The 72089-nt window shown below is 37.6% G+C and overlaps 2 protein-coding genes across 11 annotated transcripts; both read left to right on the top strand.

Moving 5' to 3' along the window:
- The first annotated feature begins 56095 nt into the window (after nt 1-56095).
- Nucleotides 56096-62188, top strand: LOC140880936 (uncharacterized). Of its 5 annotated transcripts, none has more exons than XM_073285829.1 (10): nt 56096-56264; nt 56815-57025; nt 57113-57709; nt 57779-57920; nt 58532-58599; nt 58681-58751; nt 60164-60267; nt 61351-61423; nt 61587-61767; nt 61924-62188. In XM_073285829.1, exons 2-10 carry the CDS (start codon nt 56833-56835, stop codon nt 62007-62009), a joined length of 1515 nt encoding a protein of 504 aa, XP_073141930.1. In that variant the 5' UTR covers nt 56096-56264; nt 56815-56832; the 3' UTR covers nt 62010-62188. The 5 variants fall into 5 exon arrangements, with proteins under 5 accessions (XP_073141930.1, XP_073141932.1, XP_073141928.1 ...); XM_073285831.1 differs by adding an exon at nt 56718-56765 and having other exon boundaries at nt 56854-57025; nt 57113-57920; XM_073285830.1 differs by having other exon boundaries at nt 56097-56264; nt 57788-57920.
- Nucleotides 62189-63956: 1768 nt separating this feature from the next.
- On the top strand, nt 63957-69333 carry LOC140882450 (uncharacterized). Of its 6 annotated transcripts, none has more exons than XR_012150212.1 (14): nt 63957-64123; nt 64231-64301; nt 64549-64588; nt 64705-64754; nt 65075-65251; nt 65372-65525; nt 65731-66059; nt 66135-66275; nt 66357-66478; nt 66590-66684; nt 66765-66856; nt 67179-67309; nt 68409-68745; nt 68844-69333. XR_012150212.1 is itself a non-coding variant. In XM_073288461.1 (14 exons), exons 1-13 carry the CDS (start codon nt 64081-64083, stop codon nt 68488-68490), a joined length of 1527 nt encoding a protein of 508 aa, XP_073144562.1. In that variant the 5' UTR covers nt 63957-64080; the 3' UTR covers nt 68491-68506; nt 68927-69332. The 6 variants fall into 6 exon arrangements, 4 of the variants coding, with proteins under 4 accessions (XP_073144562.1, XP_073144561.1, XP_073144563.1 ...); XR_012150213.1 differs by having other exon boundaries at nt 68409-68843; nt 68927-69333; XM_073288461.1 differs by having other exon boundaries at nt 68409-68506; nt 68927-69332.
- Nucleotides 69334-72089: the final 2756 nt, after the last annotated feature.

Below are 72089 nucleotides of genomic sequence, written 5' to 3'. Positions count from 1 at the left end.
TGGCAAGTCCTCTTCACATTTTTCAGGAAAGACTCCTTTTTTTGCTGTACAAATTTCTGCTCCCGAGTCAATATAAGCTGCAAAGTATTCAACCTTATATTGTTCGTATAACATCCCAATTGGAATGTAGATGGAGAAAGGACTTGTTGTCATTTTACTTAAAGGGATTACTAAATGGTCCTGTCATTTTTAGTAAACTGTATTGTAACTCAGTAATCCGATTAAGACTATTTAGCCTTAATACTTCTAAGGCCTTAGTAGGTAGAGTATTGTAACTCTTTTCTACTTCTTCAATGCGTTTTAGTAAATCATGCTCATGATTTACTAATCTCAAAAGTTGCTTCTTTCTCTGTTTGTGAACAGAGTTCTTGAATTTGATTAAGGGGTTGTCCCTTATCCGATTCTCTTGGTTTTTCATCTCGTAGAATTCTTATTGAATCCTTCAAGTCTTTTCTTTTGCCATGAACTTTATTCCCTTTTCAAGGCGTTTCCATGGTTTATGATCCTCCAGGAACTCTAAACCAAGAATGAGCTGATCCACTTCTTTTCCTGGAATTCCCCAGATTTGAACTTCCAATTCTCCAATATTTATCACTCCTTGGTAAGTTCTTTTTTTCTATTGTTCCAAATAGTAAATCGAGTTACAAGGGATCTGATTTCGATGACTTGTAATTTCGAATAATATTTTCACTTCTTTTCATCCTTCTGGAGATCTAAGTTTTTCTATTATAGAAAACTCTTTTTTTCTGGTGGAATTTCTTGAATAAGAGATTTGTCCCATCTCTTACTTATCATTCGGTTTCCTTAGAAAGATAAACTTCGGGGTTCTATTTTAAGGTCTTTATATAGAACTGGTATGTCTTGAATTTGGATGTTTGTTTCCTGAATTAAAGGAAACTCGATTCTTTTCGGGTATATTGCTTGAACAACTTTTCCAAAGATCTCTGGAATTTCAATGAACTCATTTCTAATAAATAATTCAGAATGATGAGTATTAGAAGAACATATAAAATTTGATATGTAATAGAATATGGTCTATTACCTTCCTTCATTAGTCTTTTTTCCTTGAAGTTTTGATGTAACGTCAAGGCTCGACTAAAGTCTCTGTCAGCTAAATTGTAGGCTATTTTTGGATAAATAACTCCTACAATTTTTCCAACACAAAGATTTCTTGAGATAGTACCCAGTACAACATCTTGAATATTCCCATTCTTTTATCACATACTACGATATCTATGGGTGAATCTATTCCTTACTTAAAAGTTTCCTTAATCATTATTTGGATTGCTCCAATATGAATCCAAGACATCGTCCTTGCTACCTCACTTTTCAACTTTTGCAATTTCTCTCTTATTTCTTCAAAAGGAATTAACTGCATTTCTATTTGATTACTTGTTAACTCCATAGGGATTGTCATTTCCCATCTGGATATTTTGTAAATCAAATGATGTCTTCTTTGTCTAAGCCCTAGGTTGTCTAAGACTCTTTCTACTTGTATTGCCGAAAATCTTTGGTACTTCTGTAACGTTGGATTTTCTCTCATAATCCTTTAGACCATATTATGAGATATAGTTGTTTGACTAAAGAACCTAATCAAACTCTCATTTGTTTCATGTCGAAACACTTCTTCTTTATTCTGATTCATCATCAGATTCTTCTTGGCTAAACAACATCTCTTCTTCGTATATGCTTTCATCTGAGAGATATCCTCAAATTGATATACTTGGACTAGATTTGGAAAGAAGACCGCATCATCCATATCCGGCGTTGCTTCAAAGAGTTTAACTCTTTTTTTTCTCGTTTTCTGGACAGTTTGTAAATATATGTCCTCTAGCTCCACATGTCCAGCAGTTGCAATATTTGAAACTTTCACTTGCTCTTGTATGAGTTCTTCTGAAATTTCTTCTAGATGGTGTTCTTCCCCTGCTTTATGATGAGCCTGTTGCTGAGGATGTTCTTGTAGGTCCACTTCTTCTATCCGATCTATAGGATCTGGCCTTTTGTTTGGACCAAAATGTTCTTGGTTTCCAAGAACTTTTCATTCTTTTATTAAATGGATTATTTCTGAATTTCTTCCTTTTAAATCCCTGTGATCTGTTTCCAATGATCGTTGGAAGATCATTTTCATTACAACATAAAGGTGTACGTTTATCTATACCGCTTATTTTCTTGTAGTTCTTCTATAATGCTGCCATATGGCACCATTCTGCCAATTTTCCTTACAAAAAGGAGGCGCGTCTTGCTAATGTATCAAGATTACCTGGAACGTATTCTTTAATCAGCATTTCTCTCCAGGGACTTGGCATTTTTGCGAAAAATAGCTGAATAGCTACATTTTCCTCGACTCCTGAATTTCATCTGTATTTAGTGAATAACATAATGTATTCATCATCAGTTAAAGGTTTTTGAACCACTTTGGTTTTACCTTTCTGATGTAACAAAGGTTCGGTACCAAACGAGAGTGGTAACCTTCCTCCTGTATTTCCTTTTCTAAAACCAGAAGTGTGTTCTAGATTTATGATTTTATTTTGAAGATCCTTTAGAGTTCCAAGAATTTCTTCTTGTTTCTTAAGGATTTCTTCAATTTTTAGAGGTATTTCATACAGCTGCTTGCTGTAATATTGTACCGTCTTTTGAATTTCTCTAAGATCTCTGGAGAGTTTAGAAGAATCTGGGGTAATCTCTAAAAATTGAGAGTTAAAAATCATCTTTCTTTATCCCTTCAAAATTGAGAGCATTAATCACAACATGTTGTAAGTAATCTATTGTGAATAGATTAACTTTTTTATAGGATTTTATATGAATAAAATCCTCTTGATTCAAACCTTCGTTTGAAATCATCTTTTGTAAAAATCTTCTCCTCAACAAAGAAAAGTATGAATTAACGAATAATATAAAGTTTTAATAATTAAACTAAAGCTCTGATACCATTTTTGCAGATTTTTCAAGTACCATAATTGATCACAATCATTGCATAAATGAAGTAAATAAATGCATAAATTGGGTACAAGAATTAAACATTGGATTTGACCAAGTTTGATGGTCCTAGGGAGTTTTAAGAAAGAATTTTTATTGTAGGGATTTATAAAAAAAGTTAGGTTTGGATTTAGGGATTTATTCACAATTCACTCTAATAAAAATATCTAAAATAGTAATAAGTTTATTACCATTCGTCCAAATACACACACGCATACAACTATAGTACCGTTTTATCAACCCCTGATAATAAAGCAGATCAGTTAATAGCCTATTAATATAACAAATTGAACTACATGATTTTGAAAGGCTAATATATACAACATGATATAAAGTTTTACGAATTACGATGATCGTAAATGTGAATCATATCTTTTTTGACGAATTACATGATTTTGTAAGGATAAAATCTCATGAAAACATTTAATCAACCTGCATAAATATTACTTTCTTGGAGTATGTCCTGTTCAATGAAATTATCCTCTGATAAAATAAAAACTTGACAAATATTGAATATATCTTCACAATATTGAAAATCAAGGATGTCAACGTGAAAAATGCCTTAACTCATTGATGGAATAATCAGCAAGTTATAAAATAAAATAATAAACCATAAAAAAAGATTGATCGTCAAGGAAAATTTAAGATATAAATCCACTGAAAAATCTTGACACACATATATATAAATATAATCCCTTTCTGCTTTACCACATCGATAGTTTGAATGAAATCTAACTAGTCATAAATTTATTTTCCTTTACCAACTTGGTTGCGTTGCACAAATTGATAACACCACGAAATGAAATTTTCAATTGAATTAGAAATAAAGCGTAAGAAGTGGAGATGGAGAAACCTACTGGGTCATAAAATAGAAAAATTGGAGATACCGACTGTAACTTGAGGAGACTTCCCCAAGTAAATCAAGTGAAAAATTAAAAATTAAAAATGGCCTCCATCAGAAAAAGAGATGAGAAGAACATTAGAATTTAGATCAATGAACCAATTCAAAACCAATCACTACTCGATGATCAAAATGAACCAATGATAGTTCTGACAAAGAAATTTTATTCGATGCAACGTCAATAAAAGGCTTTTCAACTGGCATATAGAGGCCCTGCAGATAATTATGATGAGTACTTAGGGATTATTGAAACAACAACCATCGATTGCTTGTTCAACTTTTGTCGATGCGTGATTGAAGTATTTGGTGAGCGATACTTTTGAAGGCCCAATGTGATGATAAAAAAAATGCTGGCTTGAAATGCACCTGCAGAGACATGTATGTTAGGTAGACTTGATTGCATGTATTAATGGGAACGGAAAAAACTACCTGGTGGCTTGAAAAAGGTCAATTTACACGAGGTGACCATGAAGTCCCAAGAATAATTCTTGAAGCTGTCGCTTGTGAAACCCAGGATTTTTAAGGACTACAATATAATCAAATCTTGATTTTTTTTTATAATCTTGATTATGTTAAAAGTGATTGTACCGAGATAAATTAATATCAAGAATTATGGATTTTTGATGTTTGCATATCCAGATAAAATATATGCAAGATAAGTAAATTGGACGTATCAAGTTATCTGCGATTTAGAAAGAATCAAATCTTGGAGATAGAATCCTATTCAAACTTTGAAAACTAGGTGTCCTAGTTGAACCCAACTACTATTGGTGCTTATAAATATAAACCTTCAGACCCTAAGAAATATACACCACGAGAATTCTCCCTAAATTTTCGAGTAATCTAGGATTAGAGAAGAGGTGAAACATTGCAGAGATTTTTGTTCAAGTTCGAAAATGCAGCACTTAGTACAGAACTTATTGCCGGTGCTACAGAGATCTGAATCCAACCTTTTCCGTTCAGATTGTAGCATAAGATGTTATCAATATAAGTCCAAATTGCGAACAGATCCAACGGATAGAACTCCGTACACGAATTTTTTTAAGAATTCTGCATAGATTCTACTCGAGAAGGAAAAAACTTCTATTCGTTGTCTAGAAAAGGATTTAAACGACCTCCAAACCAGATCTCCACCGTTAACAATTTAGATAACATCCTTACAAATGTCTTGACCACATATCACTTTGATCAGACGGTTCGATATCTCTCTAACCTTTCTGAAAGTTGACTGAATTTTTGGTAAGTGGGCTTTGTGTTTTAAAAGAATACGTATGATTTAAAATTCGATCATTCATAATATTTTTAAATCTTGTTAAGTATTTTCTACTCTTGATAGGACATGAATTTTGTGTGATAAAAATATTTTTACGGCACTGTTATGATTTGATTAATAGTGGAAAGAAAATTTCCAAACCATGAAAAGTTAATGTAGTGACCCTGTAATAGTCCGTTTCCATTTGACAAGATTAATTTTTCTAATCATGATTAAGGGATTTTAATCTGATCTAACGGACCAAGGATTTGGGTCTAGAACGTCCGAAAAATGGTTAATAGGCTTATTGAGCTTGGGCAGTTTGGAGGATCTGAACTGGGTTCGGGGGGTCCGAACCAGGGTAGTTCGGAGGCACGTTTGGAGTTCGGAGGAGGGTGAGATTGACGATCCTATCTTGGGATCGGAAGGTCCGAACTCTCCCAAGACAGATGTCAAAAGGAATTCTACAGGTGTATCGGACGTAAGAGATCGGACGATCCGAAGAGGGATCGGACCATCCGAACTCGCATGCATACAACGTGGAAACCATGCAAAGATCGGACCGTCCGAACCGGGGATCGAACCGTCCGATCGAGGTCTATAAATAGGGGTCTGATGCCTCATTTTCATTTGCTAATTCCTCACCTTTCCTTGGCCCATGTAGCTCGATTCTAAGAGCTTTTGGGTACTCTTTTTTTTTTTAAAGAGTTGGAGTAGGTAGTAGTTTTTATAACAGACAGAGTTCGTAGTGGTGGCCAGGCGGCAGAGCTCTGGTAAGATGTCCAGGGGTCGTAGCTAAGCTATGCGCAGGAACTGGGGCATGCGAAATCAGCAGGCTGACGACGGACGAAGGTATGGTTCTGAATCCTTATAGGAAATAAAGAGTATGCTATAGTTTAATGAAGGCTTTTAGAGCATTATAGGTGATGTTTGACATGCTAGATAATACATGGTATTTATGTATTGTAGTGCTACATGGTAGGCTTGTACCTAGAGGGGAGCTTCTATGATCTGCTTTAGTAAGGTACGGAAGTATTATTCGAGATATCTAGATTGAGTATGCATGTATTATGTGATTGCATGATTTATATGATACAACATGTCACGACTGTAGTTTCATACATGCGCATATTGAGCTTTTGTCTTAGAGGTACACTGTAGTATGGAGCTCACCCTACGAGTTATGGATAGTTGGATACATAAGTCTTGTGTCATGTCACCGATATGATTGGACACTTGTACTAGTATCAGGTCACCATTATCCACTGGGTATAGGAGCCACCTCTTGAGGCGACGACGTAGAGTGTTATATACCCTGGGCCTGATCTATGAGCTAGTTTCTTGACCTGAGTGTCTTGGTACCCGTACACTTGCATACATGCACATTTAATAGTGTATACTCATACTCTCGTACTGAACATGTTAGGCTCACTTTTGGTTATTTTTTGTTATCTGGATACCCCATTCAATGGGGCAGATGCAGGTGGTTCTCCTTTTGGCATAGAGGTTAGGTGGTGACCAAGGCTGGATGGCAGGGTTGACCACTAGGTTTTGCTTTTTTGGAATTGATTTATTTAAGTTCCGTAATTTACTCTGATTAAGATTATTTATTGATTAATTGCATGCTTAAACTTTTTATTAGTAGGTGATCACGGTGCGGGTCACTACATTTATGGTATCATAGAATGCAATAAGATTCTTTGGGAAATACTATTGATTTTGGGTTATCCTTTGTAGGATTGCGAGTTGGATTCAATAGCAGTATCAAGAATTGTAATAACAGGATACCTAGGATTTTCAAATATCGTCATTGCCAAGGTTGGCAGCAGAGGTTCGTATTATGTGGATCCCAGCAGGATGTAGCTGGAAGAAAAGATCCAGTTTTCAACGTCAGACGCTTCTCAGGGTTGAATGAAATGTGTGACATGTAGTCATCCATTCAACTTCGACCAAGGAAGCCACCCCGGAAGACTCTTCACTAGTAGTTGGAGAGATTTTAATAAAAATCTTGTCTAATCTACCAGATAAGGAACCTAACAATATTGGAAGGATCTGGTATATTAGTGAGATTTAATCTTTTAGATTTTTTGAGGAAGAAGGTCTGCTGACATGATGCTTTAGTGTGTGGCAGACGAAAAACCTCATGTTCAAGATTAGTAGACGGAATGAAAGATTTCCGCATTGTAAGATTTTAGTTGTATTGGGTTTTGAATACTGTATCAAGTTTTTATGTAAACATTATTTCAGTTGTAATCAATTGTATTAAAAGATTTCAGTTATTTGATGTACTTAGTTATTGTTGCATTGTACATCCTTGAATATAATCTTTTGATTAAGTTACGTATTACATTGGATTGTAATAAAAATTGTATTAGAACCTGGATTAGTGATTCAAGTATTGTAATCTTTGATATTATCTTGGTTATATTGAATAAAAACCGATCATTTGTTTAAATGTGTATTTGAGATTTAATTTTGTTACAGATGAATAGTTCTAGATGTTTTGCCTAAATATTCTAGTAAGCTAAGTGTTTGCCAAGAATGATGTGTATCATCATGGGCATGATGAGAAATTATACTGTGGACTGTGTGAATAGATGATTAGACTGAGAAGAAAGCGCGACCCTAGGCTTGTATTAATCTGGAAGCCTCTCATGTTTTCAGATGATTATTCAGGGGGAGGCTACCTTAGTCTAGTATTTTGCAATAGTCACATTGAAAGTATAATGATATTGGAAGTTTCTCGTGAAGATTCTATATTTAAGATAATTTGTTTTAGTCTGATTTCTTCAAGAGATACATAGCGAGAATTTTTGTTGTTAGAACAGTCGTGGAAGGGATTTTTCCTTGACAGGTAATTGTTCTGAGCAGATAAATTTCAGTCTTAGATTTGGGATTTCATGATTTAATCCAAGATTTTAGTTGAATTGGTATTAGACACGATTGAATTGTCAGATACTTGCAAAATCGAGATTTGAGTTGTACTTCTGTAAAATTATGAAAGTTTTCCTTGACCAACGACGATCCTATCCTAAAGGAGAAGGATCAATGATTTTGTTCCAGACAGGAATGTTACTCGGTGATGATGGAAATTATCAAAGACTCAGGAATGAGTTATGCCAGGATGTTGATGATTGTCGGATTTTGAGATGGTATAGTAAGTTCGACCTTATGTCAATGTACTCTGGAAGGATTGTTCTGTTCTATTTTGGCATATTAGGAAGACTTACCTCAGTCTCGATGTATGCACAGTCATAGCAATAGGTATAACTATCAAGAAAATATTCAAGATTTATTTGAGTCTTCTAGAAATTATTCTTGATGCTGGATTAGTGTCAAGGGTTGTGATGAGTTATTATCTGATTTCGTTAGAGTTACAGATTTTGATTCCGTGGATAGAATAGTCTTGGAAAAGAATTCCTTGATAAGTTTTTATTCTGGACGGATAGTTCTCGCACGTGATACTGAGAGAAAACCAAGAGGTTTGACCAGTATTTGTCTGATTCTATCAGAGATACAGTTAGTGATCAGGATCTTGATCATCATGATAAATTGGGATTCTAAGTGATGGGTTTACTTACGTAAGTTTCCCTGTAAGAATTGAAATATGATTGATGGGTTGTCAAGTAATGACAATTTCTCATTAGAACACCGAGATGACTTATATTGGGAGACGTGAACTGTGATCAAGGCTAGACATGGTGGAATATATTTCCAATGTTACTCTGAAAGTCTTTTATACTTCAGAGGGTTATGGAAAATTTACCCAGTCTAGAGATCATCGCAGCAGTTACGTTAAAATATAACTTAGTATCAGTATGATAACCTTGAAAAGATACTTGATCTTATTGGTGGATAAAACTGTGATAGAATAAGTGTTTATTGACTAGGAACATTTTGCATCAGAAGAGTTTGAGATCTACCAAATGATTGATCTAGTTAGTGTTTGACAGATTTCATGAGCCTGCTAAGTTACAACATGGATTCGACAGTATGAGAATTCACTTGGGTAGTAAAAGTTGAGCACTTAGGTGTTCATGTTTGCTTTGAAACATTTATTTATACTGGTGCAAGATTAGTGCTCAGTGACTATTTGCGACTATCGTCTGAGGCAGTCAGAGATAGACATAGTTGTTTCCAAGAAATATGCTAGTTCAGCTTTTGAGTTTTCTTTTGCTTAAGAAGAGTTGATAAAAAGTTTTACTTCTAATTTATCTGTGGCAGATACAGATGTTGTAACCCTGTGATGGGGGAGGTAAATATTCTTTTATAGAAAGAACGATTGGAATTGTTCATTACTTAGTGATTAGGAACTGAACTGTGAGATTGTTAATCATTGGAAGAAACTGATAGGATGAGTACAATAATCAGATATTCAGTTCTCGAAAATGTTTTTGAATATTTTTGGAATTTCATTGTCAAAAAATTGATCTAGCATCAAGTGTTTAGACGTGAAAAAAGGACAGCAGCTGAGATCCAAATTTACAAGGTTTAGTGGGATTGTTGTCACTGATTTTTTCGGGATGCCTATTGGATGCGTTAGGCCATTGATATGTCTGATTCGATGAGATCGAGTCAGGGGTTAGCTAGATTTTATTGATTTAAGGACTGTGCCAAAAAGGGGTGAAACAGTTTTGTTCATCTAGTAGCGCAAGTCAGAAATTGCAAGAAATTATTATTATTCATGACAGGATAATCGGTATTCTCATTTTCAGGTGTTATCTCATGTTATGAGATATATGTCATTATATTAGTATTAGGGATTGTACTAATCGACTTTTGAGTCAACAAAATAAATGTTGATATTTCCAAGAAGAAAACCTGAAGGGTTCAGAAAATCAGAAATTGTAGAAAACGACGTACATTTTCACATGTGATATGACAAGTGTTACTCTTTAGTATGAGAATCCTTTCGGTGCACAAGTACTTGTGTACTCAGTTCAGGTGGAAAGGTATACAACGCTTTGTTTATCAGTATGTTTCCTAAGTATTGGGTGCATCAACAGATCTAGATTGAACATCGACAACTTGGAAGTTTGTATCATAAGTTATCAATTCCTGAGTAGAAATGAGAGTTCTCACAAAGGACTTTGTGACCCATTTATTAGTATTCTAGAGGAATTATGATACTATCAGGATTGTGATGTATCGACTCACCAAGACAAAAATGTTTCGTTTCGTGTAATAGAGATTTCACTTTTGACAGTAGTGATTGATTATACATTCGGGAGAGTTTCCATGGCATACCAGTAGGCATTATCAGGGAATGGGACTCCAGATGTATTTCCGGATTTTGGGGGAGTTTGTAACATGATAAGGGTACTATTCATGGATCTAGTGTTGCTTATTATCTGGAGACTGATGATTAGTTGGAAGTCACGATTCGTACTCTTGGAGATATGTTACAGTTGTGAACTTTGGTCCAGCTTGACAAGATCAGTTGCCACTGATTGATTTCGCGTACAACAACATTTATAATAACAATAATGGTGTGACACCATTTGAGGACTTGTACGGATGATGATGTCATACTCCACTATTCTGGGAAGAAGTGGGGGAAACGATAGGTTGAAGGACCAGAATTAATTCAACCAAGGATTGATATAGTTGAATTACCAGAAAGATATATTTAGAGTTTTTGGTCCAATTGGAATGTTTTAAAGTAAATGAGATATAGTACAAATTAGTATTGCTGTTATATAGGTCTAGTATCCACGATGTGTCCATGTGTCACTGTGATAATGATTTATGGTAGATGAGTTTTACATCTTACAATCATCTAAGGTACAATGGATACATATTTGAAATTTGTGGAGAGACCATGTTGTTACTGAAAATTATTTGAATTCAGTGAGATCTTGTAAAAAGATACAAGAGAATAAAAACCTGATATTCTTATTCAAGTTCATTCGGTATTTAAGATATGATTTCAAGAACGAAATTTCTTAAGTGGGGGATAATGTAATAACCCGGTTCTATTTTACAAGATTAATTTTGCTAATCATGATTAAGGGATTTTAATCTGATCTAACGGACCAAGGATTTGGGTCCATAGCGTCCGAAAAATGGTTAATAGGCTTATTGAGATTGGGCAGTTCGGAGGATCTGAACTGGGTTTGGGGGGTTCGAACCAGGGCAGTTCGGAGGCACGTTTGGAGTTCGGAGGAGGGTGAGATCGGACAATCCGATCTTGGGATTGGACGGTCCAAACTCTCCCAGGACAGATGTCAAAAGGAATTCTACAGGTGTATCGGATGTAAGAGATCGGATGATCCGAAGAGGGATCGGACCGTCCAAACTCGCATGCAGGCGACGTGGAAACCATGCAAAGATCGGACCGTCCGAATCGAGGATTGGACCGTCCGATCGAGGTCTATAAATAGGGGTCTGAGGCCTCATTTTCATTTGCTAATTCCTCACCTTTACTTGGCCCATGTATCTCGATTCTAAGAGCTTTTGGGTACTCTTTTTTTTAAGAGTTGGAGTAGGTAGTAGTTTTATAACAGACAGTGTCCGTGTGGTGGACAGGCGGCGGAGCTCTGCTAAGATGTCCAGGGTTCGTAGCTAGGCCATGCCCAGGCACTGAGGAATGCGACATCAGTGGGCCGACGACGGACGAAGGTATAGTTCTGGCTCCTTATAGGAAATAGGGAGTATGCTATAGTTTAATTTAGGCTTTTAGAGAATGATAGGTGATGTTTGACATGCTAGATAATACATGGTATTTATGTATTGTAGTGCTGCATGGTAGGCTTGTACCTAGAGGAGAGCTTCTATGATCTGCCTTAGTAAGGTACAAAAGTATTATCCAAGATATCCAGATTGAGTATGCATGTATTATGTATTTGCATGTATTATGTGATTGCACGATTTATAGACTGCGAGAAAGACCTGTTGCGCCGAATGCTATCCTCCGCCTGGTGACAACGGCTGACCAATCCCTCATAAGTCATATCATCACCAACCGCTACCCGATCATGAATCTCTGGATTAAGGCCTTGAAGAAACATATTATACTTCATCTCGGAGCTGTCAGCAATCTCAGGGCAATAGGAAAACAAGTCGAAGAACTTCTGCTGGTACTCGTCAATCGACATGGCTACCTGACGTAGACCCAACAACTCGCTCGCCTTCGCCTGGTGAAGTGCAAGAGGAAAGTACAACTTCTGAAAAGCTGTGCGGAACTCGGCCCAAGTGGCAACCTCTTTCGCCGCAATGAATGATGCAGAAGTGAACCTCCACCACTTACGGGCTCGTCCCTCTAATAGATAACCAAGTGTCTTCATCTTCTGCTCCTCGGTACAACGAAATGTCTGAAAACAACTCTACATGCGCTCTAACCAGTTCTCAGTATCTTCAGGAGTCTCGCCTCCAACCAAAGGCTTAGGACCCATCTGCATGAACCGATGCATACTAAAACGACGATGATCATCACGATGGCGATGATAGCGCTACCGACGACGATCACGATCCCCGTCTCCCCAGCGTCCACCTCCACTACCATGGCTACTCTGATCACCGTGATCCGCCATCTACAAAATTACCTCACGGTTATCTTTTGCAGAATCTAAATCCCAAGATTAATATGCATGCTCTGATACCATAAATGTAGTGACCCTTACCGAGATCACCTACTAAACAGAACTTAAGCATGCAATTAACTTAATTAAAACAGTAAACTAGAATAAACTGCGGAAGCAATAAACATTATACAATTCCAAGGAAAGGAATCTGTAAATACCCAAATAATTATACAACCAAATCGAAAACTGTATCATCCCAATACATCGAAATAAAACCCTAGGCGAGGCTCCAGCTGGACATCCACTGCCTAAACCCTCTTGGATCCACCCGCCTCATCCAATCGCAAACCTGCCCCATGAAATAGGGTGTACAGATACACAAAGTACGAGACGTGAACATAAAACATTTAGCACGAGAGTATGAGTATATCGTATTATATAAATACATGAATGCAAGTGTACCGCATACTGAAACTAGAGGCCAAGGATCAGATAACAAAGACAGTCTGAGCCCTGGTATGTAGCACGCTGTGCAGTCGCTTCATGAGGTGGCTCCCATACCGAATACCAATGGATACTCCGGACCCAAATCGATGGAAGTCTATCCACTAACATGATAGGGCAAAACCCTACTACCAGACATCTCAAAAGAGATAGCTCAATATGAAAATGCATGCAACGTAAAATCATGTCATATAAATCATGCAGTCACATTATACATGCATACTTAGTCAGAATATCTCGAACAGTACTTTCGTACCTCACTACTAGGCAAGCTTTACCGGCTCTATAGTCCGCACTACACAGCGAAATGATACTAATATCATTATATAACTCTAAAAGCCTTAAATAGACTATAACATACTCTCTATTTATTATAAGGAACCAAAGCTATACCTGCGTCCGTCGTCAGCCCTTTGCTGTCGCTTGCCTCAAAACTAGGTCACAGCTCCGCTACGACGTCGGGATCGCGCTGCCGCTTTCGGATTCCCAAAAGAAAGCCTAGAACGCCCTAGATTTAAGCTGGAAGACCAAAGAATCGAGAGAATTGAGGTGATTGGTGCGCTCAAAAGTGAGACTCGGCACCCCTATTTATAGAACACGATCGAACCTCCGATCCCGATTAGAACGTTCGATCCCGACATCGGAACTTCCGATGTCCCACCAACATGTAAGCAATGAAGTCATTTTGCTGTGCTCATTCCTGACATCACGTTCGCAGCCTCCGATCACCGTTCGTAGCTTCCGATCCCATCGGAGCTTCCGATCTCCATCAGTCCTTAATGGTTCATTTCGTGTTGATTAATCTCTTAATTACCTTATTTGGTTACGGACTACTACACTCATACTGTCGTATTGAGTATGTTAGACTCACTTTCGGTTATTTTTTGTTATTTGGATACCCCATTCAACGGAGCAGATGCATGTGGTTCTCCTTTTGGCATGGAGGTTAGGTGGTGACCAAGGCTGGATGGCAGGGTTGACCACTAGGTTTTTCTTTTCTGGTATTGATTTGTTTAAGTTTCGCAATTTACTCTGATTAAGATTATTTATTGATTAATTGCATGCTTAAGCTTTTGATTAGTAGGTGATCACGGTGCGGGTCACTACAGACCCGCTCCGTGATCAACTACTAATCAAAAACTTAAGAATGTAATTAACTTAATTAAAACAAAATCAAAGTAAAACAGCGAAAACTAAATAATTTAAACAACCCAAAAGAAAGAAATAAATTATAATACAACCATGTCAAAATATTGTATCAACAACTCAAACCAAATGCTAAAAGTCAACACCGGAACCTATGTCTATCACTGCTGCTAACCCGCAACTACGGCCTCCCTGAGCGTCCTGCTCCATCAAGTCTGAGACCTTCCCCATCGAATAGGGTGTCCAAAACCAAAACGTGGACATGAGCATGAAACTCTCAGTATGATAGTATGAGTATAGAAATATTATATGAGCATGAATGCAAGTGTACGGATACCAAGACACTAGATCAAGAAATCCTGCTCACTGACTCGGGCCCCAGGTATATAGCAAGCACTCTACGCCGTCGCACCAGGAGGCGACTCATATACCCAATATGGATATAGGTGGCCTGATCACAAGTTCACATGTCCAACCATCTAATATACGTAGGGTGAGCCCCCTAATATCGACTATTTCAAGGATATAAGCTCAATATGCTAATGCATGAAGCATAATATAGTGACATGTAATATGCAGATAATCATGTCACATAAACAATGCAACATATAATACATGCATAATCAGTCTTGATATTTCGAACAGTACTTTTGTACCTTAATTATATCAGACAAGCTACACCAGCTCAATTGTCCAAGCCTATAATTATCAGATTACTATATCACTAAAAGATATCTAAAATCCTTAACTAAGATAATAGATACTCTCAAACTATATATAGGATCTCGAGTAGACCTTCGTCCGTCGTCACCCCTTTGCTGTTGAATGCCCTCAAACTTGGGCACCACTCCGCTACGACTCCGGAGCACCTCGCCAACGCCCGGACTATGCCAAATAAGGCTGGAAAACCCTTAAAATGGCCTAAGAAACGAGAGGAGAAGTGGTGATTTTGTTGCACAAAACTGAATCTCAGACTCCATATTTATAGGCGGAGATCGGACGATTCGATCTAAGGATCGAAAGATCCGATCCTGCATGCATGGCCACGTGACTGAAATCCCTGATCGAACGATCCAAACTCTTTTTCGGACGATCCGATCTCTCGCATGAGTTCCCATGTGTCAAGATCTACGACACCTATTGTGCCACATCTTCGGACGATCCGATTTAGCACTTCGGACGGTCCGATCTTGGCCACGTGTCAATCTCAACTTGACAACACATCGGACACCAAGCTGGTTGAGTTCGGATCACAACATGTAACCACAAAGTTCAATCAAAATAATTCAGGATTCTCCAAACGCATGCGGATCTCTAGCTCCCAAGTTTCTTCTTCTGTGCCTCGGCGCTGCCACTGAACAAGAACAATAAGAATGATCTTGTTACGCAACACCTTGTCCTTATGACCCATTGATGCACAAGGGTCTCTCCACATATGTTAAATATGTATCCAGTTGTATCCAAGACGGCTGCAATATACGAGACTCATCTGCTACATACCATCGCAACAGTGATACATGAAACACATCGTGGATACAAGACATATATGGTGGTAATGCTAATTGGTAAGCCAAATCTCCAACACTTTCCAAAATCTTGAATGAGCCAATGAACCTTGGAGATAACTTTTTTTTGAGACCAAATCTCAAAATTCTACGGAAAAGGTGAAACTCTCGGGAATACTTTCTCACCAACCTGAAATTGCAAAGGCAAACTCTTTATGTTAGCATATATATCTGGACGATCCTATGCAGTTATAATCCATTTTTTTTTATCTATCCAACGATATCAGCAGCCTGTTGAACTAATTCTGGTCCCTCAACCCGCCGCTCCCCCACTTTTTTCCAGAATAGTGGAGTACGACATCGTCGTCTGTACAACGCCTCAAATGGTGTCATATCAATACTTCAATGATAATTGTTGTTGTACGTGAATTCAATCAAAGGCAATTGATCTTGCCAAGGTGGACCAAAATCCATAGCACAAGCTCGCAACATATCTTCAAGAGTACGGATAGTTCACTCCGTCCGTCCGTCAGTCTCCGGGTGATAAGCAGCACTCAAACTAAGTGTCATACCCAAATCATGCTGAAAACTCCCCCAAAATCTATAAGTTAACTTGGGGTCTCGATCACTAACAATTCTCATAGGCACCCCATGGAATCTCACAATCTCCTGAATGTACAAGCGAGCCATCCGATCAAAAGTGTAATCTCGGTTATACGGAATGAAGATAGCATCACAATTACTCGAGGATACCGGCAAATGAGTCACAAAATCCATCGTGATAAACTTCTATTTCAACTCAGGAATAGGCAAACTGTGAAGCAATCCTCAAGGTCGTCGGTGTTCTGCCTTAACTTGTTGACACACCAGACATTTGGAAACATACTGGTGCACACTTCGTTTATTCTCTTCCACCAAAATCGAGTTCGCAAATCCTTGTGCATATTATTTCTCCCCGGATGAAGACTCAACTTGGTACGATGTGCTTGAGATAAAGTTTCATTCCTCAAAGTCTCATCCTCAGGTACTACAATACGGCCTGACAAACACAGTAAACCATCTGACTGATAGTGAAATCCGAACGTATTATCATCATTGGCTAATCGAGTCAATTGTTGACTCTTCGGATCGGACATCTGAGCATCTCGTATATCAGAATACAAAGTTGGCTCAGATAAAATTGCAAACATCTGAATACTCCTCATACATTTCTTATGCTTGAAGGTATATCCTGAAGAACAACAATCCTGAATCACACTGGAAACAAGACAAGTCTGAAGTGCAGATACTCGTACTTTTTGAATTAAAACATCCGTGTTAAGATTAGCAGCTCCTGGATGGTATTTAATCTCACAATCATAATCTTTCAACAAATCCATCCAACGTCTCTACCTCATGTTCAACACTGCCTGAGTGAACAAATACTTGAGACTCTTATGATCTGTAAAAATTTCAAATTTTTTGCCATACAAATAATGACGCCAGATCTTCAACGCAAAGATAATAACTAATAACTCAAGATCATGCATTGGTTAATTATCCTAGTGAAAATTCAGTTGTCTACAAGCGTATGCGATCACATGTCATTCTGAGTCAGAACACAACCTAACACTTGTAGAGAGGCATCAGTATACACCACATACCCTCCAAATCCAGACGGTAATGTCATGACAGGCGCATAAGTCAACCGTCGACAAATTTCACATGAATTCTCTTCACATACTGAAGACCACTCAAAAGTTACGCCTTTTCGAGTAAGTTGCATCAGGGGTCGAGCTAGCTGCGAGAAATTTGTGATGAAACAACGATAATACCCTAAGAGACCCAGAAAACTACAGATCTCAGCCACCGTCATCGAACGCGACCAATTCAATACAATCTCAATCTTTCTCGAATCCACTGCAACTCCTTGCTTGGATATAATATGGCCAAAAAATATCACCCGATCAAGACAGAATTCGCACTTACTCAACTTTGCTTACAATTACTTCTCAGAGTCTTGCAACACCAATCTCAGATGATATGCATGTTCATTCACGTCGTGTGAATAAACCAAGAGGTCGTCAATAAAGACAACCACAAAATTGTCCAGAAATTCTTGAAACACCCGATTCATCAAATTCATGAATACAACCGGTGCATTAGTCAACCCAAATGATATTACCAAAACTCATAATGCCCATATATGGTCATGAATGCAATCTTGGCTATATCCTGATCCTTAACTTGCATCTGGTGATACCCAGATCTCAAGTCAATCTTAGAGTAAACTGGAGTACCTGCAACTGATCAAATAAGTCATCTATACGAGGCAAATGATACTTATTTTTTATGGTCATGTGATTCAACTATCGGTAGTCAATACACAATCGTATAGACTCATCTTTCCTCTTCACAAAGAGAACATGAGCTCCCCAAGGATACAAACTAGGACGAATATAACCCTTGTGAGCCAGACGATACGGTGCTCGCGAAATGGGTGAAGTACCTGGCACTAGCTCAATGCCAAACTCCATTTCCCGAACAGGAGAAAAACCCGGAATCTCATCAGGAAAAACATCCGAAAACTCATTAACTACTGGTAAATCCCCTATACCAACACTGCCAGTGGAGAAATCAATCGCATAGATGAGATAGCCTTCCCCGCCAGACTCCAGAGCTTGACAGGATCTCAAAGCAGACACCAAAGGAATCGAAGGTAGCGCACCCTCACAATAGAAAAACTAGCTATCATCCCCAATCGGATGAAATCGCACCAATATCTGGTAATAGTCCACTGAAGCTCGGTACGTGGTCAGCATATCTGTACCCAATATGCAATCAAAATCCTTCATCGATAAAACTATGAGATTCGATGTCAGAACATTACCTTAAAACTCCAAAGGACAACCCAACACTAGACATTTAGCCAACGCGGACTGACCCGTCAGTGTAGAAACAAAAAGTACTACATTTAGGTAATGTATGATAACTTATGTCTCTTAACAAAACGTGCAGATATGAAGGAATGAGATGGACCAGTATCTATAAGTACAAAATGAGGTATTCCACATAAAATAAACGTATCTGCTGTAGACAATTAAATTTGTCAACCTTCAAATATGGTAAGTACGAAATAATTAAATATCAATAAAACAATTAGCTATTTTTTTGGAACATTAAATTCCTAAAAAATAAATAGTTAATTAATTGATATTTTAATATATTTTATGATCAAATCAAGATTTTTAAATCAAGATTGCATCTTGCACAAATTGGAAGAGAATACTAATATTTTTAGTATTTGAGATCAAATCTTGCATCAAATAGAAGAAAATACTAATATTTTTAATATTTAAAATCAAATCTTGTGATTAATGGAAGATAATCACCAAATAAATCAGGAGGAGTCAATCAAATTGAGACACCTCATCAAATAAAAATGGTAGGAATCTGCATCCTTCAGCTATAAATAAAGGGCAGATGACCAAGAAAAAAACACAACAAAGAAGACTGAAGCAAAGAAGTAGAAGAATTCAAGATTTTTCTCTCAAGTCACATTCAAGAAGTTCAAGGCGCAATTCAAAGCGTTCTTCTTCAAAATCATCAAATTCGAGAAGATCAAGGCGTGATTCAAGGGATTAATTGCGTTCTTCTTCAAATATACTTAAATTCATTCAAATTCAAGAAGATCGTGTTCTTCATCAAATTCAAGAAGTTTGTGTTCTTCATCAAACAAATCAAATTCAAGAAGATCGTGTTCTTCATCAAATTCAAGAAGTTCGTGTTCTTCAACAAATAAATCAAATTCAAGAAGATTGTGATCTTCATCAAATTCAAGAAGCTCGAATTCTTCATCAAATAAATCAAATTCAAGAAGCTTGTGTTCTTCATCAAATTCAAGAAGTTCATATTCTTTAACAAATAAATCAAATTCAAGAAGATCGTGTTCTTCATCAAATTTAAGATAACAAATTTCAAGTCGCGATTCAAGGAGTTCATCGCGTTCTTTCCAAATTTTGAAGTTTAATTCGATATCAAGGTGTTAACCCATCGAATTAACTTTATCAAGACATCAAATCAAATCTCAAGACATCAAATCGTCTTCCAAGAAGATCAAATACTCAAGAAATTCAAATCTATCAAGAAATTGTCATTGAAGAGAAAAATCAATGGATTATTTAGAGATTGCATCCACTAATCTTTATTTAATTTCTCAAATTCACTTTGTATCAATTTTTTTATTTCTTAATTTCAAGAAATAAAGAATTTTGCGCTACACCTGCTATCACTTTCTCATTATCCTCCACATCATGATCATGTCTCAAAGAAAACACCTGACTTGAATTACAAGGTCGTGGATTAGAACTCCCCGCTGCTTGTCCTGGTGGTCTCTATTGAAGGTAGTCTGGAACCAGAACCTACTCCCCCGACCTGTGGACAATCTTTCTTAAGATGACCAATCTCCTCGCAATGAAAACAAGCTCCTGCGGCTTTCCGGCACTTGTCATATGGATGCTTCTTACCACAATGGTCACACTGACCCTTCTTTCCAAAACTCATCATTCCCCCATATCATGAGAAAGAATATGAAGCAAACTTCTTAAAATACTGAGCACAAGAACCCAAAGATCTAGAAGATCGAGCAGAATCAAGAGATCTCCCCCGTCTCAAACTAATCTCAGCCTGATGACATCTGTTAGTAAGTCCCTCATATGATGTCATATCATCACAAACAGTAACATGATAAAAAATCTCCTGATTAAGGCCCTGGATAAAATGATCATACTTGGCCTCAGAACTCGAATGAATATGCGGACAATGCGGAAACAACTCGAAAAATTTCGGGTGATACTCATCAATAGTCATATTCCCTAACTTCAAATTCAGCAACTCAATGGACTTGGCTTGACGGAGAGCAGGCAAAAAATACTACTTCATGAAAGCCGTGCGAAAATCTGCCCAAGTGACTCTGTCACACTCTTGCAGTATCGGGGTAGCCACAGATTTCCACCACTTCTTGGCGCGTCCCTCCACAAGGAAATTAATACGCTGCTCCTCTGTGTTATGGAAAACACCCTTCCATCATCTCTAGCCAGTTCTCTGCAGCCTCGGCTGACTCTCCTCCAACTAATGGCTTCGGACCCATCTGAAAAAACTTATGCATATCGAAACGACGACGCCCATCATGGTTATGACCCTCATGGTGTCGCTGTCGAGGCTCTCGATGATGTCTCTGATCATCAGCATCGCCCCAACGATCCACACTATCATGGATACTCTCGTCACCATGTCCCGCCATCTAAAGGACGAATCAAAGGTTATTCCCAAGGAAATCTATATCCCAAGGTTTTTATGCATGCTCTGATACCATAAATGTAGTGACCCCCTGCGTGATCACCTACTATTCAGAAATTTAAGCATGCAATTATCTTAATTAAAACATAATCAAAGTAAACCAGCGAAAACTAAATAATTTAAACAACCCAATAGAAAGAAATCCAAAATTATTATACAACCATATCAAAATACTGTATCAACAACTCAAACCAAATGCTAAAGCTCAACACCGAAACCTATATCCATCACTGTTGCTAACCTGCAACTACGGTCTCCCTGAGCCTCCCGCTCCATCAAGTCTGAGACCTGCCCCATGGAATAGGGTGTCCAAAACCAAAACGCGAACGTGAGCATGAAATGATCAGTACAAGAGTATGAATATACAAATATTATATGAGCATGAATGAAAGTGTACGGGGTACCAAGACACTAGATCAAGAAATCCTGCTCACTGACTCGGGCCCCAGTTATATAGAACTCTGCGCCGTCGCACCACGTGGTGGCTCATATACCCAATGTGGATATAGGTGACCTGATCACGAGTCCACGTGTCCAACCATCCACTACACGTAGGGTGAGCATCCTACTATCGACTATCTCAAAGATATAAGCTCAATGTGCTAATGCATGAAGCATAATATAGTGACAGATAATATGCAGATAAAACCATGTCATATAAACAATGCAACACATAATACATGCATATTCAGTCTGGATATCTCAAACAATACGTTCGTACCTTAATTCTATCAGGCAAGCTACACCAGCTTTATTGTCCAAGCCTATAATCATCATATTACTATATAACTAAACAATATCTAAAAGCCTTAATTAAGCTAATTGATATTCTCAAACTATTTATAGGATCTCGAGTATACCTCCGTCCGTCGTTAGTCCTTTGCTGTCGAATGCTCCAAACTTGGGCAACACTCCGCTATGACTCCGGAGTAACCTCTCAAACTATCAATTAGCTTAATTAAGTGTCGAATGCCCCAAACTTGGGCAACACTCCTCTATGACTCCGGATCACCTTTCCAATGCTTGGACTATGCCAAATAAGGCTGGAAAACCCCTAAAATGGCCTAAGAAACGAGAGGAGAAGTGGTGATTTTGGTGCACAAAACTGAATCTCGGACCCCCATATTTATAGGCTGATATTGGACAATTCGATCCAAGGATCGGACAATCCGATCTTGCATGCATGGGCACGTGTCTGAAAGCCCTGATCGGACGATCCGAACTCCTCTTCGGATGATCCGATCTCTTGCATGACTTCCCATGTGTCAAGATCTACGAAACCTGTTGTGCAACGTCTTCGGACGATCCGATTTAGCACATCGTTCGATCTTGGCCACGTGTCAATCTCAACTTGACAACACATCGAACACCTAGCTGCTTGAGTTCGGATGCTCCGATCTTGAGATCGGACGATCCGAACTCTTCCCCTTTCCAAACATTCTTCGCTGCATCCAAACTCTATCACTTTGGAGCTTCCGAACTGGGTTCGGATCACCCCAACTACTCGAACCCAAAATCCTAAATTTCATATTTTAATCCAAACTAAACCCTTATTACATTCTTAATCATTAATAATAACCGTTCTATGACCTCTCACCTTAGAGAGATTACATATAGGAGACTGATCAGTTAACCACGAATAAAAAAATGCATTTCAGTGTCATGTCAACTCACGTTACGTATGTCAAGTCATGTTACGTTATGATAAGTAAAGTTACGTTATGATAAATTATGTATGTCATGATAAGATATGTTATGAATATGTCTATAAATTATTTTATGTTTTAAAGTCAAGTTTTGAATTTTGTTAAGAATATATGTATATATATGCTTTAATGTCCGTATGATCGATCGGCCTCCACTTGCGGAGTAACGACCGACCATATCACTCACCCCTTACTTTCCTTCCAGATGGTACCAAAGAAAAATTAGAGGATAAAAAACAAGAAATGTTTTGGGGATGATGATGAAGAGATTTTTTGAGTTTAAATCGTTATTATTATGATTTTTAAGTTGCAAGATGCTTCCACAATTTTATTTCTCTTTTGGGAATTTTGGAATTGTAAAGATAATTTATTCTGCAGTTTATTAATGAAATAGACTGGTTTTAGTTAAATTATGTAATAAGAGGCTTGTTGTTTTTGAATTTATTTGAAATCAAAGCTGATGTCACCGACTCCGGGAGCGGGGCGTGACATTGCATCTGCAGACTTGTGGAGTTGGCATGCTTTTTTTTTTTGTGTCGCGGGGATCAAATAATGATATCAACGTGTTTAACCAATCACATTTGTTCAACGACATGCTGCAAAAAAAATGCACACGAGATAAACTTTACGGTAAATGACACGCAATATACACAGGTATATACTACTTAACATATGGAATCTCATGCGTTCAAATATTTTGCATCAAATAAATTATCTCGAACTGGTAATCAACGAACCAATTTCTTCAATAAACCGATCCAAATGATCCCAAAATATTTCTTTGTATCAAAGAAAACATGTGAGATGACTCCGCCTGGAGGCGAAGCCACTCTGACGATCAAGTCAGTATAGGATTCAATAGAAAATGTATGAAAATTGCAAGGGATAGAAAGCATGTAAAAGGCGTGTAAAAGACATATGTAAGACGTGTCGAATATCCTTTATGAACGTGTAAAAACTTATATAAGACGTGTAGAAAAGTCTCGTAATAAGGGTTAGAGACCCCTAATTTATAGGAAGAGAGTCCCGGCCCATATAGAATTTTAAATGTATAAAGAAACTAGATCTATGAATATCCATGAAATATTATGATATATCTCTAAAATATAAATAAAGATATGATAGGATTTTTATCATATCATCAATACTACCTCCCGGAAAGAACTGAAGACGAGTGAAATGATGGAGGAACTTTGAAGTGGTTGACTTTATATTTTAGAGCATGTAAGACAATATTCTGGTTGTTTTTTCAATTCCTTTGAGCGTTCGTGACGGAGTGAGCTTACTTAGATGTACCAAATAATGCGGCTAATATAGTCGTCAGACACTAAGTTAATGGGATTAGAGTGTCGAGCGGGTCAGGCTTTTGATAGAATGCCACATTTATGTGGGCTTACATGGTGCCGAGCTGGTCGGGGTTTTAGGGCGGCCAAGAGTGGCGTGGGCTTACACAGTGCCGAACTGGTCGGGCTTTTATGGTGGTCACGAGTGGCGTGGGTTTACACGACGCAAAACTGGTCAGGATTTTAAAGTATCGAGCTGTAGATTGGGCCATATTTCTGGATTGCATGTCTGAATATGGCCTTATTGCGAGATTGCATACCAATGAATGTAAAATAGGGTCTTACAGCGAGATTGCATGCCAATGGATGTAAAATAAGACCTTACAACAAGATTGCATGCCCAATATATATAGTATAATAGGACCTTACTACGAGATTGAAAACACATGGATGTAGAATAGGGTCTTATAGCGAGATTGCATGCCCATGGATGTAAAATAGAGCCTTACTACGAGATTGCATGTCCGACGTCTGTAAAAAAACCCAAACAAAAGTACAAGGCAATAAAAGTCCAATACAATATTGGGTTAATTAACACATGGCTTCACATAAAAATTTATCATGATATATCCCACATCAGGTCACAATGTGAGGCTATTTCAAATAAAATATCTCAAGTTTGAGAAACTCCATCTACATGAGATACTGGCATAATATTGATAAGAAATTAATTGATGGTGAAATGAGAAGAGTCATATTAAGCACCATAGCATGTACAGTAAGTCAGTAATGGGCTTTAGCCTTTCTGTAATCTTAGCAAGAAATTACAATTATCATTTTTATGTAATAGAATAATGAAGGATATAAGGTAATTAAATTTTTTCAATTCGTTCCTGGAAATTTGTGCAACAAGAATTATTTGCTAAAAATAAAAATACTAAAATACTTATCTTTATTTCTTGAGTCTCCGAATAGACTTGATTATAAGGTTGTCACAAGGTGATAAGCAAGGTACTCGATAGCGAAATAAGCTGAGCCGAGACAAGGAACACCGAACCGACTTAAGGATACTGCAATATATAAAGGAAAAAACGAGACCGAAGAGACCCGAAATAATAATATTTCATATTTGAAATAAATTATTTGTCTAAGAAATGTGCTATAAAATATCATTGTTGAGATAATGATAAAATTTCGAATACATTTAAATTTTGAATAAAATATTATGAGCATTCTAAAGTTCCTTTGTCAAATATAGTGGGGAAAATACTGTCATTTTAATAAAATTGAACACCAACTTGATCAAATAATGTGGGGGTCGAGCTTATGTAGCTCTAACTAAATAACTCACATAAATTGTAAAACTCCTAATGACATGTGATCTCAAGCCCATGAAATTCAATATAAAAAAGACAAATACTAGCCAAAATTCTATGGCATGCTTGGATCAAGTCTAGACTCGGAAGTCTAATAAAATCTAGCTAATATTAATCATTAAATCTCGATTAATTAGTATTGGAAACAATTTAGAATAAAATTTCAGCATGCTTTATTGTTACTGTAAGACATACAAGAAAAATCTAAAAATTCAATGAATCTCAACGAAGAGCCGAGGAAGGGAGAAATGATCTCGCATGGATCTGTTAGGACTGCAAGCCCCAAGTGTTCAAAGTATAATTGAATAATCTCATCAAGTACGCCCGCAATTGTACGGAGAATAAATAGCACCTGTCATTCTCCTTTTTATTGAAGAAGACCAAACATATCCAAAATATCCCTTGACTTGTTACCAATTTGCAAGTACCGATATTTGTAATTTATACTTATAAAATCATGTCATAATATAAAGTTATGCAAGAACGATATAGCAAGGAACAACACAGTTTCAAAATATTATATTTCTTGTGAATTCACCCCACGTAGACTTCATCAACCTATTTTGATATACTAAGAGTTTAGAAATTCATTTGGTATATACAAATAAACTTTTTATCTTTCAAGATCCTAACTAATCCACATAAATTTGGATTTTGGAACCATAAAGAGTAATAATCCCACCATTCATGATATCACCTATAATACGTACAATGATGAGTGAATATCGGGAAACAATATAGTCATTCACCTGGATTATTCTATGCTACACCTGGAGTACTTCTCCATCCATGATGTTGTCACACATCAACCATTTGATCATCAACACATATGTCAATTTTCATAAAAATATAGGGGTCCCACGTGATCTAATGGTATTGAAATAGGGGGAGAAACACTCCCGGTATAACATAGACCAACCCCTTTCACCTCAGTGTGCATGTACATAATTTTATGTACCAATTAGTGAATTCTATAACGAGAAATAACTTAAGTATGTTTCTTATATCATTGAGTGGATCCATGTTTGCTGAAGTAATATACACTCTTGTGAGCCACATGAAAGGTTTAATCACATAATGCACTTAAATAAATATCCGATATGAATGTTAGACTTATCTCAATGGGGGCCAACCGCTAGAGGATGCTTAGGAGATGCACCTGCACCTTAAAGAAGAATAAGAAATCCAATCCTTTTTTGAGTAATTTCCTCGAACAAGTAGTAAGCTTGATGTGTTGTACCACCTTATTTTGCTGCCTTTTCGTTATTTTTATTTAGTTTTACCACCCAAATAGCCTCAGCCCATCGCTACGACTTGTACTGCACAAATGGGTTTCTTCGAGGTGGTTGAAAACGGAAGCGGAGGGATGAGCAGCAACTTTAAATAACATAATCTGAATGATCACTAGCTCAGGTAATTCATCGATCATGTGGTGTGTTGTATATAAGAGTGGGTTACATGCAAAGCAAAGAGATGAACGAGCCCAACCAATAGGGTAAAATCAATCCAAAACACAATAAGACACTAGCACCAAAAATCAATGTAGCAAGAAATCCCCTACTCAAAGATAATAATAAAATTGTAAATTAGAGGAAAATATATCCCAATAAAGAAGGGTAACGACACTTATCTTGGAAGGAAAGGCGAGGCAGAAGGTCAACTTCACCCATCTACGAGAATAAGATTGATTTATTTGGCATAGCAGCGACGGAGCAACCTAGCAAGGTTATGACTATATATCTCAAGGTGACAGCGGTTTTCGGTGGGGGTTCGACCTTATGATGCAGGGCGGTGAGTTGTAAATCAAAGGCGCACAAGGCAGAGATGGTGGTGGCCAATAATCCCTCGGTGAAGCATTCTCATGGGATGACGGCTCAGATCATGTTCCTCTGCAGTTAACATAATAGTGAAGAGGACCCATTGTCAAGGTGCGGGCGATGTGGGCTCTGTTGAGAAGAAAAGACGCTTGTGGAGCTTGGCGGTAGAATTCTAGAACAGATGGCCATGGTGGCGGGTGTTCGCCGCTTGTATTTGAACTAATAGTCACTTGATGGAACTTGGAAGAATTGCTATGTGCAGCCAAGGAAATTGTTATTGTTTTGGGTCTCTAATGGAAGACGCAGGAGATGATATGTACAGCTGTTTCATTCTCTCACTTAGTTCATCCAATGTAGAAACAAATAGTGGGTTTAAAATTTGTAATCAACGAATCATTTTTTTCAATAAACCAATCCGAATGATCCCAAAATATTTTTGTGTATCAAAAAAAACATGTGAGATGACTCCGTCCGAAGACACACTAGTAAAAAAATCGCCTAAGACTTCGGTTATTAGGAACTTAATTACCGAAGTAGTGTCACATGAAGTAATAGGATACTTTTTTACTTCGCTGAATCGTCGAAGTCTTATACCTTAAATTACCGAAGCCTTTGGTCATTTTTTGGAGGCAGAATTGGACCGGTGCCGAATTAAAAACATATATTTTACTTCGCTCATTTCATAAGTTACGAAGTCAAACATATGCTTATACTTCGCTTATTAATGAAATTACTGAAGCTATAGAATAGCTTTTATTTCATCAATTTCGTTAACAGACGAAGTGATATAATATCTTTTACTTCGTTAATTTCCTATATTACCGTAGTAAAATGCATTCTTCTACTTTGTCTATTAATGAAATTGCTGAAGTCATAGAATTTGTTTTACTTCGGTATTTTGATTAAAATACGAATTAAAAGATAATGATTTACTTCGTTTATTCTAAAATTGCCGAAGCAATAGAACACATTTTCTAAATTTAAAATTTAGATACAATAATGTCATAAATATATTTTTGAAACATAAAAATACACTAATAATATTAATAAATCCATCCCAAAATGACACATACATAAATCAACATGTACTCTATCCACCAAAATAACCCGAAATTATATGCACATATCCACACATATTTCCTCAAAACTAAACGTGAACACATCCACACGTATTTCCTCAAAAATAAGTATTATCCCAATTTGAAATGACATATTCAAACACTTAAACATGTACACATCCACACATATTTCCTAAAAAAAGTATTATCCCAATTTGAAATGACATATTCAGCCACTTACATGCGAGCAGACAAATTCACTCCATTCACTTCTAACTTCATCAAATTGTTCTTAACTGTACGCCTTATTCTTGACGCATCCTGCAAACTGAAATTCAAAAAAAGATAGGAATGTCACGGTAAAACAACAAGGCAACTAGTTGCAAACTGAAATCCAAAACAAAGGCAGCAACCTATTTTCAAAGACAGCATCCTGCAAACTAGAAGTGAATGATTTGAAATTAAAAAAAAAAAACAAATGCTGCATCCATTTTATTTGTATTAAACCATCTTTGTTACCTGACATACGACCAAATTACATGTATATATATTCACTTAACTGTTATTAATGTGAGGCCACCCTCCAATGAGTTGTAACTTTTAACAAGAGGTTTTCAGAATTCAGTGAACCTATTTTATATATGTTATCATACACTTGTCCATATCCTTGCAATTAAAACCACTGTATACTGCGATCTTCAGCAACTAGCTAGAGCTAAGTCATGCATCGTCATAACTTATATACGAAAATAGTTAATACAAATTGTTATGGGATTGGAGTTCATTTTATAAGTTATTTTATAAACTATTTTAAACGCTTATTTTCAATCAACAAGAGACAAAACATCACATTTATGTTTGAAGGAAAAAAATATAGTGAAGAAGAAGAAGTTGTTGAGCAATTTAAGGAAAAATAGAATGCATGGACACAACTAGAACTACATAATTAGTTAAATACATTGTTCGAATCCTTAAGCTTATCCTCATGCAATATGAGAAGCATTACACTTGCAATAAACAAAGAAACAAAAACAAGGCAGAATTTCAAACAGAGGACTCAAAAAATATTCAAACAAGCTTATAGTTTCTAACATTATGCTTATTGTCAAGCAAATTTTGAAAGGAAGCATAAAATAAAATTTGCAACTCACCATCCTCTCCAACTGTAGATCTTCACATTCAACTATCTCTTTCATATATCTCATCACATAAAATCCACATTCAACAGAACCACTTTGTTTCATATTTCCCTATAATGAAATTGAAACTCAATTGCAATTATCACAATCCAAATAATATGAACTATCAATTCATGTCATTCATACGCAAGCACAGACCTTGTCAGCTTAAACTCAAGCAAGCTCCCATCTCTACATGTTTTGAATCATCAAAAAAGAAATCTGTAAATTAATAACTTGGAAAAAAAAAATAATACCCCTGTTAAAAGGAAAGGTTAAACAAAACCAACAGTAACACAAGAAACTACTATCTACCACAAATTATCGACCACAAGAGGAAACAGACATATGAACACTCAGCATTTAATAATAGTCATATATACATTATATATATATATATATAACATTTTTTAAAAAAAATTGTTGTTAATAGAAAAACACTTGTACTACACAAAGATTTATTTTTAAAAAATAAACGATAATAGACACCTCTACCACATCCTATGATTAGACTGCACATTCATGACCATGAAGTTGCCACACTTTGATTTTCTTTCCATGAATCGACTGCTCCTTTGTTCTTTTCGGTTCTTTTCCTTCTGTTTTATATTAACATATTGATGATTAAGTCATTTTATAACAAAATTAACTTCCTTAATTAATGTTACAATTAAATGGACTTCCATCGGCCCACAAAATCTAGTCCATATTTTATAGAAAAATACATAGAATCAATTGCTTAAAGTCATCGATATAATATCATCAATAATCCATAACCCAGAACCATGTTTTTCCCCCATCTTACAATACTTGAATAAAATAAAAATAAACTTTTTTCAGCAAAAAAAAAAAAAAAATAGCTGTGCTTGGTGGACGTGAGCTAACTTTCATATAGTAAATTATATCGCTTTAGTCAGTAGTTCAAAAAATTATTATATATGTAATAATATGTTACAGACCCAGCTTCTTTCCTTGGGCATTTCGAATCTCATTTCACCTTTCAGAAACTTCCAGATATTTTTGTCTCTTATTTTAACCAACGAATTTTATACACTGACTAAATTTGCTATCGTTCATCTCAAGGTTCTTATCTTATACCTTAAATTTTCTGCTAATGGATTTGCATAGTGGTATTAACGTACATGACAATTAGATTTTCAGGAACTCTTGGTGAAAAATAATGTTAACATGATGAGTCATTTGAATGATAAGCAGATAAAACATAAGACAGAAACATGATCTGGCATAGTGGTAAAAGCACACACTCCTCCAAAATACCTCAATATCGCATAACAATGACTTTTAGTTATTTGCTGAAAACAAGAACTATTTTACGAGGACGCACTCCTCCAAAATACCTCAATATGTCATAAAATTGCAACGACTTTTAGTTATTTGCTGAAAACAAGAACTAGTTTAGGGATTTCGGTCGTACCTAGATGCAGGGCACTCGAACATCTTTTCGGCGCTATACTATGGTGCCGATGCTCAAGGAACGGGAGAAATCCCCTCCCATGTAGAATTCCTCTCCCAAAGTACTGCTTCATAGCAGGGTGCTGCTTCAAATAGCTAGCTAGAAATCCTATTACCCAAAACATAAAAAGTACAATATCCATTACACAAACACACAAAAGAGAAGAAGAAAATTTCATAACAGCAACAAAAATGCTGACTAATATCACAACTTTTTTTAAATTCTCCTGCCATCTCAAATAATTCAGCAATCCCCAGGGATAGTGCCCCAGCAGATAAGGTCCCCAATGCACGATTAAATCCTTTATTAAGTGTACCCCCTACAAATATATACCTGATAGGTTACACCTAAAAATTCAACTGGGCCTGAGCCCAATCATGAAGGTCCACTCCGAATATTTTTAAGGCCCAAGCTTATTTAAATATTATATATATTTAATTCAAGCAGGCCCTAAATTCTACAAAAGCCCATAAGAGGCTCAAGCCCACAAGGCTCTCCAAATATCTATAAATAGCTCAAGTCACCTCATTATTAAGGTACACACTTTCTTAAGCAATATATCGCTCTACTCTCGATTATTATTCCTTGAGTAATAACTGACTTGAGCGTCGGAGTGCCTTCGCCGGGAACCCTTCCGGCTCCTCTGATTTTGTTTTGTGACGTAGGAACAACCCACTGAAGATCTCCATCGAGAACATACAAGGACTTACTGATACTCCGGACTTTGCGGAAGCAACGTGTCACATACAAGTGATTTTTGGCTACATCAGCTTGGCGCCGTCCGTGGGAAACTGTTCATTACGTCATTGAGAACACATATTACTTCAAAAATGTCTCAAGGAAATATTAACAATGGAAACGCACCGCAGAGTATTACTCTCACCCGTGAAGACTTGACCGCGCTAATGGAAAACACAGCCGCACTCGCAGCAAAAGATGCAGTTGCTCAGTACCTAGAAACTCGCAAGCGCAAAAGCAGCAAGAAAAAGGCTCAGACTGAAGGCTCGTCATCTCTTGACCCTAATAACGGAGACCTAAATAAAGATAAATCTAAAGTGAATGATAAAGATCAAGGGGGGACCAAGAAAAATACTACTCAGAAAGACGGTGAAGCAAGTGTTCACACAGTTCATGACATTTCTGGCGAAAACAAGATCACTAATCCAGCTCGGAAGGATGGATCTCGCACACATGTAACTGGAGAGAATATTTCCGCAATTTTGCCGTCACGCCGAAGCCCCTTCACTGATGACATATTATCTGAAGCATTACCAAAGGGAGTCAAAATCCCCAGCTTACCTGAGTTCGATGGAACGAGTGACCCCCAAGACCATATTGACAAATTCTACGCGAAAGCGGATTTGTATGATATCACAGATGCTGCATACTGCAAAATTTTCCGAACAACATTATCAGGAAGAGCGCTCACATGGTTCAACAAGTTACCCTCCGGATCTATTGCCAATTTGGAGCAACTTACTGACTGCTTCATCCAGCAATTCTCAATTAACAAAAAATACCCAAAAACAGCAGCATATTTGTTCACAGTCATTCAAAAAGAAGGAGAATGTCTGAGGGACTATGTTCGGCGATTTACTCATGCGGTGCACGAAGTCTTACATGTGAACCATGATTTGTTAGCCGGAATAATGCAGCAAAACTTGCGTCATCGGAAGTTCAAGGAATCAATAGCGGGAAGGCCGCCCAAAAACCTAGAGGAATTACTGGAAAGAGCTGAGAAATACATTCGGGTTGAAGAATCTATTGAACCACACTACCTGAATAAAAGAAAGAGAGAAGAAGATAAACCAGATATTAGAAAGCGAGACGAGAAGCGAACAGCACAGAGCCCCCGTCTCCAGAATACACCCCTCAATGCACGTCTGACCGATATACTGGTAGTGGCTGAAAAACAAGGATTGTTACGTCCCCCTCGCCCAATGCAGAATAACCCAAAGCGCCTACGTTCGGAAAAGTATTGTCATTTTCATAAAGATAAAGGCCATACTACAGAAGATTGCTTCAGTTTGCGAGCAGAAATTGAAAAACTCATAAAGCGCGGACATTTGGGGAATTTCGTGGACAAGTCCCGCGGTGAAAAACGAGACGACAGGCGTCGGGACGAACAACCAAAACATGACTATCAAAAGCGCCATGACGAAATTGGGAAACAGCATGAACGAGCGGATGAAAATTTGCCCTCGGGAGGGGTAATCGCCGTAATCACTGGGGGGCCTGCTTGTGGCGACTCGAACAATGCAAGAAAAGCTCTTCTGCGAGCAGCAAAAGGAACCAACAATTTATCCAGCCCCACATCCTTGTCAATATGTGAAGTTGAAACCATCCAAGATGGATTATCATTCAGTGACAAAGATCTGGAGAACCCTCGGGGTGCCCATAATGATGCTTTAATCATCTCAGCCACAATCTCCAATTTTTGGGTAAAGAAAATTCTAGTGGATTCTGAAAGTTCGGCCGACATAATTTTTCATAATGCATTCGTAAAGTTGGGTATTAGTAATGCACAGTTAACTCCAGTGAACACTCCACTAGTCGGATTTTCCGGAGAAATAGTTGAAGCTTTGGGAGAGGTAATGCTTCCTCTATCCTTGGGTTCTTACCCCAAGCGGTCTACTAAAATGGTGAAATTCCTTGTGGTAAAAGCTTCATCTGCGTACAATGTGATATTGGGACGACCAAGTCTCAATATATTCCAAGCCATCGGATCGACATATCATATGAAGCTGAAGTTTCCGACGCCAGGAGGAGTAGGAGAAGCCCTTGGTGATCATCGTCTAGCTAGAGAGTGTCATGTAGTGACTCTGCGGGGTTCGTCAGAAAATCGGAAAAGACAAGTCTCTAGCGAGGAAAAACCACCAAAACCCAAAAAGCTTTTGCGTGAAAACGGAATTCATTTGGTGGATGAAAAAGCTGAGAGCAAAGAGAGAATAACAGCAACTGAAACTCTGAAACATGTGGCAATCATTCCAACTGATCCCAAGAAAACCCTAAAGATTGGGACCGAATTACCTCCTGAGCTGGAAGAGAAGTTGAAAAATTTTCTTGGTCGCAATCTGGACGTGTTTGCTTGGGGTGATGAGCATCTGCCAGGAATACCTCATGAATATGCGCTTCATCACCTCCGTGTTGATCCGAAAATGAGACCGGTGAAGCAAAAGAAAAGAGCATTTGGTCCAGAGAAAAATCGGCATATAGCCGCGGAAGTGGAGAAACTCTTAGTGGCAAAGTACATCAGGCCAGTTTCATACCCAGATTGGCTTGCAAATGTGGTTTTAGTACCAAAACCTGGAGGAAAGTGGCGTTTGTGTATAGATTTCACTGATCTCAACAAAGCATGCCCCAAAGATCCGTTTCCACTCCCTCGAATTGACTTGTTAGTCGATTCGACAGCAGGATGCGAGCTGCTCACTTTTCTTGATGCATATCAAGGATACAATCAGATCGGCCTAGCGCCAGAAGACCGAGAAAAAGCAAGTTTCATCACTGATCGAGGAATTTATTGTTATGATGTAATGCCGTTTGGTCTGAAAAATGCTGGAGCTACCTATCAGCGTTTGGTAAATAGCATGTTCGAACAATTGATCGGGCGTAACATGGAAGTTTATATAGATGACATGCTCGTCAAAAGTATTCAAGCATCTAATCATTTGGAAGATCTTGAGGAATGTTTCAGTATACTCAGAAAATACAGGATGAAACTTAATCCGGATAAATGCACTTTTGGTGTACGAGGAGGCAAATTTCTCGGTTATATGGTGTCAGAACGAGGAATAGAGGCCAACCCTGAAAAAATCAAAGCTATTTTAAACATGAATCCTCCGAAGAGTGTAAAAGGCATCCAAGAATTGACAGGACGTTTGGCCGCCCTCAACCGATTTATCTCAAGATCTGCAGACAAGGGTTTACCATTTTTCAAAATGTTGAGGAGTGGGAAAGGTTTTCAATGGACAGAAGAGTGTCAGCAAGCATTTGACGAGTTGAAAGTACATCTGACCTCTCCGCCGTTGTTGGTGAAACAAAACGAAGGTGACACCCTGTTAATTTATCTGGCAATATCTGCGGAGGCGGTAAGTGCAGTATTGGTCTCTGAAGTAGGACGTGAGCACAAGCCAGTTTATTATATCAGTCGAACTTTACACGGAGCAGAATTAAGATATACAAAGATCGAGAAACTGGCACTGGCTTTGGTAATTGCAGCGAGAAAATTACGTCCTTACTTTCACTCTCATCCAATAATTGTACTCACCAATCATCCTCTCAAACAAATTATCTCAAGTCCTGAAGCATCAGGAAGAATGGTTAAGTGGGCTGTTGAGCTGAGCCAATATGGAATTGAATATCGCCCGCGTCCAGCGATTAAAGCGCAAATTCTGGCTGATTTTCTAGTAGAAATGACAGTAACTCAAGAAGAGAGTTCCACCCAAACATGGATGGTTTATGTCGACGGGTCATCAACCTCTACGGGAAGCGGTGCAGGTATAGTTGTGGAGAGCCCACAGGGAGATAAATTTCAATATGCCGTCAAATTTCTATTCCCTGCAACGAATAATGAGGCAGAATATGAAGCTTTCATCATGGGAATTAAATTGGCCCTGTCAGTCGGAGCAAGAAGACTGACGATACACAGTGACTCCCAACTTATCGTCAGTCAAGTTAATGGAAATTATGAAGCAAAGGAAGATAAAATGTTTGCATACCTCACTCAAGTAAACGAGCTTCTCTCGCGTTTAGACGGCTATGATATAAAGCAGATACCTAGAGGGGAAAATGAGTCAGCAGACCGCCTTGCCAAGTTAGCAAGCTCCTTGGCCAACATTGATAATAGGAAAATTACATTCCTAACTTATGGCAAGGAAGAAACTGATGGAAGTGATGTTACAGTCTTCTGTGCTGACAGCAAAGAGCCTAGTTGGAAAGATGAAATAATCGACTATTTAAAGCAAGAGAAACTACCTGCTAACCAAGTCGAAGCTCGAAAACTTAGAGTGAGAGCTGCTCGGTTCACGATCATTGACGGAGAACTGTACAAAAGAGGTTTCTCTTCACCTTACCTAAAGTGTCTAACACCAGCTAAGGGAAACTATGTGCTCCGTGAAATTCATGAAGGAATATGTGGAAATCATTTAGCTGGCAGAGCTCTCGCGGGGAAAGCATTGCGCCAAGGGTACTTTTGGCCAACGATGAAGCAAGATGCTATGGAGTTAGCAAAACATTGTCATGCATGTCAAGAGCATGCTAACTTCCATCACCAGCCGGCTACAACCTTACAGCCCCTGGAAAGTCCTCTACCTTTTGTTCAATGGGGAATGGATTTGATTTGGCATTCCTCAAACCTTGGTTTCAGATAATGGAACTCAATTCTCTGGAGCGAAGATAAAAGACTGGTGCAGAGGACTCTCTATCAGGCAGTTCTTCACTTCTGTAGGGAATCCTCAAGCAAATGGGCAAACCGAGGTCACCAACCGGACCATTCTACAGCACCTCAAAACACGCCTAGGCAATGCCAAAGGAAAATGGGTGGATGAGTTGCCAAGTGTTCTATGGGCATATCGAACCACTCCACGCTCTTCAACTGGAGAATCTCCTTTCAACTTGGCCTACGGAGCGGAAGCTGTGGCTCCTGCCGAAATCGGAGAGCAATCATGGCGAGTGAAACAGTACACTCCATCTGGAAATGACCAAGCCCTCCGAATTTCATTGGACTTGGTGGATGAACTGAGAGATGGAGCTTCAACACGAGCCGAGAGATATCGAGCTTGTATGACTAAAGCATACAGTGACAGAGTCAAACCAAGATCTTTCCAAGTAGGAGATCTTGTATTGAGAAAATCTGACATCTTAAAGTCTGTGGGCAAGCTGGATCCGAAATGGGAAGGCCCCTACAAAGTAATTGAAATTGTGAAGATGGGAACATATCGCCTCAAACATTCAGATGGAAGAATACTTCCCAGGCCTTGGAACGTAGCCAACCTGAAGAAGTTTTATGCATAAACTGCAACTCTCGTCAATAATAGGCTAAATTTATCTTTTTTAGCATATTTTCCTTATGTTTTCATATTACAATTTTGTGATACATTGTTCAACTAATTTGATTATTGTTTTTATATAAACAGATTACTTTGTCGAAAGCATATCATATCTCCTCTCCTATACTAACGCTTACTTACGACATAAACGTCATAGACCCTAGCAATCATAAAAAATTTCCAACAGTAAAAGGCCTGGCCAGCCCCTTGGGACATTTGAACTTATGACGCTGTAAGAGGTCAGGACGACATAATAACATTATAAGTCCCGGGATACCTCACCACGCACCAAGTGGGTTTAGGAATTCCCCATGAGACAAAATCTTGGGAGATTGATCCCCTCCCAAGTACTCCATTGTTAAAGCGATAGTATTTTATTCATCAAACAAGTATGCAATAGCAACTTCAAAATGCAAAAGAGATATGATAATCGACAAATACTTACTCAAAAAGAACAAAAAAAAAAAAAAAAAGTCTATGACTTTGACTCTGTCACAAAAAAATTTTTGCCCGAAAGTGGCAAGAAATAATAAAGCTAAACTGGTCCACGGCTCCAAAGAGTAGTCTCCATATAGCTCTGATACACACCGTCATTATTGGTTGTATAAGCTAAAAATTCGAACGCAAAGCTTCGATCATCTCCTCATCACCCAGACCTCCCAGTAAATCTCCTAAGGGAGGATCCGAGTCATCGTCAACTCGGGCAATACTAGGCTCCGGAATTTGGGGGTGAATCATCATAATAATTTCCTCTGGAACTAGTTGAGTTTTCCGTAGTTCTTTGCGGCAATCCACTACAACTTCATCATGAATAACGATCGCCCGCTGAATCACTTCATCTCTAAAATCTGTGGACTCTCGGTAGCATTCAATTGCTTTTTCTCCGGTACTTCGCAAGAGATTCTTGCCTATTGATGAATTGAGAAAAGTCTCACCGGTCTCCGATTCATGGGAATATTTTCCCCTAAGTAGCTCCATATCCTTGCACATGGCATCATACTTTTTGGATTTCTCTTCAAGCTCCTTTTGTGACTTGAGAAAATCATCTCGGGCCTTAGCACCTTCCTCGCCGAGTCTTTTGCACTCACCCCTTAATGACGCCAGCTCGTCATCAAATTTTCTCCCGGAATTTCGAGACCTCTCTTCTCGAAATTGAAAAGTTTGGGCAAGCGATAAAATCTGCAAAGACCCATAGATAAGGAGTATTGTTTACTACATAAAAATCATAACAAATATCAAACGTATAATAATATACCTGGAAGGCAGACGAGGCAAGAGACCGAGTTAATACTTCGGTAGGCTGAGGCAGTAGATGCAACCTGTCATGATCTCCAATGAGATTAATTCCGGTTCTCCAACCAATCTCTGGATCCTTCAAATCCCAAAAAGAACCAGCATTATTCTTGTGATTCACACCCTCCAAGAACAAGTGACGACCCTCACGAGTATCGGGAGGAACTGTTCGTTCATCCTCACGTCTTCTTTTTGGATTTATTCTACCATTAGCATTCTCCCTAGTACGGGTATCACGGTCAGCATCATTTCTTCTACCACCATTCCTTCGGTCACGAGTGTCAGTATTTTTAGATGGAGGACCAGGACAATTGACACGGTCGGATGGCCCGGGAGAATTCCTCCTCCTTGGAATCCCTTGGGAATTGTGATTACCTCGATCCATTGGTGACTCTTTTCTCGATGTTTTTGACGAAGTTTTCTCGTTTTTCTCTATGCAAGCGCGAACCTCCGCCAAACTTAATTTGTCACCTACAAACAAACACAAAGAGAAGAGTGACAATGATCAGTAAATAAATTTAATAAATTTTAAATTACCACGAGTAGAAGAATCCAAAGAAGACGCAAAATACAGTCATCAAAATTCAATTTGAACAAAGCATTACCGGCAGGAATCAAACTTTTTGGGTCAACCAACTCCTGGAAGAGGCCTAAGGAACGACATTTAAGTTGCAATTCACGGTGGATTTTGCTAAATATAATTTTCCTATGGCCCGGACTCCAAACTATGGGAACCTCCCAACCATAATCCCATACATAAACAAAATTTTTTCTCCAATCATTTTTTGGAGATGGACAACGAGATAAAAACTTACAATCTCCCCGAGGTAGAAAATAAGTATAGGAACCCGGCATGGAGCGACGCACCGAGAAAAGCGCATAGAATAAGTCTGTAGTCGGGGACATTTTAATTTCACTCACTCTACGTAGGAAACACGTAAAGAGAAGAATCGCACTTGGTGTTAATTGACTTAAACTCACCCCGAGACTATCTACAATTTCTATCAAAAGGGCATGAGGAGGGAGCGAGAAACCAAAATTAAAGTACTCCAGATATACAGTAAAGTATCCCGGAGGCGGTTCATGGCAAGGATCTCCATTTTTGGGAATTTTAAGGATATTTCTAGAGGATAAGTCAAAATTTTTACTTGGACTTAAAATCTCCGACTCGTCCAGCAGACGCTCGCTCACTCCTCCCGAAGACTCTTCAGAACCACTATTATCGCAGGAATTCGGGTTACTATCAATTTTTAAACAAGGTGATCTCGTCATATCACGAGATACCACTGTTTTCAAATCACTCGAAGAATATAGACACTCATCAATTTCACTATCACCGCTAGACCCCACTGGCGAAAGGGAAAGAGTATCTCGGTTAGCAACTAACACCGAAAATACTTTACCCCGTGGAGGATGCCCTGCAATGATTTTTTAGAAAAAATATATATTTTACCAAAAAATAATATTAATTAAATAATAATAAAACAAATAATAGCATTAGATACATGGTAGTTGGTTATTAGATTCTGTGCATCGTGTATATATATGTATATGTATAACTATCACAGATGGGTTCATCTTCTCCAACACCGTCCGCCGCCTCACCACCGGCCGCAGCTCCCTTCGGCGAGCCGTTGGTCGCTCAACACCATCATCTCCGACCGGCTGCTTGCCTCGCGTCGTCGCGCCACCCCGGTCTCCGGCAACCACCAGCAACTGAGCAGCCGTCGTCCTAGTCCCGTCGAGTCCAGATTTGGATAGCTCGAAGGCTAGTCCATGGCTGGGACATCGACGATAGTCATTCACCGAGCCCAGATCTGGGCGTCTCCACGAGCAGTCGAGGAGGTCCCATGGCTGGCCCTTGGCTCCTCGGCATCACCATCGCATTACCATCGCACCATCCTCTCCAACCGGTCTGCGTCTCTGGACAAGCTTTTGATAGCTTGGTCCACGCTGACATACGAAGAGCCCTCCATCGGAATGACCACCTCGCCGTCGGCCTCCTCAGTTCCCGTTCGAGTCCAGATTTGGACGCACCCACGAGCCGGGGATGCAACTCCGTGGCTGTACTCGAGTTGCCGGAAACACCACGACGCCTTGAAGCTTCTAGGTCGCGCATCGTTGCTGGTTCAGCGGCGGAGTGGGGTGCCGACCACAGCTCACGGACAGGGATGGAATATTGATACACATATATACATATATTCGATATATACATACGCACAGAAAATCTTTTCAAAAAAAAAAAAAAAAAAAACAAAAGGGGATTTTAAGGCCAACACGTGAAGGCACACTGATGGTTACCTGCCATGTGGATTCTTTTTGTCCTTTGTTTCTTTTCAATTGAACGTGCCGAAGCGTGCTGCAATCACAAGTCAAAAAAAAAAAAATCGAATTGCGTTAGTAATTATGGTGAAACCATATCGCGGTGCTGAATTTATAATGACAGTAGTTGGTAGAGTTCTATTTGGTTTCTACTGTTAATATTCTAGCAGAATTTTAATTCTATCCAATTACCTGGGGATTATTATTATTCTACCAGAATTTTAATTCCACTACATCACAGTCCTGATAGGATTTCTCCATCATGGTTTCTCCATCCCTGATCGGGCAGGTCGATGCCCGTAATTTTCGCAGTGGCAAAAAATATTCGTTCTCGGCAATTAAATTTCTGACAATACTCCGATAAAAATTCCACTCTCGGACCTCTCCACACACGCGACATGCCCGAGAGTGGGGGGCCTATGATAGGTTACACCTAAAAATTCAACTGGGCCTGAGCCCAATCATGAAGGTCCACTCCGAATATTTTTAAGGCCCAAGCTTATTTAAATATTATATATATTTAATTCAAGCAGGCCCTAAATTCTACAAAAGCCCATAAGAGGCTCAAGCCCACAAGGCTCTCCAAATATCTATAAATAGCTCAAGTCACCTCATTATTAAGGTACACACTTTCTTAAGCAATATATCGCTCTACTCTCGATTATTATTCCTTGAGTAATAACTGACTTGAGCGTCGGAGTGCCTTCGCCGGGAACCCTTCCGGCTCCTCTTATTTTGTTTTGTGACGTAGGAACAACCCACTGAAGATCTCCATCGAGAACATACAAGGACTTACTGATACTCCGGACTTTGCGGAAGCAACGTGTCACATACAAGTGATTTTTGGCTACATCAATACCATAGATAGATTTCATCTTCTAATTCTATGATGAACATGTTAGTTTACACTTTATTGGACCACGAATTTACTGTTACACTAAAAGCCATATCTAGAATAATTCAAGGCAGTGTACTGGTGCTTTTGTCTACCTGAACATCTCAGATTTCACTTTTGCTTTCCCTGGAAGGTTCATCCTAGCAAACATGTCCATCTGAATCAAAAAATAAATAATATTATAAAGTTAATCATCAATAACAATGGAACCATAATAGAATAATGTTGTAAATATTCAGTGTTAGACATTAGGTATATATATACATGAACCTCCTTTTGCACCTTAATAAAAATATCAGTTGGAACAGAAAGACCCTCAGTTTGCAAGTCTTTTTGCAGCAGCATTGCTCTTTTTTATTACATCAGCATGTTCAGGCACATATTTTAATTTAGTGGTCTGTCCAACTTGCACTTCTACTGATCATTTCTTCTTCCTGTTTTTTTCGGTCAGCTTCTTCCTCTGCGAAATCATATTTAGGTCATATGTTGCAATATGAGATAGCCAACATACATATATCTATTCAAATTACATTTAATCCAGAGATTAAGTCCAAAACCGAAGATGCAACATTATATTAATTATAAGTTTCAATATTTTCAAAATCTCACATATATATATATACATATGTATATGTATATATATATGTATATGTATATACCTAAATCATGTAGATGCAAATGGTGAGAACCCTGACGCTGAAAATTTCTAAAAGAATATTGTAAAGCATCTGCCCATCTCCTTGGTCCGAAACTTCAGAATGAATCCTGAAATCAATCACTGCCTCCTCCATGTTCTTGTGATAATCCATCCCCCATATAAGTACACAGATCGGAGTTTTTGAAGGTATTCAACAATGGCACATCGATCGAGATCGATTCATGCTCCATACATTTGTCGATAACAAGAACCTTCAGTCTCTGTGCGCTGATCATCATACATTAGAATCAATTCAAGGAACTAGAAAACACAGCCAACAAACCTGATAAAAGTAGCTTGACTCCAATGAAAAGCATAAATATCCAACAAAGTATCTCTTGAATTCTTCAACTAAAAAACTGATCTCGACTTTCTCAAAGCGCATGATTGCAGCTCGGTCCCTGTCTCAAGTACTGGCTTTAACGGTGCCATTCATCATGATCACCACTTGTCAAATTGGCAACTTAGTGAAACTTAACTTATCATAACCATGAAAAAACATCATGTAAAATCTTACTTTTTATATGATACAGTGGGATAAAAAGTTTGTTTCACCTTCCCTTTGAAACAACATAAAATATTGGTCAAAATTGGGTAAAACCAAATTTCCTAGCTACTTGTTGTATATATAAATACCAAGGAGCACTAAGTTTTGAATCCAAATCAAAATTTGGCAAAGCCGCAAAAAATAAGAATTTCAATTTATATAAGCCTGATGAAAATTCAATTTTTCAATATAGTGTAAATGCAGAATCTTTATGTTCTTTTAGCTACTCTATGATGTTCTTGATTTATTTTCATAGAAAACTGTCTACTACTACCATTTCATTTCCGTGTCAAAACCAAGAAAGTCATTCCAACTTTAAACATAACTTACATAATACTTGAAAATGATTCCGAATGATGCTCAAAAAATGAAGAAAACCAAAAAAGTTCAGTACATATATATTTAAGTTTAACTAACATACTTCGACTAGCAATTCAAAAACACAACTCAGAAAAAATTAATTTAGAGAATAACTGCATTACTTTTCAAAACGTTAGTGACCCTCGCCTGAGCTAGATAACGAAACATTGAAAATCAAAATCAAAATCAAAAAAAGAAACCCGAATTGATTTTTTTAAAAAAAAACATAACCTGATTTCAGGAAAAAAAAATAGAAAACTAATCCAAAAAGTACATTTAAAACCTGAATCGATAGGAAAAGAGAAGAATTCATACGATTATTCCATCGGCGAGAAGCTCCTGGTAGTGGTGGAAGACTGGAGTTGTAAATCGGCGGCACGCTAGGGCTGAATAAGGGGATCGATCACTACAAAAAAAAAATGCAAATAAGGACAGCATATTCTGTCGATATTCCGTCGTTGAATGAAGTTAACGATGGAATAGCGACAAAAATATAGCTGTCTTCAAATCCTTCTCTTAGAATCACGTGATTGCTCGGCAGTTATCTAAACTTTCTCCACAAAAACAAAAAAAGAAAACAAAAATTTATACATATAATGATATTCATAATCGATAACCTAATAGAATTATTAACCTCCACAAAAAATGTCATTTCATTAGTGAAAAAATTATCCAAAATCATAGACTATTGAACTCCTGATCTATGACAAAAACACCGAAAAAAGTCAATTTGAAAACATCATTAATCATATGAAAATACCATTGAAAATTTCAAAAAAAATAAAGAAAAAAAATACAGAAACATGGGATCCTTCTGCGCAAAAGCAAAAAATTAAGAATTTTTACTGCGTAAAACACTTGAAGAATCAGATTATAACAAGAGGTAAGAAAAACAAAGATTCATTCTCGTTACAATCCATTCCATACCAACAAATCACAAACACCAAAAACCAAATTTTAGGCCATTATAATTGGCTACCAACTTTTTACTTAAAACGTAATTTTCAAGTGGATTTTATAAACCAGATGGCAAGATTACATGATGGATTTTCCCACTATATTTTTTAGTAAATGGTGTAAATACGATGAAACCATAATTCATACAAAGTCATATACATTAAATATATACACATCTAACCAATATATTGACATGATTATTGACCAACTTTAAAAAATAATCATTCATTAACAAATACATCTGTAACCTTCCAAATTCACCGAAATGCCCATCGAAAACCAGCAAGCTTCGGAGACTAAATTTAAAAAATAATTATTGAAAGGGACCACGAAGGCTCCAAGATTTTTAACAGAAAATAGAAAATTTGAACAGAGAAACGTATAAGAAAAAAAATAAGATTTTAGAGTCAATCCCCAAACCTAAGTCTAGGGCAATAGGAAACGAATCGGCAGTAGGGCAGTTGATTTTGCGTCACAAGATCACAAATTTAACGAGATAAAATCTGAAAAATTAAAGCAATTAGAACATATCTTACTTGAGAAACCGTCCGACGCCAAAGAACAAGCACGAAAGGAAGATCGAAAAGAGAACAAAATACGCCAAGTTTTTGGAAGATGGCGAGCAGCTCTTGGTGGTGGTGGAATGCTGGAGTTGTCAATCGGTGGCGGGCGCTAGGGCTGAAGAAAGGGGATCGATGGAGTTGTGGAAGAAGGGGATGGAGTTTGGGTTTAGAAAGATAGGGAATTTACTTCACAACTTACCGTTGAAATTTTATTTTTTCACTTTTTACTTCGGCAAAACAATACCTCCCGAAGTAGTATGTCCTAAAAAATTAAGTGAAGCCCGTGTTTTTTTAAATACCAAAGTAAAATGTGTGTTTTTACCTCACTAATGTTATTACCGAAGTTATATATTACATATTACTTCGTAATTGATAATTGCCGAAGTAAAAAATTCCGAAGTAAAATGCAAAATTTCTACTAGTGACAAATCCACTCCGACGCTCAAGTTAGTATAGGATTCAATAAAAAAAAGTATGAAAATTACAAGGGATAAAAACATGTAAAAGGCGTGTAAAAGGCTTATGTAAGACGTGTCTAAGATCCTTTATGAGAGTGTAAAAAAATTATATAAGACGTGTAGAAAAGTCCCGTAATAAGGGTTAGAGACCCCTTATTTATAGGAAGAGAGTCTCAGTCCATATAGAATTTTTAATGTATAAGGCAACTAGATCCATGCATATCCATGCAATATTCTGATATATCTCTAAAACATAAATAAAGATATGATATAATTTTTATCATATCATCATAATCTATCCGGAGTGGGCAGTGTTTGTCAAGAGCTTTTCGTGCCCTCAGGACCCTAAGAGAAAGAAGTCTAAGAAAATGCAGGAGGCTACATAAAAGGATGTCGAGCGGGCATTTGGGGTTCTACAATCTCGTTGGGCAATAATAAGAGGTCCAGTGAGATTTTGATACAAGAATAACTTGAAAGATATCATATATGTGTGTATTATTTTGCATAACTTGATTGTTGAGGATGAGGGATATGCGTCACCCAATTGGTCGGATGAACACGTCGATGATACGTCTCCAGAAATAATTCACGGTGCGATCGGAGAATTTAATGAATATATCAAGAGAAATAGTGACCTACGTGATAGAGAAATACATCATCAACTTCGATCCAACTTAGTTGAATACATATGAGAACGTTACACCAACAATTAATTATCTTTATATTTTATTTTATGAATTGTTTGTAATTTTTTTATTTTACTTTTTTTATTAAAGTTCTAAATAAAATTTCGATAATATCCTTGTTTTAGAAATTTTTATAATTTTATTAAATTATTAAAAAAATTAATATATATGACAAATTAATTAATTATATGAATAAAAATTATTATTATAAATATATATTTAATTAATTTTTTTTCCAAAATCCGCCTGTTGTGGCGGGGGGTTTGGCAAACCCTTACCTGTTTATTAAAAAAAAATAAGAGAGGAAGACTAGACCAAGACCTCTTAAGAATTACAAGAGCTCAAAACAAAATAAATAAAAAAGCAAAAATTCGATAAAAATTAATTACAAAAAGAAGATTTAACTCTAATATAAGAAAGACCAGATTTGTCTAGCCTGCAAATCCTCTTTATACGCCCAAGTATATCATCTGGATGTAAGATGACCGCACCATTAACCAATCTTAGATTGGCAAATTCGTCCGTCGTTGCATTAGCTTCTCGAAATACATGAGACTTCCTAACCACAGAAGATTGTATGATACCCTGAATTTGAGTCTGAATGCTGCTAAGTTCCCAACTCGTATTAGCCGCATCAATTATGGACAAGGCCACCATGGAATCCACTTCCAGCCACAATGGTAATAGATCATAAAGTAAACAAATCTGCATCCCCTTCAAGATTGCACAGAGTTCAGCCCTCGTATTAGTCCCAACACCAATAGCATCATGAAACTCAAGGTTTGGTTTGCCCGTGTGATCTATGATAATACCACCAATCCTCGACTCTCCTCCACCTTTCGAACAACCATCCGTGTTCAATTTAAAATGACCAAAGGGAGGACGGACCCATCGAATCACCCGAACTTGTGTGGTACGAGTGACCCGAGACTGCATCCCCATAGTCGACGCCACTTCCTCCCAACCAATCCAATGCCCCGCCCTCAGGACACCTACACGGCCAATAGATATAATAAACTCATTAATATGCACAATAATTCTAGCCGGTTGGATGCGAACACCCCGTATTTATGGTAATTCTTGGCTTTCCAAAGGAACCAGATAATCAGAAACGACATTAATTCCCTTATATGCTCGTCTCGTCTCCAATCATCTGTCACCTTCTAACTCGAGAAATTATGATAATTCTACACTCCAAAGTGTGTAGCAAAAAATTGCTAGACACGAGCGGCTGTGTTGCTCGAGAATAACAATTGATCAAAAGACTCTTGTTCTCGGTAGCACTGACACATCGAAGCTAAAGAAATATCCCTGGCCTTAAAAATATCATCCATAGGAAGTTGCTTGTAAAACCATCGCATCGTTGGCCTAAAAAGTTTCGACCAACGACCTTATAACCACCCAGCAACAGACTGTCTATGTCGCACCAAATCCCATGCAGATTTAATCGAGAACATCCCATTAATCGATTTTCTCCAAATAGCAATATCCTTAGAATAAAGATGGATCGGACAACCAATATACGATATGCAACATCTTGAGGAACCACAAGAAGAAGCCGATCTAAATCCCAGTTGCGTTCTGTCAGGAACCAGCTGAGCAGCCTGGACGATGGCCCCTGGATAGGAGTCATCGAAAATACAAGGCCATCCGGGAGCCAATTATCAAACTAGAAACTAATATTCCCATCACCAATATGCCAACCATTTTTCGGTTCTGCACGACTCCTGATCTTCATCATTCTACGCCACGTTGGAGACATGTTCTGCATAGTTTGCACCTCAGAGGGAAGAGTTGTCCGGCAATATTTCAAATGAAGAAAAGAGCTCCAGAGCGACTCCACTGTTCTGAAACTGACCCAGAGCTTAATGGAAAAGGCTGACACCATATCTTTGAGTCTACGATTCCTCAACCCGCCTTCAGAAATCGGGTGACGGATCTGTTCCCAAGAGATCTAGTGAGTTGTGTGCACCCCTAGTTTCAAACCCCACAGGAATTTAGCACACAACATTTCAAAACGATGCAGCACTATTCCCGGAGGTTGTAATACCTGGAATAAATAAATAAGCATAGAGCAAAGAACACTCTTAATCAACACCAGCCTGCTGCCAAAGGATAAAATTTGCGTCTCCCACCCTTGCAACTTCTTACTGGAATTAGAAAATATATAATTGAAGTGAGAGCTCTTCCGGTGACCCAGAAAAATTGGAGCACCCAAATACCAAAACGAGGGCACGCCTTCCCCAGATCCAGTAATACAATAGTGCCTCCCTTTCTTCTCCTGCAGAAAATTATTAGCCGTGAAAATTACACTCTTAGCATTGAAATAATTTGGCCAAAGCACTATTCATAATGGTAAAGAAAATCTCTAATAATCGTGATACCAGAGATCAAACCATTAGAAAAAAGAATGAGATCATCTACTCAATGGCCTCCCTGTTCGAAAAAAAAAGACTCTTGTGTCGAACAAATAAGTTGTCTAAACCCCGAGACAAGTACTCAGCCGCAATAATAAACAACGGGGGCGATAGTGGATCCCCCTTTCGAAGCCTTCTTTGTGATGCAAAAAATTCTGAAAGAGTACCATTGATTTTAACGGAGAACCAACAGTTATTCACACACCTCAATATCATATGACAGAACACCTCTGCGAAACCAAAAGCCCGAAGCATCTGAAGCAAAAAACCCCACTGCACTCTATCATATGCCTTAGCCATGTCAAGCTTCATGATAATGTTTCCACCTCTGACAAGATAATTAAGATGATTAACCATCGCTTGAGCAAGAAGAATATTGTCAGAAATAAGCCGGCCTGCAACAAAACCACTCTGCGACGGGGAAATAATCTTGGGTAGGATCCGACTCAATCTAACAGTGATAAGCTTCATGATGATTTTATTACTCACATTACGCAGACTAATCGGTCTGAAATCAGTTCACCTTTGAGCATCTTCAGTTTTAGGAATCAGTATAACAGTTGTAGCCGTGAAACTCCTGGGAAGCGGAGAGACAAACCAAAAGTCACGAATAACAACTGTGAGATCCTCTCTAATAATCTCCCAACATCTCCGATATAAACCTGCTGAAAAACCATCTGGACCTGCACCACTATCATAATTCAAGGAACATACACACTCATATACCTCCTCATCCGATATGGACGCCCCCAACATAGGGTTATCCCCCTTATCTATCAATACCGGGATATGATCAAAATTGGCCATGTTAAAAGCAGAAGGCTCACCAGTTAACAAATCCTCAAAGAATCCAGCTCTAGACTCCGAGTTCGCGAAGGAGATTCTAGAGCAACCCCATCCTCCCAAGTCATGTAAATTGTATTCCTGTTATGCCTCCGGTAAACCATATTATGAAAGAGTTTAGTATTTTTCTCCCCCTCCACAATCCACTTGGCTGATGCTTTCTGCTTCCAGAACGCTTTCTCCATAGAGAGACAAAGCGACAAATTAGCTTGAGCCAAAGACAACGCCAACCCTATTTCCTTCAGATTGGACCAAATCTAAATTTTCTTATTCTTGTGCAGCCGCCAAATCCACAGCCTTGACTTTGTCATGAATATTTCCAAAGACCTCCTGATTCCACCATTTCAGGTTATTCTTGAGCCTTTTTAGTTTAATCATCATGCGAGTAAAGCCCCTCCCAACACACGGGTTGCTCTAGTTTAGACGAGTTGTATAAAGTCGGAATGCATAAACCATATATTCTAAAATCTGAAGGAGCCCATAGGTTTAGGCAATAAAGGGACCGAGATAAGTAATGGGCAATGATCCGAAGTGCCTCGATGCAGATGCTCAACCTTGAAAGAGTTAAAGAAATTCGCCCAGGAGGAAGATATCAGCACTCGATCCAGAAATTTCCAGATCCTCGTGTTCGTCCAGGTAAATTTAGCACCAACAAAACCTGCATCCGCCAAACCAGCAGAAACAATGAAATCAGAGAATTCATGATTCCTCCTAGATGATTAACAACACCAAGGGAATGATCCAGAGGGTCAACAATGATATTAAAATCTCCCCCAACAACCCAAAGGCATCCATCGAGCGGGTTACACTCAAGCAGACTCTCCCACAAAATTCTCCGAAGAACCCTATTGCATTTGGCATAAACAATAGTCAGAAAAATATCAGTCGAAAACAAACCGGATGAAATCTTTAGATAAATAAGCTGCTCATGATCAACAATTAGAGAAGCACAGATATCATCAATACTATAAAACCAAATCTTGTTATTCACATTAGCAATAACAGAGGAAAATCCAAATTTTTTATTCTCCCAACCCTGATCTAGCAGATGCATAGGTTCAAGAACCGCCAGAAACAAGAGTGGATTAGTATCTTTTAGGTATTTAATCTTACGATATGATCAAAATTGGCCCTGTTAAAAGCAGAAGGCTCACCAGTTAACAAATCCTCAAAGAATCGAGCTCCAGACTCCGAGTTCGCGAAGGAGATTCTAGAGCAACCCCATCCTCCCAAGTCCTGTAAATTGTATTCATGTTATGCCTCCGGTTAACCATATTATGAAAGAGTTTACTATTTTTCTCCCCCTCCACAATCCACTTGGCTGACGCTTTCTGCTTCCAGAACGCTTTCTCCATAGACAGACAAAGCGACAAATTAGCTTGAGCCAAAGACAACGCCAACCCTATTTCCTTCAGATTGGACCAAATCTAAATTTTCTTATGCTTGTGCAGCCGCCAAATCCACAGTCTTGACTTTGTCATAAATATTTCCAAAGACCTCCTGATTCCACCATTTCAGGTTATTCTTGAGCCTTTTTAGTTTAATCATCATGTGAGTAAAGCCCCTCCCAACACACGGGTTGTTCCAGTTTAGCCGAGCTGTATAAAGTCGGAATGCATAAACCACATATTCTGAAATCTGAAGGAGCCCATAGGTTTAGGGGCCGAGATAAGTAATGGGCAATGATCCGAAGTGCCTCGATGCAGATGCTCAACCTTGAAAGAGTTAAAGAAATTCGCCAAGGAGGAAGATATCAGCACTCAATCCAGACATTTCCAGATCCTTGTGTTCGTCTAGGTAAATCTAGCACCAACAAAACCTGCATCCGCCAAACCAGCAGAAACAATGAAATCAAAGAATTCATGATTCCTCTTAGATGATTAACAACAACAAGGGAGTGATCCAGAGGGTCAACAATGATATTAAAATCTCCCCCAACAACCCAAGGGCATCCATCGAGCGGGTTACACTCAAGCAAACTCTCCCACAAAATTCTCCGAAGAACCCTATTGTATTTGGCATAAACAATAGTCAGAAAAATATCAGCCGGAAACAAACCGGATGAAATATTTAGATGAATAAACTGCTCATGATCAACAATTACAGAAGCACAGATATCATCAACACTGTAAAACCAAATCTTGTTATTCACATTAGCAATAACAGAGGAAAATCCAAATTTTTTATTCTCCCAACCCTGATCTAGCAGATGCATAGGTTCAAGAACCGCCAGAAACAAGAGTGGTTTAGTATCTTTTAGGTATTTAATCCTACGATGCACTGATTTATTCCCAATCCCTCGCACATTCCAAATGAGACCATTCATTGAGAAATATTTTCCGGATCAGTGGAAGGTTTACTTTGTCCACCTTGAGACCCACAAGGTGGCACAAACTTATGATGCTTTGGCGGGCGCCCAGGCTTACGTTGTTGTGATGCTTCGCCCAACACACTTTGATTCCCAATAACTACAGTTTCAAAGATCACAACACTTTTCACGACCCATTCTTCCATGTTTGGATCACCACCCCGCTCTAAACCCTCATTAGCCTTACCCGCGAGATCAAGCTGCCGCACCCCATGCAACTCTCCCACCATATTTTCATTAACGTTTTAGCATCTACACCATCATGCACTACCAAGGTAGGCTCAGTAGTCGCAGGCACAACCTCATCGCTGAATTCTAGAGCAGAAGTGGTTTGACTCCCATTATCACCCAAAACAGATGAACCTCCCATTTCCTCCAGCCCATGTTCAACAAATACACCATCAACCCACTTTCCATCCCATAATCCATCATAAGTTTTTTTTTCCTTAGGCTACTAATATTAGTCATTACAACGTCCTTAGCCAGAACAGGATCATTATCAATATTGTCGATAACCTGATCTACTAAGTTAGGAACAACTCTATTAAAGTTCTCACCCTCAGCATTAGTACTATCATGTAAGAAGACCACATTCACCCCCTCACCTTTCTGCTCACCCAGCCAATCGCTACCCAGTTGCTGCACACCGTTTACTTGAGAATTCTCTACCACGCCTTCATCATTAAGACAATCTAGAAGAGGATCAAACCTTTTTGAGATTGGAGATCTCTGTAGATTCACGGGAAATCGATCGGCCATAACATCAGTTACCTTTTCTTTACCCTTTCTCGAAGCAACCTGCTTCCATTCCAAACGAGGAACTGCAAGATTCTTCCCCACAAGCCCCAAAGGCAGATTCATTGACTTGATCCATCGAGGTTGTTGTATTCGTTATTTTGGCAATATTAACATCACGAAGATCTGCTATTTTTTAGTTTTTGGAGGAGGCCGAGGAGCCCGACCATTCGCGTAGCATTCCTCAAATCCATGGCCAACATGACAGCATTTTGGGCAGTATTTTGGAATAGATTCATATACAACCGGCTGTTGAATTATCTTATCACCTAATCCGATAAAGATATCATCATGAAGAGGCTGCAGAAGATCAATTTCCACACAAATACGCGCCAGGATAAGGCGTTCAGCTTTAGACATTAGCTCATCCATCTTAAAAGGCTTTCCAATAAAATTAGAGACAGAATAAAGATGTTTCTTCTCGAACAATGAAATAGGTAAATCTGGAAACCTTACCAATACCGAAATGATATAGCTCTCCTTTTGATAATCAAATTTCGGACTCCATTTGAACACCCACTAGTAGATGTACTTGAAGTAACCAACGCCATTTTCCCCAAAATCTAGCCATATACTCCTCTAACTTAAAATCAATGAACAAATAACCCGGCCGAAGAAATTTTACCAAATAAGGACCCGAAACCCCTACTCCTGCAAATGCTTCAAGCGTTTTATCCCTCGATGTCCACCCACCCGAGAACTTTTCGATCAGAGCATGAGGGTACGCCTTACCCATGTCCACAGTCTCCTCTTCCGTGAAGAACACCCTGGCTTATTTTTGTAGAGCACCTTCGGTTTGTAGGAAATTACCCCATCACCCCCATCCAGGAAACTTTTTCGAGTTGTCCTAGGCAATGAAGCCATGAATGCCACTGCATAAGATAGTCGTCCCCTGTCCAGTGGCTTGCCTGCCGATGGGTCACCTCCGCCGTCGATAGGATCACGGCTAATGTTAGCGTTTTGCATGGAGAGAATTTGTGGATGAAAGGGTTCGGTCTTCTCGCGTGCAAAAAAGATGGGTCATTGGATACCTCATTGGATACTGCCCCAATGGGGTAGCATCGACAAGACCAGATGAAAGATTTAAATAATAGTGAGTTTTAATTTTGATTTGACAATACACATGACAAAAATAAACTCATTTTTGGGTCAACCACTGAGATGCTCTAATGGGTAGTTCGTGTGATCAATTGGGTCTCAGTTTAGAAACATCTATTAATACTAATATTACTCTGAATATATTAAATCATATTATTTAGAAAATATATTCAATATGATATAAATATTATTAAGGAATCATTTACCTTTATGATATCAGTATATTAAATTATATCATTCGAAAAATTGAATAATATAAAAAAAAATATCTATGAAAAAGTCCTAATTAGTTTGATCTTTTGTTATAGAAAAACTCTGATTTGAACCTTTTTTTAAAAAAATAAAATAAAATGCAATCATAAATAGACTAAGGATGTGTATTGGTTCTAGACTTTTAATGATTTTTTGTGGAGTTTAAAATTCTAAAGGTATTCAGTTTAGACTTTTATATACTCTATAACAGTTCAGTGTTAGTCAAGATGAATATTTGTAGAGTTTTAAAGTTGATTTTTAAAAACTCTACAAAAGTCTAGAGGTATTCAAAATATCAATAGATTTTTAAAAACTCTATGAAATTTTATTAACTACAATAATTAAAGCCTAAGGTACAAAAATAAAATGTCAATAATTGCCTTTGGTTCAACCTAAAGATTTGGATGAGCGTTTAATTCAAAATCATACACACTTTATTTCTATTAAAATAGTCTTTATTCAAACATTAGCCTCATTATACATACATACAAACATATTTTTTTATTTCTAAAATAAAATAATTTTTTTATCATTCATAATTTTTCGAATTTTAATTACAAAACCTCACCAAATTTAAAATCATATTTATTAAATTTTTTTAATAAAAACTTAATACTACACAACAAAATATTATAATATTTTATTGATCATAAGTTGAAAGTAACAATAATTATTTTTTATGAGTACTTCATTATTTATTTTATAAAATTTGATGTTTTAATTATTTTCTATAATTTATGATAATCTGTAGTTTAATTTGTATTAGAACTCAAAATTTGATAGTAATTTTATTCACTTTAATATACATATGTATATACATATATATAATAATTAATATGTATATGATTGATATACAATGAATTGATACATTAACGTATTTTTAAATATTTATTAACATGAATGTGTATATATATATTATATAAATAAGAATTTTGTATAAAATTAAATATATTAAAATTTATATAGAGTTATATTAATTACTTAATTGCAATAAATTTAATACTATTTATCCATTTTTGTAAATCAAATCAATAAGTAAAAATTATAAGTAACAATTATTTACATTGATGGATAAAAATATTTTTAAAAAATAGAATTATTTTAAAGAAATATGAATAGAAGTTATTGACATTCAATTACTAATTTTAAGAAATAAATTTAAAAAACACCATCATGTATTATAAAATTCATAGGGTTCTAGCAAAAATTTACAAATGTCAATAAAAGTCATGAAAAATAAATCTGCAAGATTATGTGAAAATATTTAAAACTTTGTGAGATTCTATAAAAGTCCATAGTCATCTATAAACTCCACAAAAGTTTGTCATTTAAAAAAAATCAGTAAATCTCTGCAACGAATACACCCCTAATTAAAATAATGATACAAATACATGTTACATATATAATTATCTATGTATCTACATAATATTTGATATATAATTTTAATGTCACGAAAATATAGTAGTTATATATACAACACTTCATATTAATTATTTTGGTTTGTCAATAAAACATATTATAATTTTCATGATACAAGCTTACTAGTAATCTTAATTCTCATTTTCCTCCAACTTCTCATTGCTTTACATCAAAGTTTACATTTTTTTCCTTGATCTTATAATTTTTTTAAAAACTATTTATTTTTTCAAATAATTAAATTATGTTAATATCGTATACAATCATTGCTAAATTATTAATTAAATTTCAATGATAATGTTTTTTTTAATATAAAAACCGAATAGATCGGACGAGTGCTTCAAAAAATTTATGTGTTGGCCAAACTTAGGATTGACAAAAATTTTCGAAATCTCGACCATTCCCGAAACCCAACCTATTTTCGTTCCAAAAATATCACTACCCAACATTTTTTCGACCTGAAATATTGGGATTTTTCTCGTCCCGATCAATATCGAGAGATAGATCGGGTGAAAGTTGTATTTTCGATAAGAATCCCCTCCCGACACGGTTGTATTAATAATATTAATTTTTTATATTAATAATATTATTTTTATTAGCCAAATTAGGGTTCAATGTTTAATTTCAATTTTTTTTCTTCCTTTGCGGTTACTTACTTTTATTATTTGTTACAATAATCTCTCCTTGATATGTGTCTCTTCTCAACATCATCAAATTTGTGAAGTTGCTCGAAATATTTTCCAAAACACCCTTATCTTACATTTTAATGAATTGTAATATAATCTTATTTAGGGTTGGGAAAAAATACCGAAATGCCGTCATACAACCTATTCATATCGAAAAAATCGTATATACCCAAAAAAAAGTCGATATACACTGTATCGATATGATACCGCGTATTCCAACATTTTTTTAAAAAAAACAATTTAAAAAAATCGATATACACGATATCATATCGATGCCGTACTGCCATACGGAAATTTGGTAGGTATACCGAAATTTTCAGCCGGTGTGCGGTATCACGGTATGACCCGATCCCGACCCTAGCCAAAGTTCTAAACCCGACTGTTGGTGCTTGCACGCACACGAGGGACACCACGAAATTTTTTCTCCTTTGAGTTTGAGATGCTCACGGCTCACCTATGGTGCTCCAAGATTTTCTTCTAGGGTTTTCTGTTACCTGCCTGCTCTGCTAGAAGCCACTTTCCGTTCAGGTATTTGTTGTTCTTAAATTCAATCTGTATTGCTTCTCAAAGAAAATGGAAAAAGAAAAAAAAATCAATTTGTATTTTTCTTAGTCAATTATGATCTGTTGCGGAAACTCGATGAAATTTTCATTCGTCTTTCACTTGCGCTTTGCCTTCTAAATTTCCCGGTGATTTTACTCCAAGGTGTTTACTTCAGTATTTGTTATCATGAATTTGGTCATACCTTATTTGCCTTGTTTAAAAGCCGAATATATGAACGGGCTGTTCTGTTATGTCATGCAAGATCTCTGTAATTTTTTTCGTTTGTTTCTGGAGCTGAAAGTAAAGTAGCTCAATTTTAATTTTCTGTTTGGAGTGTATTTGTGTTATTGCATCATTTGAGTTGTGACTATACTTGTTTGTTAAATCAGAGAAATGGTGTCCCAATGTTCATGCATTCATTTGCTTGTTGGGTTTTAGGGTTTAATTTTCTTATTGAAGTCCACACCCCATCCCCGGGATACACAGGTATTTCTTGATGAACTAAATCATATTACTTTACTTTTTCTTGATAAAGCTGAAACTTCTTGTGAGTATGGTTGATATGTCTTCTAAGTCGACATCACTTAAAGACTACCTTAAGAAATACACAAGCAACGATGATGCGGAAAAGAAAAAGAAGAAGAAGATAAAAAAGGGTAAACCTGTTGCTGAAGGTGTTCGTATTGTGGATGAAGATCCCACCTGGCAAAGGCCAGTCAAACTTAATGAAGAAGAAGATTCAGCAGGTAACTACATATATACATCTTTTTTTCAGCATATGATCCCAATTTTTGGCTCACTTATGTCGCTAACTATAAACAAACCTGTTACAGATGAAGAGAAGCCTCAGGTTGATGAAGATATTGAAGTTAAGCGTATGAAACGACTTGAGCAACTCAGATCCAGGCGCCCTTTTGGGGCCATTTCTGACGATGGAAGTGGTTGGGTTTCTGTATCTCAGAATTCTAAAAATTCGGAGATAGAAAACCAGAATTCTGATATTTATCCTCGTCCCAAAAGAGGGACTCGAAATGACACTCCATCACCACAACCTAATCAAGAGCCTGCCGGTGTATCAGATGTTGATTTATCTCCACCGCGGCAACCACGCAAGCATTTCCGTAGTGCTTCTCCGGAAGCCAAAAAAACGCATTTCTCGAGTGGCCAGAGAGCCCGTTATGACTCACCTTCACCTGAGCCCTATAATGAAGCTTCAGATCCCAATAAAGAAATTTCAGACTTGTCCCCTCCTCGTAGGCAAAGGGATAAGTTTAAGTCATCTCCTGAGCCTAGAAGAAAGTCTTCGTACACTGGGTACATGGATTCAGACATTTCTCCTCCTCGTCGTGCTCCTCGTGGCTCTGGATATCAAGACGACTCCCATGCTTCTTCAGCGATAGATCTTTCACCTCCAAGAAAGGTCAAGAATGGTAAAACAGATTTCATGCATATTTCTACTAAGTCAATATTCAAAACGGCTGGTGACACTGTAAATTTAGCTTCCTCAGTTTCTGATCTTTCTCCCCCAAGAAAGAGACGAAAAGAATCACCTCTTTTGATTGATCGTGCAAAGACTGGTTTAGTCTCCGGTGTAGATATCAAAGAAGAAATTGATAGAAAGAAAAAGGAAGATTTGTTAAGGTAACAATTATGTTTTCATTAATTTGTGTTCGAGATTTTCTCTCTAATTCACTAACACCCTTCATTTCCCCATGGAATATTTTTTTGGTCTGATTTTGACTCCCCTGAAAAATGATATTGAACTTACTTGACTTTCAACTACATTGAAATATGTATTGGGTTGGCAGAGTTGGTAGCGCTTCAAGCAAATATTCATATTTAAGTCTCAGGACATGGTTTAAGAAATGATGTTATGTTAGAATAGAAGTTGGGGATAGCAACATGGGCTTTGTCTTGATTCGATGATGGTATTTGCTCCATTTTATGATATAGCCAAGTTTATGGATAGATGGAGGATGTAGAGAAAGCACTCTGCAGGAGTTTTGACCACCTAAAAAAATACTTGTATCACAGAGAGAGAGAACTTCAGGTTTCCATATTAATCCCCCCCGTGATTATTTACTTTGTTATGTGTGTTCGATGATGAGTCTCCTTTGGGGACCATATTAGGTTGACATGGTGTGGATTGATCTATGCATAACTACATCCCGTTTTATAAAGCTTTATTTTGTAGCTTATTTCCTATGCTTTCTCAGATGCTCAACCTAAGTCCAAAACTCATGTTTCTGTAGATTCAAAGAAATGGATCCTTCTGTAAGCGGCCGAAATGCTGAAGCTGTATACCGAAACAAATTAACAGGTGAGAAAAAGTATTTTCTTTGGTCATATGCCATTTTTTCAGCAGGAAAAGACGTGATATGCTATCTCCTTGCTGTTGCAGGCGAACGCATGTCAAAGGAGGAGTATTTAAAATCTCAGAAGGATAAACGGAAGAAAGAAGAGAAGCCTAAGGTGCCACTTCTGTTTATCTTTTATGCACTCCAAGATACTAGAATAACTTTTCATGAACATGGCTTACTTTTTCATGTAATATCTTCCTTCCCATCCCTTTTACTATTTTCGTTCTCGTTTTGTACGTCATCATTACTAAGAGGATTGTGCAGGAAATTATTTAAATGTTAAATGAATATTCAATGGCCAGTCTGCTAAAATATCAATTTGATGAGCATTCTCCTGTTTTACCATACTTGACTGTCATTTACCACCTGCTTTGGCTAGCCGACATGTAATTCTTCAGGATATTAAGTGCATCCACATTCCACGCTTAATGGACCATGAGTCAAATAAGCTTCTCGTGTTCATTTTGTTTTAAGTTCGGGCAATTAGTTACTGGTGGATAATCAAGAAATCTGCACCAGTGCTGTTGCTTAATTTATTTCATTCCTCTTCCTGTTTTCTGATTCTCCAAATTCATCCTGAAATGCACCTGAAGCTGGCAGTTGGTAGATTGCCCAAAAGTCCTACATACGCCTTGATTTGAATTTTCCCAAGAAGCAGTGAAATATGAGCTTGTGTAAGGTCATTTGAACTCTAAATGCGTCAGTATGTGTTTTTGTGTGACTCACAAGCATTATATGTTTATGCGTATGCTATTGTCATGTTGAGCATGCGCTATTGTCATGTTGAGCATGCGATTCGGTCATTCAACATCATTACATGACCAGCTGCTTGAATAGTGGGTATTTTACTGAGTTCTTATTGGCTCGCTCTATGTTAACACCTTTTAGGTGATGAACAAGGATATAAGTATATGGAGGTCTATGAAGTAATAGGCGATGAGAGTGTTTATGAGTTGGCATGTTTAGTTTATGACTGTAGTACTGTACATATGGTTTGTAGCCTTGGTGAGATTTATAGATTTTGTCATGGGATTTGGGGTTTAGTTTAGTTATCTTGGTTTGTTTACGCGATGTTGGAGGGCTTGTCTTTGCACCTTTTTTTATTATGTTCTATTAATTCATTGGTGTACTAGGCTAATGAATAATATAATTTGTTTATTGAAGTTGTAATATTAATAGTAAAAATATTGTATGTGATTCTAGGAAAAAAATTATCGTTGCAATAGGTGCTTCGCTTAGAAACGAATGGATATTTTAAATCACAACTTGGCTAACCAAATTGTTTCTGCATGTTTGTTCGTCAGTTTGAGACCGAAGGCCTTATAGTACTTGTTCGTGTATTTCTTTCATGTTTTTCTTTATCATAATTATTATTTCCTGATAATAGTGCGTCAGTCTCAGTAATATCCATTCTGTGGCTTGAATCAACTCTGCAGATATATATATGTATCTTATGCCTTGCATTTAGATGTCTCACATTTAATGACATTTTTTTTCAAGCGATGACCAATGATTTACCTTCAGGAAATAAAGCTGGAATGGGGTAAAGGATTGGCTCAAAAGCGGGAAGCTGAATCTAAACTTGAGGAATTCAATTTAGAGAAGGATAAACCATTTGCACGGAGCAGGTAATAGAAATGATCAAGAGGAGTCTGTTGGAATGTAATTTAGAAGTAATATGCCAGTGAATTTAGTATAAATTTACAAAATTTGGAATGGAACACTTTCACATTTCATGTACTATTTGACGTATTTTAGTCTTCATACATTCTGCAAATCACGTTGAAATGAGATATAGAAACACGAAGGGCTAATGTTCTTGCATTATTGGAATGTCTTGATCATCAATAATGTGGTTGAAGCTGGTTTCTCATAATGTCTTGAATGTCCAGCAACTCATTTGGTAGGTCTCGCGTGGCACCTCACTTTCTTCCTGTAAAATACGAGAAACATATTAGGCCATTATAATTTGTTTTGTCCTCAGTTGTGATTAAGTTTATTTTCAGTGCACGGATGCTTGAAGCACGCAAACAGTGTGAATTTACTTGCATGTTAACAATTGGAAATGCTATGATTGTTTGATTATGATGCGGTCGATCACTTGATTAGTAACTCTATAAATGTTCACCGAGTTCTCGAAAAGATCACAGTTCAGTCCTAACCAACAGACCATCTGTAATAGAACCATGGGTTTAGTGAAAGTGGAAGGCCATATGGTGTCTAAGAGGGGGAGAGGAAGAAGGCTTGACGGTATATCCATGTTTATCCTTCTTTCTATTGCCAGAGTACATTCTTAGAGTTCTGTCTGATGATATTCTTGACCAATCAAAAAAGTTAGAACTGACCAATTGAAAATCAATTTCGTTTTCATTTGGATTCCCACCCAAATAACTCCATTTTTTTTTAGATCACAGCTCTTCCTGATATATTAATTCCATCATCTTGTTGATTCGGTGCTTTGTAGCTGTTCTTCTAACTAGTATCTCATTCGTGGGATGGACGTAGTGTTATTTTATGTAATTAACGATTAGAATTAGTGAGTACAAGCACTTGAATAATTATTTAAAGTGATTGATATAACATAACGAATATAATATAAATAAAATTATCAATTTCATCATCTTTTTGAGTCCGTGCTTTGTAGCTATTCTTCTACTGAAATAGGAAGGCATAATGTGCTATAGTAATTTTTTGGTTTGACTTTTCTCTAGGGACGACCCTGATCTTGACAGAATGCTGAAGGAAAGAGTTAGATGGGGTGATCCCATGGCACATTTGGTGAAGGTAGGTTGTATATCATTTATACTTTGTTTTCGCAAAATAATTATTCAGCACACTTGATATCCATTTATGCAAATCGAAATCCAATGGGTACTTATATTCTCTGAACTACAATGATATCAGCCCAACTGGTTCTTGGCTCACCTGAATTGATTTGCTCTTACAGAATAAGGACTCTCTGCCAGTTCTTCCAGACCTTGGCGGGAGTGAGAGGATGAAAGAATCTGGATTTATAATTCCCCAGGAAATCCCGAGTCACAGCTGGATAAAGAGAAGAGTCGAAGCTGCTCCAAACCGGTATGGAATCAAACCAGGGAGACACTGGGATGGTGTAGACCGCAGTAATGGTGAGCTCTTTGCTACCGTTTCGCTTATCCAGGCGTCATGTCTAGAATTTTTAATAAATGAGAATATGGAAGAAAGCACATTACATCTAATTTGCGTTGACTATATATGAAAACGAATGGAAGTTTATATTGTCTTTTGCCTCTTCTGTTGTGTAGGATATGAGAAAGAAATGTTTAAAAGGACGAATGAAAAACGAGCTACAGAGATGGAAGCGTATATGTGGTCAGTTTCTGAGATGTGAGCTTTATTAGAACGCCGTTGCTGGCCATCCAAATTGAGTTGGCTAGTTTTTGTGAGAGATTTCTTACTTCTGGTACACACACTGGTTTTATTGTTGTAAAGAAGTCTGCACATATTTTTTTCCCATTGCTAAGCTCGATCGGACTTGAGGCGAGCTTGCAGCCACCCTAGCTTCTGTTTTGACAGGACTGATTCTATGTTGTCATTTTTTTGTTGAATTTTTTTTAATCATATTCATAAATGAGTTCGTTTTTTTTAAAACCTTTTTTTATTGGTCACTTGATTTTTTTTTTGCCCCCCTGAATTTCTGCGTATATTTGTAAATGAGTTCATCAAATAAGCATAACCTCTCAATGATGATCACTGGACATACAATTGGTTAATAGCTCCATTTAACATATCATGAACTATCATCTAAAAGATTCGTTGAGGAAATTGAGTTTGTCGGAATGGCAATCTGAATTCCAATGGAAAATGAAACATTATCTCAACTTTCGTATGATGGCTGTTGTATCAATTTCGTATTTCTCTGACATTATCTCAACTTTCCTACCATTTTCTATAAGTAAAATAAAACAAATATCTAAAACATCATTAACAGGAAGAAAAAAAAAAAGAAAAAAGGAAACTGGTGCTCAAATTGAAACGCCTATTACGATATACCGGGCTGATGAATGCCGATTTAGTTAAAAACTTTCATATTGAAATAAAAATTTTAGTTTCATGGTAAATAATTTAAAATTTTGATTATGCTGCACGATAACTCATACATTCTTATAACTAGTAACCGTGCACACGTTTGCGCGTGCTTAAAAAATATATATGATTATATAATATAATATTTCACGTGTTTTTCTATTTTGCCTCCCAAAACATAATGGATTGCACACGTGAAAGGAGTTGAGGAATAAAGAAGACATGGGGGAGAAAATGGAAAGCAGGGGAGTTGGGCTTGGAGAAATTCTTGTTCTGCCCTTCTGATATTGAATTATGAATGAAAGAAGGAATGACAATATTGTCACTCCATATTTTGGATCAAATTCAGTTTTTTTAATAGGTTCGTGCATTATAAAATTGTAAAGATAATTACTATAATTTTTGCGTGAGGAGAAAAATTTGTTATAATTGAATTTCAAACCCAAAGTCTAATCCAAAATTTGAAAACATTTATTTATGCCAGATAAGTAGAGCTTTTAAACCCATGGCGGGTGAGCCGGCACACAAAAAATCCACCGTTTGACCGGTTGAGGGCGGGCCGGCCCATTATCCCGACGGACTGAAAATTCTTAACCCAATCCAAAACAAATTGGGTTACGGGTTAGGCAGACCGGCCCACGGGTTGACTTACTATAAATAAAAATAAAAAAATAAAAAAAAATCATTATAATTAATTATAAATTTTATTTTATAAATAAATATTAATAGAACATATTAATAAAATTTCTAATTATTTATTTCACTAAGTGTAAATTTGATAGAAATTATTTAATACAAAAAAATTTCAAAAATTTTATTAAAAAATACATATATCACAATAAAATAAAATAAAATTTAATTTTTTTTTTCTCCAGACAAGCCGCGGGTTGGCCCTTCTTTAGTTGGGTTGAAAAAATTTTAACTTAATCCACTTAAATTATATGGCGAAAATGTCCAATCTAATGAACCTAATTCAAATTGACGGATCTACATATTAGACATAAACCTTCCCTATAAACTTTATTATAATCTTTCGCACGCGATCCGATTGCCATCCCTGAAAACTTGTGTCGCCAAAACTCGCTCTATAGAAAATGTATATTAGTAAGCCCAGAAAGGACAAAAGGGAGCCCATAATGTTATTCAGATATGGATATTGGGCCTCCATGTTTCCACTGGCCCAAGATGTTAGTGCACACGAGTGGTTTCACACGCTTACCTTCTGAAAACTCACTGTTTCAGTAGTCTCGCTTCCAGAGTCAGCTCGAATGTGGAGGAGGAACACCGTAATTCACTTCTTAACATACAGAATTCGTGTGATTTTTTTTTGGTAGCATTTTGCCCCTACAAGAGTGTATTCTCATTTTGAGTTCCGAATGTATGCCCGCGAAAATCGAGATTCAGATCAGAGTATCTCTGGTAATTAGCTCGCTTAAATCGTGTTAGCATTTTTCTCTGTTTTATTTTAATTGATTATTACTATTCAAATGTCATCACATTTCATATGGACGATTATGTACTCAAAGAGGAAGAAGGTCCGGAGGATTCGTGGAAAGAACGTGCAGTTTCATTGAGTGATGCACCAAATAACTACGAGGTGAATGGTTAGCCAATTAAAATGTCTTGTGGTAGTATTCCCATGCATTTTATGATAGGTGGAAAAGTTGATATACAAAGACATTCAAGATTACCGATTAGTTTTAGTTTGTAATTATAAGAAATTACCCAAGTATGGTGTTGCAAACTTTATTAGTGCAGACCATTATCCCTGAAATGACAACATGGTGGTTTTTCTTTAATCGTTTGGTTAACTATGATTTTTATGTTAACATGTATGATGGCAGGGGGGGATGCGAGTCGTCTCACAACTTGAGATGCTCAAAGGTTTTTGTTTCGATTATACTCACCTTATATATATATATATTTGAATTGTGTTTAAACGTTTTATATGCACAACTGTGAACGTTGTCAAATAACTTTGTCTCCATGCTTATCTGCAGATTACCACGAAATGCATCCAACTAGTGACAAGCACATTTCATCTCATGAGGTAATGATTCAATGTTTGAAGATGCTATTAAGCACTTGATTAGTCAACTGACTTAAAGTCATGTTTTGACTTGATCTGAACATTTGAAAATAGGAATGCACTAAAGTTTTCTCGCTATAGTTAGAACATGATAAGTATCATTTATGAGCAATGCGATAGTGTTTTTTGGTTCAGTAATTACTTGATGATCTCTCTTTTGAATTTCTGTTACTGTCACAATGTCAGGTGCGGCAAAGAGGATGTGCTAAACAAGATCGCAATTAAAATTTGATGATGTTTAATATTTGTGGCTTATCTCGGAAGTTTGTTGTTGTTAGCAGAGAAAAATGGGTCTCTGTGCTGACGATGAAGTTGAAAATCCATGCTTCGATGAGGATGATGATTGTATGCAGTCTCCAAGAATAAACTCTTCCAATCACTATAATGAAGGACCCATCTTCTTATCAACAGTGGCTTCGATCTTACAGTCCGATGAAGAAACTATATCTGATAATGAGGTGTGCCAGCAAGAGACTTTAGTCCCATTTTTTCTTGCTGTTTCTTTGCAGTATAATCTTTATCTGCACTGTCAATGCATGTGGTTTTGTTCTATTAACTCTGGGGTTTCAAAATTCCAGAAAATTAATCTTCCTACCCTCAAAAGTGCAAAAGAGGATGAGAGTAGCACATGGTCTGAGGCAAGTATGGAAGTGAAAGCATTGATTTGCTTACATGAAAATTCTGGCACGTCATCTCATGGTGTCGCTCAAAAAGCATACAAATCATGTAAAGGTATGCTGCTTGTTTTTTCAAAATAACAGGGGAGAACAAAAACCTTTATTCACTATTTTGACAATTCTTGTACCAATAGCAATTTATGTCTCACTTTTTCTTGTCACTGTTTGACCACTTCAATGTCAGTAATTTTTTGTACCGAGATAGAGTTTTGTGAGATTTAATTGATATTGATGATATTAATACTTGTCAAACATCTTAGGTGGTGGCAAGGCCAAAAGCAAGCGGAAATTTTCTTTCCATTTCCAGCCATGTAAAGAGGATTTGTCTTTGCTTGGTGGTGATGGAAACAGATGGCCACCACTGGAAAAAATTGCATTACCCAACGAAGTTAGTGCTGCAGTTCATAAAGACATGGACAAAGTTATGGTTGAGAATCGACTGGTTGTTGGAGAAAAAGTTGAACTACCAGAAAACCACATAGCACCATTTGAACTGTCCGGACAGCATGATTTTAAAGAGAATTCAATGGCACAGTCTCTAATTAAATTCCATGAGAGGAGTGTTCTGATGCTTGGAAGTTCGGAAATGGTTGGATTCCTCCCTTCTTATTTCTCCTCTTCTTTACTATCTTTTCTAATTTAATTAATTTGGTATATTACGCAGGGTATTGAGAGAAAAGGAATAGGAGGCGAGCATATAGTTTTAGATAAGCATACATCTCCAGTGGGTGAAGAATTCTTAGATGTTGACGACCTACCTGAGGCTCTGGACAGTGGACCTTCCAGCGATGATGAGGCATTTTTGGTGAATAGCCTTTTAGTAATTCTGTTCTTAAAAATTGACCGGAGGTGTTAACTTGTCTTACTGCTAAACTCGTTGATTCAGGAGACTCATCAAAATACGAATTCAATTATCCTGAGAACTATGGCAGATCAATTTCATGAAGCCTTTGGAACTGTGTCAGTTAATGATGCGCGGCTACCCTTAGCTTTACCTGGTCCATTATAGTAGGTTATGGAACTGATACTTGCAGCCACATCACATTGTTTTGATGATGCAATGTCATTTATGAATCTAACCCATCTGAGTTTTCATACTGTGAATTGATTTTTCTTTAGCGACGGATTATTCAAAAGGTTGCAGCGAGTAGTTCAGATTGAGGAGAGAGAATTGGCACCATTAAAGATCTCAAATGCAGGAACCAATTCTTTGGGTAAATCCGTAAATACAAATCTTGAAATATCCAGTTATCCAACACGACAGAAAATCGATGTTCTAAGTTTTTCATTTCAGATGAAAGATCGTGCATTTCTGTTAGGATTTTGTCGAGGTCTCTGGAGGCAAAGTTGACGGTCTGTACCTGCACTTCAATTGGACATGGCGAGGTGCGCTTATTATTAAATTAATCTGGACTAGATAAACACTCTACTTTTTGCAGTCGTTTGCATTTGGTAGAAATATTGTGATTGTCGAAAAAGAGATCCTTGATTCATGTGGACTTCGGTGACAGAAAACATGCTGAGAAGATCACAAGAAACTGGAAAATTTCCAAGATTTCCTTGTCTCTGTTGTTGGGATTGGAATCTGACACATGATAAGCCATATGTGATGAGCGTGATCGCATCACTTGCATCAGCATATGATAACCTTCAGTTAATGTTACTTTATGTTGGTTTAAAAATAAAGTATTGTTGTTCTGTTTTTCAGGACTCGCTTTTGAACAGCTTGCAAATGAAAACGAGGAACACGGAAAGGACTTTGACTATCATTTTCAGTTCAAAGATGTGTAGCAATGTCAATCTAGAAGTTGGCAATGTTATTCGCCTGCACCCTCCATGGTATGATTTGCTTATGAGTTGCATTTTTATTGCTAGATAGTATTCTAATGGTTTTCATTGGGGTAGTATTATTCACAAAAATATTGCTTATGTGTTTAAAGGGATCCATCACTTTCTAGGGTCTTGCAAAGCAACTGTTACTAATATACACACTACCAAGGCTCCCAAGTATGGATGAGTCTAGGCACAAAGTGAGTTGTGCTTTATTGAAGTAAATCATTAGTAAAATGATATGCTAAATGAAAATTAGAATAATATTTTATTGCATATAATGCAATATGTACTTAATAAATTATTAAGGAACTTAATAAATAGGAATATCATATAAGGAAAATGGATATTCAGTATCTTGCATTTCATCGTGGATTTTCTATCTTTACAATGAAGTGCTCAAAAGTGGCTTTCAGCCTTTAAAAAATCGCACCAATACTCGGGCTTTATGGTTATGGCGTTGGCTTCATTGAAGGACTTCGCCTTACCTTGTGTCTGAGGTGCAAAGGCAGAGCCTCGAAGAACCTTGAGCCTTGGTGCATGTCTTGTAGGCCCTTTATATCTATGAAGCATAGAGTGAAAAGGTTTACAGGCAAGATTCCGTATAATCTTGAATGTGCAAGGAAAAAGAGTGCACCAACGTATTGTAGGCCTAGCTTCCGTGTTCTCCAACATTCTTATATTTGGTTTTGTAATCCTTTCACGGGAGTAATGAATTTAACCAGGCTCACTGCTCACCTTTCGTTTCAAGGCAAGATTTCTCTGGATTAAAGTGCCAAAACCGTATAATCTTGAATGTGCTACAGTTTAGCCAAGACAACCCACAAATCGACCTCTATGCTAAAGATTGAAACATGATGTAAAATGCAAACTTTCTTGAAACAATTGTATGGATAACAGCATAAGTGTAACATTCTTTTAACCAGAGAGATTTTGTTTGCCAAAACTTCATTCTTTCCATTTTACCGCAATTGGACAGAAATGGTTGTGTAAAAGCATGACTCAACTCTTGAAAAATTTAAAACATTTTCGTTTGGAATTATCAGTTACAGTGAATAGTCCTTGTTCTGAAAATACACTCACAGATTTATGTTGTTTTCTGAAACAGGAAGGAGGTGCAGGGGATGCGGGAAGACACAGTGGTCATTTTATGTTCATATTATTCACAGGTTCAAGAATGGCATGCTTAGCTGAGTAAATGACATGGTAAAGTTGACAGATGCAACAATACTATTTCTTACAAAATCCTTCATATTGAATATGGGTACTTAAAACATGTGACGGGACCATTTGACTTGTTTTTCTTTACGTCTGATTCTGACCTGATTGTGATTTTTTTATAATTTTTTTACCTGAGTAGAACTCCTAGAAAAATGACTTACAGAATTCGAACAAACATTTAGTTGGCAGGTGATCCGCCCCCTCTTGAATCATGTGTACATACTGTAAGATTGCAAATATTGATCCTTATGTTAGATTGTGACACACTGCATAGGACAAAAGATTATCTAATCTGGAACCAGACGCTGTATTGTTTGAACAGGTATAGAAGAAGTAGGAGGGAGATAATTGTTCTGTGATATGTTACAGTCTTGCAATCTACAAAATGTATCATTCCACTTGCAGGAAAGAAGAAAGTGAAGCTAGAAGTTTTTAGTGTACAGAGAAAAAGCTTAACAAATTCAAAACCTTCCAGGCCGGGAAAATCTTGTGGGCTGATAGTTAAGCTCGATGAGGTACAAAAAAGGGAACTTGCTACAACTGATGGAGGAATTTTTCCTCAAGCGATTTATCAACTCAACAAATTAGGCCAAGATGAGCATAAGCAAATAACGTTACAAACTTCTAGATTGGCGTTGTTACACATAATTTAGCTGAAAATGATAGTAAGAGAGTCCTTCCTGCATTCCTCATTTTCTTTTGCAAGCTACTCAGAAGCAAGTTCTGAAAAGCAAATTACAAATTGGGTGTATGTTTTGTAGATGGTCGGAGACCTCAATAATCTTTTGGAGAAATAAATATATATTTTTTATTTTAAAGATATTTTGTAGATTTGGAATGAGAATGCTAGATTTAGATCTTTTACCAAATCACAATGAAAATGTTGTGCGATCCAACTATTTCTTGAAGTCTATGTGATGTTTTTGAGAATAGAATCATAGATCATAAGATTTTGACTTTTGCGGTATCACATTTTACATGATATTGATACACAAATTTTGAAAGTAGATCTTTATACTTTTATATATCGTTGTGTCATAGTACATAAATAGAACGGTGAAACCCTCGTAATTAATCATTAATTTTCGCGATAATTTTTATGATCTCAAAGTGAAAAAATGGACGAAGGAAACGACTATAAGTCCGGAATGAAAATATCAAAACTACAAGTTAAAAAGCAAATTTAACTTTTCGTGTGATTCTAGGCTAGCATGTGTACAAGTAGTTAGAAAAAAATATTTTTTAAGCGGTGATGATGTTTTGCTAAACCGGATGTCCGGGCTATCAGGGTAGCAAGATGGGCCTGTCGAGCTATCCGGGTTGGTAAGGCTGGTGAGTGATATTTTCTTCCCGGGTAAAAGATGATCTGCACGGGAAAGTCTATGCTACCCAAGGGCACTGCCCTTGGGGTGACGTGGTAGAGTATGATTGGTTAAAATCAGTGGGTTCCACGTAGGGCCCACTGATTTTAACCAATCACGGATTGCCACGCCACCCCAAGGGCAGTGCCCTTGGGGTAGCATAGACTTTCCCGATCTGCACACAAGGGAAATGCAGCAAAATCATGTTAGTGGGGCGCTGGAAAATTTTTCGGCGGGGTCACTCCGATGCTTAAGTCAGACTTATAAATAGAGTGGGCTTAAATGAAAAATGAGTATAGTGCTTTTGGGATTTAAATGAACATATCTCTTTAATACCTGTGTCCCGGTATTTATAAGCTTTGGAGCGAGAGAATCACTCCTCAATTTCAGGATAGTGGCCACGATCTGAGTCGTGGGTCAGGGGCTATCCACGTCTACCCCTCCTGCACGATCCAGCCAAAATAATCGGAGTTGTGGCAATGTGGAGGTAGTGCCCCTGAAAGTTAGGCATTGACTAGATTACGAAGATTTAGTCTTCCCCATCTCACCAATCCCCCGAACATCTTTAATCCCGAGCTACAGGTCCGACCCCTGAGGCTGAGGCCTGATTTATTCCTTTATCATGGCACAACCCTGACATCATTACTTTCATGGAGCCCCGATGCCTCTGGCTTTTCGGGGTATCACCACTCCACCCTAAAATAGTCGGGTTAGAGCCCTGCTCACTATCCCGAGTAACAGCCTCGATGCCTCTGGCTTCCCGAGGTATCACCACTCCGCCCTAAAATGGCCGGGCTAGAGCCCTGCTCGCCGTCCCGAGCAATAGTCATGGCACTCCTACTTCTTCAGTGACATAAATTTGAATTTCAAAATTCAAAACCATTAAGGATGATGTCATGGGCGACGCCATCCCTAGAAGCTGAAGTGACGGGCAGTTGTCAGAGCACGCTACTTGTCCTTTCAGCTGCCCGTATCATCATTACCCTGCCCGGTTCATCTTCCCAGGCTCACCCCCACCATCCGATTGTCTTTAAATCCACGGCCTAGATTTTTCGCCCAACCCTATATATATTCCATAACCACCTACCCTCCCCACTTTCTCCTTTCACAACAGTTGTGCTCTCCCCTCTTCACTCCTCCTCCCCGACATTCGCTTTTCAGCAACGTACTTCTGTTTTTCGTGTGTTTTCGCCATCTTCGTGTAAGTTTCTTCCCCTTTCTTACTTTATCATGTCTGAATATGCCTCATCCACATCTGGTGCCAATGCACGGGGTTCACAAAGCATCAAATCCGATGCTTTATGCCCAGATTCTCCCACCCCCCTGTTTCTTCCTCCGCCGCAGTGGTGGCGGCACCTTCTTCCTCCCGCCCTAAGGAAGTTCCAACTGGGCTTTCTAAGGGCAAAGGAAAAACTAAGACCTCACAAGCTGTAACCTCTATCTACGTCCCTCGCCCAAATCCTGAGGGTCCTTGGTTCTCTGGTTTCCCCAGCACCCTTCGCCCAGAGGCCATAGAGGAACTCCGGGCCATGGGTAACATTTCACCCGCCTACTCCATTATTATCCCAGGCCCGATGGGTAAGGATGACCAGCCTCCTGAGGGTTTTTACACCTTCTTTAGGGAACAACTCAGGAATGGACTTCGCTTCCCGGTCTATCCTTTTTACTATAAGATTGCCGACTTTTACCAGGTACCCCTAAACCAGTTCCATCCTAATGCTTTTCGTATGATGGCCGCCACCTATGTTCTTTTCAAAACACATAACTTGGTCATCACTCCTCTTGTTTTTCACTACTACTATTCTTGCCGATTTAGCGAGATGGCTTTCTCTTTGAATACCCGACAAAACGCCCATTTTCTAGACGATACCCCTCATCTTGTAAGGGCTGAAAAGAAAGATTTTTCTACATTCAGCTACCTTCTGTCCGGACCAAACCCACCCAATTTTTGACAGCCCTTCCACCCCAACCTGAACTCCCCAGAAATTTCAAGGTTGAGGAACCCTACCTCCGATCTCAAGAGTTGGTGGAAAACCAAAAATTTCCCTCTACGCCCCTCTTGGAGGAAAAAAGTTTGATTGCTCATGGGCTAGGTGCCCGGGTGGTAGATCCATTGGATCGGATCATTGATGAGTATGAAGCCGGGCTAAAATCCCGGTATACTTTACTGATTTTTCTTTATTCATATATCTTCTATCATCTTATAT

This window comes from Henckelia pumila, chromosome 2, assembly GCF_033568475.1.
Source record: "Henckelia pumila isolate YLH828 chromosome 2, ASM3356847v2, whole genome shotgun sequence".
Taxonomy (NCBI): Eukaryota; Viridiplantae; Streptophyta; class Magnoliopsida; order Lamiales; family Gesneriaceae; genus Henckelia; species Henckelia pumila.
This window is presented reverse-complemented; position numbering and strand designations above follow the sequence as displayed.

What these genes read in the sequence shown, in the direction of transcription:
- LOC140880936 (XM_073285827.1), top strand. Translation starts at nt 56,833, where the DNA reads ATGGTTGATATGTCTTCTAAGTCGACATCACTTAAAGACTACCTTAAG. An exon ending in TGAAGAAGAAGATTCAGCAG is followed by an intron (nt 57,026 to 57,112) that starts GTAACTACATAT and finishes AACCTGTTACAG; the next exon opens with ATGAAGAGAAGCCTCAGGTT. An exon ending in AGAAAGAAGAGAAGCCTAAG is followed by an intron (nt 58,752 to 60,163) that starts GTGCCACTTCTG and finishes ATTTACCTTCAG; the next exon opens with GAAATAAAGCTGGAATGGGG.
- LOC140882450 (XM_073288460.1), top strand. Translation starts at nt 64,081, where the DNA reads ATGTATGCCCGCGAAAATCGAGATTCAGATCAGAGTATCTCTG. An exon ending in TTCAGATCAGAGTATCTCTG is followed by an intron (nt 64,124 to 64,230) that starts GTAATTAGCTCG and finishes ATGTACTCAAAG; the next exon opens with AGGAAGAAGGTCCGGAGGAT. An exon ending in AGCACATTTCATCTCATGAG is followed by an intron (nt 64,755 to 65,074) that starts GTAATGATTCAA and finishes TGTTGTTAGCAG; the next exon opens with AGAAAAATGGGTCTCTGTGC.